The following is a 72,089-nucleotide window of genomic DNA, read 5'->3' on the forward strand; positions in this document are numbered from 1 at the left end:
GATCAAAACCATTCATTTAACCAACCTAATATGTGTCACAATTGTGCTTTATCATTGGTGGAAATGGGGTGGAGAGGACTGCCAAATCGTATGGGCCTGATGGATCTATTGGACCGGTCATGGGTTTTTGGGCCGATTTTGTTGTTGGGTTGGCTGGATTTTGATTTGAAATGTGGCCCTTTCTCAATTGAGGCTTTGGCAAGTTTCAAGCATTTTAGGTTTTAATCTCGTTTAACATAATTAATTTAATTAAACTATATTAATCCTAATAATTTGCAATAAAGTATATTATTAATAAAATACTACATTGTATTGGGTAAAATAAGTTCATATTAAATACTTGCATAATAAAGCGACACGTGGAACCGAAGACAGATAGAAAACGAGACAAATAGCAGTCAAGTCCGAGGACAACAATCTCGTTTGATCCCGAAGGAAATATTGCTTTATCGGAATATTGCTCATAAAGGCAAAATAAATGCCTGTCACTCGATAATATTTAATGGAAAATATTCTATGGCATTAAATACATAGTCCGTTGTCGAGAATGTGGCATTCATAGCATGCCGTTATACCCTCTTGAATGACCCCCATAATTGACATTTAAGAGGTGCTTGATCCTAAGACCTTGTTCCCTAGGTACAACTATAGATAGTGAGCTCAACAACCATTATAAAGGGAGGAATTTTCTGACAAACTCATGTTATACACTGTTAAAAGCTCAATAATATTATATCTTCTTGCTTATTATTATTATTGTTACTGCTCAAATGGTTCGAGCACGTGCGAAGGAGAAGCCTTGGTGCTCCGGTGAGGAGGTGTGAGCGGTTGGCCGTGGTGGGTACGAGAAGAGGTAGAGGGCGGCCTAAGAAGTATTGGGGAGAGGTGATCAGGCAGGACATGGTACGACTGCAGATTTCCGAGGACATGGCCCTTGATATGAAGGTCTGGAGATCAAGCATTAGGGTTGTAGGTTAGGGGGTAGTAGAGCTTTCCTTACTTCATACCCGGGGTGAGGCGGGGTTGGATTAGGGTTGATCTTAGATGGCTTGCAGTTTATGTTGAGTCCACACTATCCTTGCTGTTTATCTTAGCCCCGGGCCTTAGATACTGGTTACTGTTATTGCATGTCATTTATCTTTTGGTTGTTATGCTTCTGTTACTATTATGGTTTCTACTGGAGTTACTAATGAATTGTCTTTTCTTATTTTTTATTTCCGTCTTTCTGAGCCGAGGGTCTATCGGAAATAACCTCTCTGCCCTATCGGGGTAAGGGTAAGGTCTGTGTACACATTACCCTCTCCAAACCCCACTTTGTGGGATTTTACTGGGCAGCTGTTATTGTTGTTGTTGTTACTGCTGCCTCCGGAATCTCTGCTCCCGAAATTAGGATTTTTGTTGTCTTATATCGATTTCAATGTTGTCTCACATTCTTGTTTAATTTATTTATCATTCTTGGGATCAAATCGATTCACTTGTCTATAAACCGCGTATAAATTTAACTATACCATTTTACGGATAAACATACATATGTATGCATTTATATATCAATTTTGTATTTTTGAAAGAGTTAACAATTTAAAGATATTGGAAAATTATAAAATAGTCGATTAATTAATTAATTTAGAAATTACTGGTGATATAACCATAATTTCTAAAATCAATTTTACTACTATAACAATAAAAATATTAATAACTATTATAATTATTATTATTAGAAAAATATATGATAAGTATTTTGAATAGTTCTTCAAAATAAGTTAAATATATTTTACTAAATTATTATTGACCAGGAAGCAAGTAAATTAATTAAAACAGGAGAGAGCCAAAATTGGTTGTCAACAGGAAGTACATAACATTTTTCTCCAAATGTCTTTAATTTAATCTGAAAAGAGTAAAATACCTTAATTTAAATCTCTAACAGTAAATAATAAAACTATTTTTATTTTTGAATAATATTAAATAAAAAGTAAACATGTACATATTTCTTTTCATTGTTTGACGCATAAAAGTTTGAAAAAGTTGATCAAATACGAACTACTTTTAATATTAACAAATGCGTTGTTTAAATGATTTGATGAATAACTGTTACAATTAGAGGATGAGCCAATATTTCAACTTTATAGGTTCTGAATTTTAAAACAATAACTTCAAGTGTTAATACTGGGTTCTAAATTTATTATTTATACATGTTCAATGAATTTCTTAACACAAATATATTAATTGAGCAAAAGCTACTAATTTCGGTCAAACTTATAGCTAGGCTTCTAGCTCCATCCCTGATTACCATTTCAAAATACTTTTAATAAAAAAAATACATTTCAAAATAGCTAGATTTTGAAAGTTTAACTAAACTAGCAATCTTGCGTCCATACCTAAGAAAACAAGAAAAACTTTAAAATTCAAGAAACCATATCTTCTATTCGTTGTTTTCCGTTAGTATTTCAGTTCGTAACTTCGTATTCTCTAAACTGAAAAACAGCATATAAAAAGGTGGAAGATTTGTTGGTGACAACTTTTTACGTTACATTATTATATGAATCAATTATTTCTATAAGGAAAAAAACGACATAATTTTAGAGCTGAAATGTAGGCCACACTTGGCAAAGAAGCTTAAGAAAACATAATCTAGATATTAATTACATAAATTTAATTAATCTTCTATTTTTTTATATATAATAGGAGAGGCAAAGAAATGTTATAATGGAAGTGTCATAACATTAAATTGACACATGTACTTTTTTGGACAATCCTCCAATTTTATTGGGGTTTCAAATTTATTTAAAAAAATGTAAAGTTTTTTTTAGAATTTTTAAATTTTCAAACAATAGAAACCACCAATAAAAATCACCAACTACTCCCACTTCCTCCATTCCCCCTCTTCACGTAAAGTTTTTAAACTTTAAAGGCAAGCAACAGTTAACTTCAAAGACCACATTACTCAGCACTAATAAGAAAATAGAAACTGCAAAGGTTAAAAAAACCCTGAAACAATACCCACATTATGGACTATTCATCCCCACTCCCTCCCTCATAAATAATCTCCTCCTATTTTTTTTTTAATTATGAACTTCGTTCAATGCGTGGGCTTAAAATTTATGCAATTTCACATTTTCAGTTCAAGGTATCCGTAGTGATTCTACATTCGTGCACTGCGAAGTTCAATTTTGAAGTAAAATTTAAATTGCTAAAAGTTCGTCGACGACAACATTGTTAAACCATGGTTATGGATTCAAAATAATCGATTCATAATTTCATCCAGAAAAGGTGCTCTTTTTTTATTCGAAAAAGTGCAAGTTCTGCATTTCAATTTTAATTAATCTACATCTAAGTAGATTTTGTTTGTTTTGTATTTTTGCAGCATTTTTCACAAGGAGGATCTGTGAGAGAATTCTTCTAATGTGATCGACAAAGGGAGTATATATTAAGTAGTAAGGTAAGTTTTATTTTGCCTATTTTTCCTTTATTTATCCAATTTGGGTATTATTCTTCTCATTCTGTTGAGTTTAATAGTAGCAAGTTTTTTGGATCTTCTTCCTTTGGGCTAATTCTTTCAAGACCTTTGGCGAAAATCCTCTACACCACTATTTTTACCATTGCGCTAACTGCTAAGATCACTGCTTCTACTTGCGGAACAAATTAAAAGAAAATGCAATCTCAAAATTTCCATCCAATCGGACCTTTTTTTGGAAGAGTCTACTTCAATTTAACGGTGCAAACTTATGTCATTTCCTAATAACATTGATAAAACTGATAAATAGATGACATTCTTTCCCTCTAACTTTAGTGTAGATATATAAAAGGATAAGAAATTAAGAATACAAACGGGAAGAAGAATTTAATTTAATTGCTCATCAAAAATAATAATTATGATCATTATTAGTAGATTTATAACATATAATAAAAAAAACTTCTATGCTTATTCTTTGAATTAATTCAACACCATCCGTTTGAAAAAAATAATACAATAATATATGTATTATACATAAACACTAAATGGGAAAAAATTAAAATTTTGATGAACATAAACTAATGTATAAAGAGGAGAATAGATATAATATGAATCTATCCACAATTTAAATTTATTTGATAAAATTAAGTAAACAAATAATACTTAAAAATATAGTTGATATATCAATAAATAGAGGTGTTGACAACGATATTAAGCCATGTGGCACTTTTAGGACAAAATCTAATAAGATTTAGGATAAAGTCTAATAATATTTAGAATAAAATATAATAGAAATTAGCACAAAATCTACTAAGAATTACCAATAAATATTTTGAATTGATAGTTTGAGATTATGCTAAGTAGCAAGCTAATAAAAAACCACTTGATAATTTTAAAATAATATATGTTAGACTATGTAATAAAATAAAATTGAAAGACAAACTTTTGAATCTTTAGATAAGGATTTTAGATTGGATTGAAATATAAAAACAAATATTTTGAACTAAATGATGTCTTTTTAAAAAACAATGACAACAATGGTGAAATATATTATTTAAACAAAAGTTTTCGATGAGTACATGCAACATTTTCCATATGTTATAAGGTTTTCGAATTTGGACTAAAATATAAAAAAGTTATTTTAAATGGAAAGATAAATAATTTTATGAAAAACATGTATAATGATGGTAAAGGACATTATTTTAAACAAAGGATTTCAATTAATAAACGTAATGTTTTTCTAAAACTATGAATGTAGATTGCGATAACTTATAAAAATGTTTAATAATCTTATAAAGCAATTAACTAAAATTTATTTGATTTATCCAACAATAACATAATATCAATTTTGACCAAAAAATTATTGTAGTATCATTGCCAGCAGAAGTAATATATATATATATATATATATATATATAAAAGTAAGAATATAACATCGATATTTATAATCCACATATCTGATTGAAAGCTATAAGATTTCATAAAATAACTAAATACGTAAGACCTATAAATCGAGTTACTGAATTAAGAATTTATCAGAAAACGAGTTGAATAAAAATTCCAATAATAATTCTGATTCTATCTAAGTCAAAATACCTTCTAATCCAATTGAAGATAATTTTTACATTAATTTTTCAATTATTAAAAGACATGACTTTATGATCTTCATTACAAGGACGAAATTGAAGATTTTAATGATGATGATTACGATGACAATGATGATCAAATAATAAATGAAGTTAGAAAAATACAAAATCAAGCATTTTTAGATTCATTTAATTATAATATATTCTTATTTGTGTTGAATCGTGTTATATTTTTAGATTGTGTGGAGCACAAACTATATAATTATTCCACCCGTCTTTATTATGTGGCACTTTTTTCCTTTTTAGTCTCTAAAAAAGAATGTCACCTTTCCTTACTTAGAAATAATTTATCCATAGAATTTATACTTTACCCCTTAATGAATTGATTATACGCATACAAATATTTATGGTTTATTTTAGACCACAAGTTTTAAAAGTATTTCTTTATTTTTTACTAACTCTAATACTGTTAGATAAATTGAAAAGAAAGGAGTGTGATATTTTAGTATCATCCAAGAGTTAGATGATGATTATATGATTTTTTAATTTAGTTACATATATTTTTATTATAAGGGTACTTACATCGAGATAAGACGATAACTATAATTTTGTTAAAATGTATCCAAACAAATCAGATCATGAATGTTTGACATGATTAATATTCTTTAATAATGTTGGCGCATCACACGAGTAGTAATATTAGTACTTAAAAATTTAATAGATCAGTTCTGGATAAATAAATCTGGATACTCATTAAATAATCTTCCATCACATTCTTTTTTCTTTCCATTTTCCCCACCTATTCAAATCTCAAAACATTCTCCGAGATTCCACAATCCCCAAAAATACCAAAAACATAAATAAATAATAAATAAATACTATAAAAGAAAACACCTTTAGGGGTCGTTTGGTAGGGTGTATAAGGATAGTGTGGAATAATGTATATTAGTAATGCATGTATTAGTAATGCAAGCATTAGTTATGCAAATATTATTTTTTATCTATTGTTTGGTGTGGTGTATTAAAATTATAATGCATTACATAATTTTTTTAAAAAATAATTGCTTACTGTCACACCTCCTTTTTCCGTCCCCGCAAGGGGTGAAGGAGTTTTTCCAATTAAAGGACAATCGAAACGGGATTTATTTATTTATTCAGAGTCGCCACTTGGGAGATTTAGGGTGTCCCAAATCACCAATTTAATCCCGTATCGAGGAAAAGAATGACTCTGTATTACATTCTGCGAACCAGAAATTCGGATAAGGAATTATGTTAACCCGGGAGAAGGTGTTAGGCATTCCCGAGTTCCGTGGTTCTAGCACGGTCGCTCAACTGTCATATTCGGCTTGTTTATCTGATTTTATACAATTTATGAGCTCATGTGCAAATTTTAACTCTTTACTGCTTTTATTATTATATTTTAAAAGAATGTGAACATCGTTTAAAAACATGTCTTTGGATTGCGTCACATGAAATGCACCCGCGATCCGGAACGCATTTTTATTCAATGTTTTGGGATTTGGATTTGGGTCGCATGAAATGCACACCCGAGTTTAAGAAGGTAAGATTATTAAAATGCGCGCCTAAAGCAATTAGCGTATTATTATTTCTGGGTAAGGCCGTGGAATTTTGCTAAACGGCTCATCCCGAATCTAAGTAATTTTAATTAAACATTTATCGAGGGCCCCGCAATTTATGTGTTTTATTGGGCGAGGCTCTTCTCATTTATTTTAAAAGGATAATCCTAAAATGCCTACATTTTTTTTTATTAAAATTGTCTCTACAAAATGAAAGAGAAAAGGTCTTAATTTATTTACATGCTTGAGTTGTTATAGTTGGGTTTCGAATATGATTCATAAATTCTAAAAATGATGCAAGCATGGCAGTCTGTTGCCAATGCGGGCCCAGGCCCAACGTGTATGGCATAAAACTAGACTTGGGTCATCTTATTCACATGTTACTACCTAGTTACATTATACTAGGCATTTTCACAGTTTGTTAAATTAAAAAAAAAAAACTTAGCAATCTAATTTTAATCCTAGACCATTTACATGCTGAAATTAACCAATAGTATTTAACTAAACAATATTCCTACAAGTTCTGAAATGGTCTATTCGTTTGATGAACTAACGTGCTTTTGAAACATGGTAATCATCCAACAATAACGAATTAATTGGACGGAGTTATTACACCATTTATTTATTTTTTAGGAAATATATAGATAGTTCGTCCGTTAAGTTATCGTGAGATGTTCCACTATATATTTTAAACAACTACATGATTCTGATTAGAGTAAGCTAATAATTTATATATACAAATAAAATTCAGAATATAATTAAAATAAATTCAGAACTTCAACTCTTCATTTTTGTATTCATGCTTCATGTTTCAGTTTACAGTAACCAGCGTGTCAGTTGTGTACCTGATATTGGAAGCAAAAGAAAAGGGAGATCAGCAGAAATTCAATAGCATACAACAATAGCGACACCCAGTAACCAGCAACAACCAGCAATGAGAAACCAGTGACGGATTTTAAAACTCAAGATAAAAATCCAGAAACACCAACAACAATCAACGGATCGAAGCAAAGGGAATTTTTTCAGATTTGAAAGACTAGTTAATGCTTAACCCTTAATTTCTGAATCCGTATATCAGAATATTTAGATTGTATATCAGGTGTATACTACTCACTCTTTTAATTTCCAGAATGTTTTTATTTGTATTTGTTGGAAGTTTTAATATTTTTGAAATTTTCTCTCTTCAATATTCAGCTCTCTTTTTCTCTATCTTCTCTCTGTCCCTTTTTTCTAAATCTGTCCAAGTCTCTCTATTTATCCTCCATCCCAAACCCTTTAATCAATTAATCAAATAATAAAACAACCACTTTCTCTTACCAAACCCACTACTACATAAAAATACAATTATTATTTATTTAAACAACTTTTCTTGAGCCTCGCAATCCCACTATGTCTTGTTCCCCATTTTTGATTAAACAAGTACATTATTCCCCACCATTATGTCTTGTCCCCCCATTATTGATTATTTTAATATTATTTTAATCTTAATGGACAGAGCACTCAAAATAAATAATTGTTCAGAATTTTAATTCCAAAAATACCCCTCTGACCTTACTGAAATTACCATTTTGACCCTGAAAATACTGTAATTTACCAATCTACCCCGTCAACTATAACAAGTTCAACTAATCAATTCTAACCAAAATATAGCAGCTATAACCAATTCCTAATCAAATTTTATGAAAAAACTCAAACTATATGATGAACAACAAAAAAACAACTGGAATTATTTTGATTGAACAATCTTTTTAAACAACAAATCTATTTTCAGATTCACCAATAATAACAAACAAATATATTCAAAGCATGAGCTCAAATTCAAATCAAGCTTAAACAAAAATAAATAAACAGATTCAAATCACTAAACTCAAATAATCAATTGATCTTCAAATTAAATCCAACAAAATACAACAAAGATACATGATTCAAACTAAATCAAAAAATTAAAAACCAAACATAAACTCACATTAAATCACTGAATTAAAAACGAACTTCAAACAAAATGAACACGAATTAAATCTATATTAAACAACAAACATCTACCCCGAGGGGCAAAAACATAAACTCACATTAAATCACTGAATTAAAAACGAACTTCAAACAAAATGAACACGAATTAAATCTATATTAAACAACAAACATGACGGATTCAAATGATTTAAACTAACACTTTCTATATTAAAACTAAATCCTTTTAAATTAATAAAACAAACTAAAGAAATAATTAATTGAACTTCAACTTAAATTTAAAAACATTATAATTAAACTAACAATTTCTATCTAAAAATAAATAAGAAAAATGAAACAACTGAATAAAAATCAAGAACAAGAATCAAACATTTAATGATTTCAGATCCGAAAAATATAAAACAAATTACGGACGGGAACGAAACTTAAACCAACTAACCGGATCGGAACGATGATGAACTCGAACGAAAAAAAATCTGCCCGGAAACAAATATCGCACCAAAATAACTCGACGACGAAGACGATCCGAATAAGAAGCAACTGAAGAAGGAAGTAGCGAACATCAGCAATGACGGAGTTTGGTTTTTAAGTCCAGATGCTCGACGAGGCAGCAGTAATGGTGAAGAACAAAAACGCGGCAGCAACAGTCCAATGGCGAAGACGCAGCCATGGCGGCAGCGACGCGAAGGAGAAGATGCAGCAACGGTGAAGGCAGTAGCAGTTGCTACTGCTGAGCATGCTCGACGTGAGGGCTGCCATGGATGATGGTTTTGAGCTGGAAGAAGCAACGAGCAGCAGTAACAACATGGACACGGCCATGGCAGCAGCGACTTGCCGGAGAAGAAGCAGCAACGCGCGACGGGGACAGCCATGACAGCTTGAGTTCGAACTCGACAACAACTGAAATGAAGAAGAAGAAACAGCAGGGGTCGTTGATGGGGTTCATTTGGACGAAGAAAAACGACAAAGCAGCAACGATGGGAAGATGAGGCGAAGACGAAGCAATAGGTAGTTGCTCGTTTGACGAAGTGTGTGTGTGTGTATATGTTGATGTGTATGTGTGTGTATGTATGTATTGGTGTGTGTATGTATTGGTGTGAGGGGGGTGGTTGTGAGGGGGTGGTCGTGGGGATGAGGGGGAAGGGCAGTAGCCATGGGAAGCCATGGGAGGGGAGCTTGGGGTGTTTGGGATGTTTGGGATGGTGAAGGAGAAGAAAGGGTGGGGGCGGATTGGTTAGTTTAGGGTTTTTGGGTTTGGCTATTTGGGTGCAGGGTAACTGAAAAGGGGAGGGTACTTTTGGTTTAGTGCTGGACCGGGTCGGGGCGTTTTGGGCTGGGTAAGGGGTAATTTGGTTTGGGCTTGGGGGTTTAAAATTGGAGGAAGGGCCCAATCCGATTTTCTTCTTCTTGTTTGTTCTCTTTTCTTTTACTTATTAATAAAACTAAAAATGCTAAAATTATAAAAACCAAAATTATCTTAAAATACTAATTAACCCCACAATAATAATTATCACCCAAAATTAAACATTAATACAAATAAAATCACACAATTTGGACATTAAAATGCTAGAAATGCAAAAGATGCCTATTTTTGTAATTTTCATTCTGGTAAAACAAACTTAATTATTCCTAATTATAGAATTAAATCCTAAATGTAAATGCGATGTATTTTATATTTTTATTAATTTAAACAAATAAACATGTACAGACAAAAATACAAATAATTATACAAAAAATACCACAAAAATACAAAAATTGCACATAAAAGGAAAATTGTTTTATTTTGAATTTTTTGGGAGTAATTCTTTCATAGGGCAAAAATCACGTGCTTACAGCTGCCCCTCTTTGCCCGAAGACACGAAGGGTTTTCGTGCAAAGATAAAGTGAGCGATTTTTGCCCATCCGAGTACTCTGTGTGAAGCATTTTTTTTGAAAGCTTTGACCGAACCTTTCCTTCAGAGGTTTCCTACATATCTTGGGCTAAACAGGAATCAGGTCAATGTTGTTTGGGAGTTTTGGTAGCTGGGACTACCATGGGACTGCAATGTTACTGCTGTTGCATGCTACTTTTACTTGTTTGCTGACCTCCTTATTACACCATGCTTAAAAGAAAATCAAGAAGTTAGGCTAGACTACGGATTACAAGATCCCATCTATCTTCCATTTGTTCTTGATGTCTTGCTTTCTTGTCGGCTTGCGTCGATTCCGGTGCTTCTTTCTTCCGAGAACTGACGGGGATGACACCGACCTTTTGCTACTCTGAATACCAATTCTCACTGTTTGGTTCGGTCAGCTGGGGATATGGCTTTCTTCATTAAGCTTTGTTATGCTGGGCATAATTCAATGTTCATAGGCCGCTTCTTTCAAGATGTGTCTTTTCTCCCTTTTGACTCATGCGCTTGATTTTGCGCAAGGATCTCTTGTTGCAACCTCCTGCTTTCCGGTGCTGGGGATTTTTATTGTTTCCCGCTGGGGATTCCTGTTGGATTCTTCTGCTTTGCTGACTTGCAATGTATTCCTCTATTATATGGGTGAGCTCCCAACTTTAACCAACAACTATGAAAATAAATTCGCCATTCCTCTCTCCAGGCGGGCTCCTCACTTCATCAACAACTTTGAAAAATAAAACGCCTTTCCTTTCTTTAGGCTGGCGAGATTTCAAAAACTTTTAAAAATAAAATGTCATTCCTTTCTTTAGGCTGGCGAGATTTCAAAAAAAATAAAACGCCTTTCCTCTCTTCAGGCGGGCTCCTGACTTCAACAACAACTTTGAAAATAAAATGTCATTCCTTTCTTTAGGCTGGCGAGATTTCAACAACTTTTAAAAATAAAACGCCTTTCCTTTCTTCAGGCGGGCTCCTGACTTCAACAACAACTTCGAAAATAAAATGTCATTCCTCTCTTCAGGCGGGCTTCTGACTTCAACAACAACTTTGAAAATAAAATGTCATTCCTTTCTTCAGGCTGGCGAGATTTCAACAACTTTTAAAAATAAAATGCCTTTCCTCTCTTCAGGCGGGCTCCTGACTTCAACAACAACTTCAAAAATAAAATGTCATTCCTCTCTTCAGGCGGGCTCCTGACCTCAACAACAACTTTGAAAATAAAATGTCATTCCTTTCTTTAGGCTGGCGAGATTTCAACAACATTTAAAAATAAAACGCCTTTCCTCTCTTCAGGCGGGCTCCTGACTTCAACAACTTTGAAAATAAAATGCTATTCCTTTCTTTAGGCTGGCGAGATTTCAACAACTTTGAAAATAAAATGTCATTCCTTTCTTTAGGCTGGCGAGATTTCAACAACTTTGAAAATAAAATGTCATTCCTCTCTTCAGGCGGGCTCCTGGCTTCAACAACAACTTTGAAAATAAAATGCCTTTGGCAATGATTTATGAAACATATATTTTGGCAATGTGCATACAAGTAGGACCACTCGGGTCGAAATAAATCAAAACGTCCTTTGGAGAAAGGATTAAATTCAATATCCTATTCGAGGGCGGATGAACCCAAAATATCCTATTTGAGGGCGGATAAACCCAAAATATCCTATTCGAGGGCGGATGAATCCAACATATCCTATTTGAGGGCGGATGAACCCAATATATCCTATTTGAGGGCGGATGAAATATATTACTCTGTTATATGGGTGGGCTCCCTACTTCAAAACTTGAAATTTAAATTGTCATTCTACAGGTGGGCTCCTGACTTCTTCAACTTAAAATTTAACAACCTCCGTTCTACAAGCGGGCTCCTAACTTTAACAATTTCTTAAATTTTAACACCTCCATTCTCCAGGCGGGCTCCTGACTTTTCCAACTCTAATACTTTAAAAATAAATCAAGCTCCTTTCGAGCTTTGGAGAAAGATTCATCGGATTAAGATTTGATATCTCAAGAGAACATTTCATCGGACTAGGACTTTTATCCTAGGAGGAAAATGTAGAGATCAAAGGTTTGAGAAACTTACCTTGATAATTTCTTCTTTTCTTTTCTTTTTCCTTTGTGCTGCTTTGTTCTTGTTTCAACTCTCAAGCAAAGAAAATTTTTATCAGTGTTTAAAAAAAAATGGTGGCCGATTTGTGGCCTTGCTGGGGGATGGTTATCTCATTTAAAAGCTCGTGTTGTCTTTCCCCGAGACTGCTGGGGATAACACTGTTGGGGAATTATTTACTTACCTGTTGGGGAATAATATTATTGGGGAGTCTCTTTTCTTCCCCTTTTCTCCAAAGCTACTTCCTTCAAAACTTTTCTCTCTCAACATTGCTGGGGATAAAATGTTATCAGCCGGGGATAACGCTGTTGAGGATAACACTGCTGGGGGATTTTGATTCCTTCAAAACTAGTGCTTCACTCTTCTGAAGGTTGCTAGGAATGATACTGGCCTTTTGCTTTTCCGAGCACAAGTTTCATCCTTTTGTTCTGTCCGCTGGGGAACAACTTCCTTTATTAAAACTTGGCATGTTGGGGGTAAAACTGGTTCAAAGACCACTTCCCTTGAGACTGGTGTTATCTTTATTCTTCCCCAAATGGGTATCTGACTTCCAGAAAATTTCTAAAGGAAAGGAAAATTTTCTACCCCAGTTTGACAATCTCCCTTATGGCATGCCTTTCCGCCATCAATGCCATTTCCTTTTAAGATTCGACTGTGGTGGTTGGTTGTGATACTCCTACTGGGGATGGCTTTTCCCTTTCTCCTTCCCTGCTCTGCGTTCCAAAAAACTTGCTGGGGATGATATTATTTGCTGGGGATGATCCCTTTCTGCTGGGGATATCCCTCTTCTTTTGTGGCATAGTTCGGAAACTGTCATTTTCCCGACCTTTTAGTCTCGTATGAATTTCCTAAATCATGCTCATTGCTCTTCTTGATTTGTCCACAGGCCTTGGCCTTGAGGTTTATAACCTTTGATTTCGGCAAGGGTATCCCTCTTGACACTCGTCAATCCTTTTGTCAATTCCCTTTTGCTGGGGATATCTTTCTTGACACTGGCCTCGCGCTTGTTCCTTCCTGACTTAGACCATTTGGATCTTCTAATAAGATCTGGTCTTGCATAATTGGAAAGCTGATGACAGATTTTGAAGTCATTTCTCACTTGTTCAGACCAAACAGACTCTACTGAGAATTTCTCTATGAAAGGAGAAAGATAAACAAAAAGGGAACCGAATAAAAGACAAAGGAAAAGGATGACTCTTTAACAAAATAAACTATAAATAAAAACCTATCAAACGCAGACACCGACTCTAATAGTCATGACATGCACATGTGGCCTATCCTCTGCCGTCAATCGTCTTTCAAGATCTTCGTTTGACAATTCCCCATCTGATTCTCAATCTTATTCGACTTGTAGTGCCCGAAGGGTTTTCACTATCAAGCCTTTCTCATTTTGGTTTTTCTCTCAGCTTTCATCGCCTTATGGTGCCCGTGAAGATTTTCACCGATAAGACTCTCTCATTTGTATCATTTTCCAGATGGGGATTTGGAGTGTTGCCGATATGACTCTCTCTGCTGGGGATTAGAGTTCTTTCTGCTGTGGATCAGAGTGTTATGTTCACCGGTAAGACTCTCATTTGTCTGACTTGGCATCTTTTGAAGACTGATCAGAAGGTCTTTCTTTGGACCGTAATGTGGTTTTTTGGATAGGCTAGAAAGAAAGGGTATTAAAGGCTCAAAAACAAATCAATTTGAGGTTCAAAATTACAACCTTCGGAACCATATTTGTTTACAACAAGCGCAACCCTTGCCCCAGTTTCTTGCTTGGGGATTATTTATTTTTATTTTTTATTTTTTTAATTTTTATTACACCATGCACACTATGACCATTATGGCCATTATGACCGATCCGTGAGGCGCTTACGTATCCTCTTTGAGGAATCAGGTCAAACGTAGTTCCCAATTCCTCTTTCCTTTTTTTTACCTATTATTTTCTTTTCTTTTCTTTTTCTCATTTCTCCTTTCCTTTTTGTCGTTTTGTTGTTTTTTTTTCTTTCATTTATTTTACCCTGCCACGCTTGTGTTTTCTAGTCATTGCTATTGATTCCGAATGAGGGGTACGAAAGAAAAATAAACAAGGCTCAAAAGGGGTAACGAAGGATAAAGTGTTTTGGTAGCAGAACGAAATGCCTTCGTCATCCCAATCTTCAAAACATGCCAAGTGCAAACAACACAATTGAACATAGATTTGTAGTCTCTTCTGATGGTGCTGGACTTGACAATTATATTCAACATTTTCTTTTTCATTTGTCATTTCTAAAGCACCGTTGTGCGACACTCTCACTCTCATTATCATGAAAGGCGAATCTTGCTTTTAACGATTTTCTTTGTGTTTTACTTGCCCTAATTCCGGGATGACTCGAGCTCCGAATAATCTCAAACCGTCCTTATTTCCTTTAAATGTTCTGGTCACCTTTCCGGGGTTTTATGATTAACTTTTAAGATTAGGCCCAAATTGTGTGCGCATGTCATGTCACTAGAATCGGCGCTGAACAAAAATGATAAAAGGACCAAACAAAAAGATGACTGGAAATAATAAAAGACCGGATTTTGCATTAGACTACCGGTGAAATGGTTTGAATAACAAAACAAACAAAACAAACCAGAATAAAATCCTAAAACAGCCTGGACAAAACTTAAACAAACCGCTATGACGAAATGGAAAGATAAGAAAGTTTGACGCAAGACAATATCCGAATTACAACCCTAATAATCCGGAGAACAGAAATGACAACAAAATAAACCATCAAAAGCTTCTCTCTTGCTAACCAAGGAACGGAGCGTCCTCCCAATTATCAAACCTGGCATCTTAGCCACTGAGCTTTGCATCAATACTGCCAAGACCATTACCAGCTTCAACATCATCAACCTCCGTCAACAAGTTCTCGATAGGGTTCGAGTGCTTCATGTCACTGTTATTGATCACAATCCGCCCTTTTTGGATCATTTTTTCTACTTCCGTTTTCATATTACGACAGCTCTCAATGCTGTGCCCTCTGACATTGGAGTGGTATGCGCATCGTGTTGCCGGATCAAAGTTTCTTGCACGTGGATCTGGAGTATATGCGGGGAGCGGCTCAATCAGGCCAGCATGCCTTAGCCTTTCAAACAGACTTGCATAATATACTCCGATAGGGGTGAGAGCCTTTTCTCGTTTTAGCAACCTCTCGTTCCTAAATGCTTGATTGGGCCGGAAACCTGATCCTGGGGGCTTCCGGTAGGCTTGTGAGGGTGGATAGGCCTTCTGTGGAGCTGGGTATTTGGAAAGTGAAGCATGTCTTTGGGAGTCTCGTGGAGAGAAGTAGTGTTGGGGAGGGGAGTAGCGTTGACGAGTGATGGAGCTACTCGGGTAGCTGGGAAAGCTGCCATAAGTGGGTTGGGATGGAGAGTATGGGGGATCTTCCGTTATGGTATTGGGTGCTTGGGTAATGAAAGAGTTCAAGAAGCTTGGCGGTGGAGGGGGTGGTGCTTTCCCAGTCATCCATGCCTGATACATGGCTGCCACATGCTGTCTCAACATTTTCACTTCTTCTACCAACTCGTCGTTCCGTTCGACCAGTTGTTGTCGGTCATCAGTACCGACCCACTTGGTTTTGAGGTTCTGAGTCATTGTCCTTTGACTTTGCTTTGCAGGGAGGAGTTACCACAACCGACCACTTTTCTATATATGAACAACAGCAACGTGAAGCCATCACGTTAGTGTTAGGGCATTTGACATATAATCATATATAAGAGATACAGTGCCCCTAAGCAGTTAGACCGTTCTATCACGCATTCACTTCAGTTACGTGCGTCGTTCCGGCTTCTTGTAATTGTGCCCCTTTGAAAATCTCCCACACTTTCCTTTATTTTTTCTCTTTTTTTTTCAATGGTGGTCGAATCTTATGGAGATTGCCTACGTATCATGACCCTGCATGAATCAGACCTGGCGTAGTTCGGACCAATAATAATAAAACATTTTTTTTGAAATTTTCAATTCTCATATTAAAACCAACTTGATTACAAAAGTTTAAAAACTGACCATACTAACAGACTTTGACCAAAAGACAACAAACGGCCTCGAAAATCAAATAGCTCGCATACTCTAATCAAAGAATTACAAACTCAAAGACAAACATCCAGATTCCTTCCCTTATATGCCAATTTTAACCAAATGGTTGTTTTTCCGACGTGGACCCTTCTCAATTTCACATGAATTTTAAGGCCGAGAAGGACTATTTTACGACCTTTCACAAACTTGTTCGTTCTTTTACGAAAATAGCCCTTCGACAACTGAAAGATCCTCTAAGGCTATATCGGCAAGAACGGTTTAAGTCATCACCGAAACCGGGCCGGCTTATTTTAATTAAAAACCAAACGGTATTCACTTGACCACTGGCTATTTTTCTTGTTTTTCAAATAATAAAAGACCTGGTTTTGCAAACACGACCTTTCAGCACTTTGGAGAAGATTTTAAGGTTGTGCGGGATAACTGGTCGCAACCCAAAAGAATGACCAAAGATGGTCGTTTATGCAAAATCAGCCTTCCGGCGTCCCTTTCGAGGACATTCGGCTATTTCTGACAAAACGGCGTGACCCAACTTATTTACGACTCTTTTCTTGTTTTTTTTCAAATTAGAATAAAAGACCCGGTATTGCAAGCACGACCTTTCAGCGCCTCTAGGACGAAGATTTTTAATGCTGTGTGGGTCAACTGGACCAAATCTAAAAAAATGACCCAAAGGTGGTTGTTTATGCAAAGTCAGTCTTTCCAGCGTTCCTTTCGGGAACATTCGGCTATGTTTTGACAAAACAGCGTCACCTGACTTCTTTATGATGAAATTAAAATTTGACATATTTTTTTTGGCTATTTTAGCAAAAGGGGAGGTTGGACACGATTAGGGTTGCCTACGTATCTCATATCCGGTGAGAATCAAACCCGCGTAATTTGACATATTTTTTTTGGCTATTTTTACAAAGAAGGATTTATAAAGAAAAAAGATTTTAATTTTTCTTTTTTTTGAATTTTGAAAGAAAAACTTCTAAAGAAGAAAGAAAATATTTTTGAAATTTTACTTTCAATGAAAGAAATACTTCTAAAAAATATTTTTGAATTTTGAATTTTCTTTTCAATTTTGAAAGAAGAATGAAAATATTTTCGGATTTTTTGGAAGAAATTAAAAGAAAAATATTTTTATTTTTATTTTTATTTTTTTAAAAAAACAATTAAAAAGACTTTCTAAAGAAATCAATAACGGAAAATATTTTTGGATTTTTTTTTCTTGAAAATTGGGGGTCTAAAAAACTTTTCTAGAAAGGAAATAAAGTTTTCTAGAAAGGGAATAAAGAAAAATACTTTTTGGATTTATATATATACATATTTTTTGCAACAAATAATAAAACCACGTTCAACGCACGACTCTTTTTATTTTCATTTTTGGCATTTTCATAAACAAATAAATAAATAAAAAAACCATTTAAAAAACAAGACTCTTTTTCATTTTCATTTTTCATGGGAAGACAAACTATTTTCCCTTTCTATTTTTGAAGACAGAACAACGATTTATTTTTCTTTTTCGTTTCACCAAAATGACCAACCTATTCTACCAAACTTAAAATAAAAGACTCTTTTTTTTTGTGAAATAAAATAAAACATTTTTCTTTTCTTCATTTTTTCCACGATTTTCGGCAGAATTCGGACAGTATTTGGGTATTGTTTTTTTTTTCTCTTTCTAAAATAGGCAATTAATTCTCTACACTATTACTTCGCTTTTTTTTTCTTTCACAATTTTCCAATATTCCTGAGTTTTCGAAACCGATCAGCATGCAAGTCTGAAGCAAATAAATGGATAAAGCAAACAGGATGTAGCAGGATGGTCTTTTCATTTCAGATTGTTAGTCCTAGACGGACCCAACCCCTGTGTTGAGTCCCTTAAGTCAAATGCAACATGATGCAGATAAGCGTTCCTACTAGGGATCCGACATGAAGTTGAGTTATTCTAGGTTCAGAACCTGGGTGTTTGTTCTAGACCTGACTTACCCGAGCGGACAGCTCGAGCCGAGGGGGAGGCAGCAATCCGGGAATACAGAAGCTTCGCCGGCTTTGCAACTTATCCAAACCTCGTTCTAAATTGGGATTTGACACTATACAGAAAAGAAGTCGTACGAAGTACACCCTTCTTCATGTTTTAGAAGACTCAGAGAGGAGATGAGTTTCGGCACAGTTTATATACAATTCACAAAATATCAAAGCGGTAAAAGCAGTTAGTTAGCACATTATGCACAGATCATGTAACAAAATCAGATAAAACCAAATATAACAATTTATCTAAGCTCGAATTTCTAACCCTGAACCAGTGGTTCTGGGTTATTAGATCCCCAGCAGAGTCGCCAGAGCTGTCACCCTCCTTTTTCCGTCCCCGCAAGGGGTGAAGGAGTTTTTCCAATTAAAGGACAATCGAAATGAGATTTATTTATTTATTTATTCAGAGTCGCCACTTGGGAGATTTAGGGTGTCCCAAGTCACCAATTTAATCCCGTGTCGAGGAAAAGAATGACTCTGTATTACAGTTTGCGAACCAGAAATCCGGATAAGGAATTCTCTTAACCCGGGAGAAGGTGTTAGGCATTTTCGAGTTCCGTGGTTCTAGCACGGTCGCTCAACTGTCATATTCGGCTTGTTTATCTGATTTTATACAATTTATGAGCTCATGTGCAAATTTTAACTCTTTACCGCTTTTATTATTATATTTTGAATGTGAACATCGTTTAAAAACATGTCTTTGGATTGCGTCACATGAAATGCACCCGCGATCCGGAACGCATTTTTATTCAATGTTTTGGGATTTGGATTTGGGTCGCATGAAATGCACACCCGAGTTTAAGAAGGTAAGATTATTAAAATGCGCGCCTAAAGCAATTAGCGTATTATTATTTCTGGGTAAGGTCGTGGAATTTTACTAAACGGCTCATCCTGAAATCTAAGTAATTTTAATTAAACATTTATCGAGGGCCCCGCAATTTGTGTGTTTTATTGGGCTCTTCTCTTCTCATTTATTTTAAAAGGATAATCCTAAAATGCCTACATTTTTTTTTTAATTAAAATTGTCTCTACAAAATGAAAGAGAAAAGGTCTTAATTTATTTACATGCTTGAGTTGTTATAGTTGGGTTTCGAATATGATTCATAAATTCTGAAAATGATGCAAGCAGGGCAGTCCGTTGCCAATGCGGGCCCAGGCCCAACGTGTATGGCATAAAACTAGACCTGGGCCATCTTATTCACATGTTACTACCTAGTTACATTATACTAGGCATTTTCACAGTTTGTCAAATTAAAAAAAAAACTTAGCAATCTAATTTTAGTCCTAGACCATTTACATGCTGAAATTAACCAATAGTATTTAACTAAACAATATTCCTACAAGTTCTGAAATGGTCTATTCGTTTGATGAACTAACGTGCTTTTTGAAACATGGTAATCATCCAACAATAACAAATTAACTGGACGGAGTTATTACACCATTTACTTATTTTTTAGGAAATATATAGATAGTTCGTCCGTTAAGCTATCGTCAGATGTTCCACTATATATTTTAAACAGCTACATGATTCTGATTAGAGTAAGCTAAATAATTTATATATACAAATAAAATTCAGAATATAATTAAAATAAATTCAGAACTTCAACTCTTCATTTTCGTATTCATGCTTCATGTTTCAGTTTACAGTAACCAGCGTGTCAGTTGTGTACCTGATATTGGAAGCAAAAGAAAAGGGAGATCAGCAGAAATTCAATAGCATACAACAATAGCGACACCCAGTAACCAGCAACAACCAGCAATGAGAAACTAGTGACGGATTTTAAAACTCAAGATAAAAATCCAGAAACACCAACAACAATCAACGGATCGAAGCAAAGGGAATTTTTTCAGATTTGAAAGACTAGTTAATGCTTAACCCTTAATTTCTGAATCCGTATATCAGAATATTTAGATTGTATATCAGGTGTATACTACTCACTCTTTTAATTTCCAGAATGTTTTTATTTGTATTTGTTGGAAGTTTTAATATTTTTGAAAATTCTCTCTTCAATATTTAGCTCTCTTTTTCTCTATCTTCTCTCTGTCCCTTTTTTCTAAATCTGTCCAAGTCTCTCTATTTATCCTCCATCCCAAACCTTTTAATCAATTAATCAAATAATAAAACAACCACTTTATCTTACCAAACCCACTACTACATAAAAATACAATTATTATTTATTTAAACAACTTTTCTTGAGCCCCGCAATCCCACTATGTCTTGTTCCCCATTTTTGATTAAACAAGAACATTATTCCCCACCATTATGTATTGTCCCCCATTATTGATTATTTTAATATTATTTTAATCTTAATGGACAGAGCACTCAAAATAAACAATTGTTCAGAATTTTAATTCCAAAAATACCCCTCTGACCTTACTGAAATTACCATTTTGACCCTGAAAACACTGTAATTTACCAATCTACCCCGTCAGCTATAACAAGTTCAACTAATCAATTCTAACCAAAATATAGCAGCTATAACCAATTCCTAATCAAATTTTATGAACAAACTCAAACTATATGATGAACAACAAAGAAACAACTGAAATTATTTTGATTGAACAATCTTTTTAAACAACAAATCTATTTTCAGATTCACCAATAATAACAAACAAATATATTCAAAGCATGAGCTCAAATTCAAATCAAGCTTAAACAAAAATAAATAAACAGATTCAAATCACTAAACTCAAATAATCAATTGATCTTCAAATTAAATCCAACAAAATACAACAAAGATACATGATTCAAACTAAATCAAAAAATTAAAAACCAAACATAAACTCACATTAAATCACTGAATTAAAAACGAACTTCAAACAAAATGAACACGAATTAAATCTATATTAAACAACAAACATGACGGATTCAAAATGATTTAAACTAACACTTTCTATATTAAAACTAAATCCTTTTAAATTAATAAAACAAACTGAAGAAATAATTAATTGAACTTCAACTTAAATTTAAAAACATTATAATTAAACTAACAATTTCTATCTAAAAATAAATAAGAAAAATGAAACAACTGAATAAAAATCAATAACAAGAATCAAACATTTAATGATTTTAGATCCGAAAAATATCAAACAAATTACGAACGGGAACGAAACTTAAACCAACTAACCGGATCGGAACTATGATGAACTCGAACGAAAAAAAATCTGCTCGGAAACAAATATCGCACCAAAATAACTCGACGACGAAGACGATCCGAATAAGAAGCAACTGAAGAAGGAAGTTGCGGACAACAACAATGACGGAGTTTGGTTTTTAAGTCCAGATGCTCGGCGAGGCAACAGTAATGGTGAAGAAAAAAAACGCGGCAGCAACAGTCCAATGGCGAAGACGCAGCCATGGCAGCAACGACATGAAGGAGAAGATGCAGCAACGATGAAGGCAGTAGCAGTTGCTACTGCTGAGCATGCTCGACGTGAGGGCTGCCATGGATGGTGGTTTTGAGCTGGAAGAAGCAACGAGCAGCAGTAACAACATGGACACGGCCATGGCAGCAGCGACTTGCCGGAGAAGAAGCAGCAACGCGCGACGGGGACAGCCATGGCAGCTTGAGTTCGAACTCGACAACAACTGAAATGAAGAAGAAGAAACAGCAGGGGTCGTTGATGGGGTTCATTTGGACGAAGAAAAACGACAAAGCAGCAACGATGGGAAGATGAGGCGAAGACGAAGCAGTAGGTAGCTGCTCGTTCGACGAAGTGTGTGTGTGTGTATACGTTGTTGTGTATGTGTGTGTATGTGTTGGTGTGTGTATATGTGAGGGGGTGGTTGTGAGGGGGTGGTCGTGGGGATGAGGGGGAAGGGCAGTAGCCATGGGAAGCCATGGGAGGGGAGCTTGGGGTGTTTGGGATGTTTGGGATGGTGAAGGAGAAGAAAGGGTGGGGGCGGATTGGTTAGTTTAGGGTTTTTGGGTTTGGCTATTTGGGTGCAGGGTAACTGAAAAGGGGAGGGTCCTTTTGGTTTAGTGCTGGACCGGGTCGGGGCGTTTTGGGCTGGGTAAGGGGTAATTTGGTTTGGGCTTGGGGGTTTAAAATTGGAGGAAGAGCCCAATCCGATTTTCTTCTTCTTGTTTGTTCTCTTTTCTTTTACTTATTAATAAAACTAAAAATGCTAAAATTATAAAAACCAAAATTATCTTAAAATACTAATTAACCCCCTAATAATAATTATCACCCAAAATTAAACATTAATACAAATAAAATCACACAATTTGGACATTAAAATGCTAGAAATGCAAAAGATGCCTATTTTTGTAATTTTCATTCTGGTAAAACAAACTTAATTATTCCTAATTGTAGAATTAAATCCTAAATGCAAATGCGACGTATTTTATATTTTTATGAATTTAAACAAATAAACATGTACAGACAAAAATACAAATAATTATACAAAAAATACCACAAAAATACAAAAATTGCACATAAACGAAAAATTATTTTATTTTGAATTTTTTGGGATTAATTCTTTTATAGGGCAAAAATCACGTGCTTACACTTACAAAAATGCCCTCCATATTCTCTAGCTTTAAGGGACTTTAAGGACAATTTTGTCTTTAACCATGCTAATGCATGCATTAAAACCTTGGTATTACTAATGCCATGGTTTTCTATGCATTACTTATGCATAGGATAATGCCAAATATAATGTACCAAACAAAGTATTAGTAATACATAGAGCTAATGCTTGCATTATTTTTTCTAATACTCCTGCCAAACGACCCCTTACATCATTACATGTTCCGGTCAGGTCATGAATCTGGTACTACTCAATTCCCCATCCCTATCAGGTAACTAACAGCAAGCAGCATTCTCACCGTTTCTTCCGGTCACCCGTCTTCCTTTTCTTTTTTCCTAGATCTCTCTCTCGCGCTATATATTCAAACCATTCTCAACTTCACATAATTTCTTCTTCTATTTTGCTTTTACAGTTAATTAATACAATCCTCTAAACATCGGCGACGGCAAAATGACATCGACGGCGGGTGAATTCTCGAAGCTTAACATTAATGGCGATTGGGCTTCCTCTGCTCCAAATCTCCAGAAAAACCTCTCTCTTCTCTCCCCTGAACAGGTTCTTATATATTTTTGTTAAAAAAGATTACTGCCTGATTATCACTGCGAATTAACACATTGTAGACAGGCTAATTTACGGTTTTTTTCTTGTCAGTGTGTAAAAAGTTAAACTTGTTTGTGTAGTTGAATGATATTGATTTTCGTGTGCGGAGTTGAATTGAGATTGATGTGTGTGTGGTGATATTAGGTAGAGTTAGCGAAGATGTTGTTAGAGAAGGAGCAAAGCCACTTGTTTCAGCACTGGTCGGAGCCCGGAGTTAATGATGATGAGAAGCGTGCCTTTTTTGATCAGGTATGTTCAGCTTTTTTTATTTTTTAATAATTGTTTTTCCGGATATATTTGTTTGTTTTAAATAAACTCGATTTTGATGTCACCATGTATAACTTATGCATATTTAAGCTGGCTTAGACTATGATCAAGTTTTAGTTTTGAAGTGTTTTTTTCCTTTAAAGCTCCATTCTTGACTTTCACTTTCATATTGTTGAATATGAAATGTCATCCACAAAGAAAGAAATCGTAATAAGGGATTTCATCCTCAGTAATTTGAGTGGGAATATAAATACTGAAGAACCAATAAACGCCAAAGTGGAGTCTATGGTTAGTGGTCAGTATCACTGGTGGATTTCAGATTACAGGCAACATGTAAACCAAGCTTCTTTTTCGCCAAAAGTGCTTTTTTGGAGCCGAAAGTGCCTTTTATTTTCCTTCCTAAAGTTAAGGTGTTTGACCAACTTTTAGAAGGGGAAAAATGCTTTTGAGTAGAAGCACACACAATTTTTGATAAGCAGAAAAAAGTAGCATTCTTTCCAAAAACACTTTGAGAAAAATACACTTAAAAACACTTTAAAGAAAAGCACTTCTCAAAATAAGCTGATTTTATAAGCTTGGCCAAACATGCTATTAAACAGACTAGTCGATTTTGGCGTACATGCAACATGTAAATCAAAGGTGAAAAAAGAACAAGCTAATCCTCTCCCGACCATCCTATTAGCACCTTCAATATAGCTTTGTTCAAAAGAATGCTTACTGAGAATAGTGAATGCTCAAACCAATTCCCTGATCAATGATCTCCACTCCCTCCGGTTAAGACCAGGGGATAAATAGATTAAGACGACAGCGAGGAAAAATGAAACATATTGAACCACACTGAATCTATAAATGGGGTTAACGGAATGTACGCTCTTTATACTAGAATTTTCTGACCAATGAATACTGCACAGAGCTTTGGCTTCAAGATTCCGGAGTCATCAACTTATATGTAATTTACTTTTATACAGTAAAAAAATATATCTGAGAAGTCGACTCATATGTAATTGGATAGCTTCTGCATGTCAACCTTGGCACCTAACACAGAGAAAATTCTTTTGTCCAGTTGTGCGGTGTCTCTACTATTAATAAGGGAAATGCACCTTGGCTGTCTTTGCAGCGCCCTGTATTTTTCCCCACAACAAAGCTTCATCAGGACGGGCGCCAGAATCAATCCCATCAAACTCTTGTTTTTTGATGTACACAACAAAATCTGCACCATTGCATATCATATTGGCATCACAAACATGGTGCTTAGGCAACCCTCCGCTTAGGATAATAATAATAATAATAATTCCGGTCTTCTTGGAACCAACGACGATTTCACCATTTATTGCCCTGATTTCTCCTATGATGTCAATGACTATACCAGGATTGGGATCTGGCAGTCTGGATTTTCCTTTGATGTCAATGACTAGACCAGGATTGGGATGTGGCGGTCTGGATTTTCCTTTTAGAAAGAATGGAAGTATAGCATGTCACACGGTGAACCACTGGTCAAGCCTGGAAAGAAGACAGGCTATGAATTGTGTTTCTTTCTTTTGAACAATTCAAGCTGACCAACTAGCTTTCAATTGCAACTGAATTTTAACAATGCAAGCAATTTGAACTCCTATTACCAGTTTTGGTTACTTACATGCTGAAATTCGGGATGTGATAAGGTTGTAGTTTGCAGTTTGCAAAATTTAAAACTTGATCTTGTTTCTGTTTTGCAGTTTAAAGCTTATATGACAATTTATATGAAGCATTTGCTCGTGCTTAATTACTCAAATGATACAGTAGCCAAAATTTGAAGTTTGTTGTCATTCTTGAATATTTTACAGCTGGTGGCTGTGGCAATCTTGTAATGCCAGAAATGTTATCATTTTCCTGTTGGGCTTGTTTCCAATGTCTTCTACGCTTGTATTCACTTCTTACTTTGATTGTAATAATTATGAACTTAAGTGTTATTATTATGGTTTCTTTCAGATTGCCAAACTTAATTCAAGTTATCCTGGGGGTTTGGTAGCATATGTTAACACTGCTAGGGAGCTTTTAGCTGATTCAAAGGCTGGAAAAAACCCGTATGATGGTTTTACACCTTCCGTAAGTCACTGAATCCTGTGTTACTGCTTTAGCAAAACTTATTTTGCTAGTTTTCTCTCTATAGAAGGTAACTACTTTTTTCATCAAGCAGCACACAGTAACTCAACTTGTGGTTTTTTCTGATTTATTGGATTCAGTGCATGTCTTAAAGTTTCGATTTGGTTCATATATTTCTTTTTATGTCTGTCAGAAATTAGTGAAGGTGCTGCTTATAAAAGAAAAAGTCTATATTTCACAAATCTGGTGAATATTGTTTATGCAGCTACTTTTCTCCTGGTACTATGCAGCTACAATAATTTATTGTTTAAACGGAGTGTTGAGAAAAGGGTGCCACTTAAAATACTTCTAAGCTACAACTGCGGTAGATAGTAGTGGTGTATGTTGCATTAGTAGAAGATCTTAAAAATACCTTATTAGCTTTGGTTAGGTTTTCATGCCTACTGGTCGACATATTGAAATGCGAAGTTTAGCAGGTTTTGGCTATTTTTAGGTGCTTCAAGCCTTTGCTAAAGGTCAAAGTAATGAGTTTATGCTTTTTAATCCCAAACTGATCATATATTTTTCCTTCACAAGATATTATGATAGTCTCCAAATTCATAATGGAAACTTTTTATTGAGAAATTATTCTTTGCTGTCAATAGTCTTTCATGGGATTTGTCACACTTCTTTTTCTTGTGAAAAATGATATCTGATGCTTTATGTTGTCAGATTTGATTATATTTCCTTGCTCACTCCTCTTACCTTGAAAAATTCGGAAAATAATTGATCACCTTACTAATACTTATGTAACAAGCACTTAAAACTTAGATAATATACTGATATCTGCTCTAGATTAATGATGCATTCAAAAATGTAAGTGAACTTGTGCAGGTTCCATCTGGGGAGGTTCTGACATATGGTGATGATAACTTTGTTCAATTTGAGGAAGCTGGCGTCAAAGAAGCACGGAAGGCTGCATTTGTTCTTGTTGCTGGAGGCCTCGGAGAACGTCTTGGGTACAACGGAATAAAGGTAGAACACGTAAAAATTTCATGGAGCATCATTTAACCCTCACAAGATACACTTCTGCTGTTCAAACAATTCTTTTGGTTGGTTGGTCTAAAACTTGTTCTGATTTTTGTCTTCATGGGTTAAAATATGCAGAATCTTTTGCAACTTGATTAATAGTTGTATTCTGTCATTTCACCATGCAACTAATAATCTAATGTCTGGCTGCATAAGATCTAGTTCGGTGACAATTCCTTCTAATTACTTGCAGGTGGCCCTTCCTAGAGAAACAACTACAGGGACATGCTTCTTACAGCATTACATTGAAACTATTCTTGCTTTACAAGAAGCTAGTTGCAGCCTTGCCGAAGGTTGGTAATAGTGCATGTTATGATTTTGTAAATATTCTGTCAGGGACGAAATTACAGTTAAACTGCTTCTTGTTCAGTCCCAATTTTTCATCGCACCGTTAGCATAGTAAACCAACAAATTATAGAAGTTGGCAATTTGGTGTAACCCAAGCTCTGGAAGGTACCTCTTCCTGGACTGTTATGTTAGGACTCAATTTTAAGGAGGTTGGGAGGGGTTGTTGTGCTAGGGGATCCAGTCGCAAGCTTAAGATTCATGAAGCTGCTTCCAAGATTTGTTGACCAGTGATTCTATTTGTGGAGTTGCCAAAATTTTCATTCTTTATAAACCTTTTAGAAAGTTCAGAAAACAATTTAAACCTTATATTCTGTGCACAAAGTTGTTGGATAGCGACGGTACATTAGACGACCCTAACTGGCTTGGGATTGAGGCGTAATAGTAGTAGTAGTAGTAGTAGAAGCAAAAGAAATGTTCCGTATGGATAAAAACGGTGTTAAGAATTCTCTTCCTTGGTGTAGCAAACAATACATACAAGCTAAAAAGGATTGGCTAAAAAGAATATCTTTATGCATAGAGATACCTGCTAACATATTACGTTTCGGCCACCTAAAAGTATGATGCATATCCTTAATACAATAGACATGTAGAAACATGTAGGAGCTTCCTGGCAACTAACAGCTTCCTTGTAATTAGGCAACTGCCAACCGGAGATTCCTTTAGCTATTATGACGTCAGATGACACACATTTACGTACCATGGAGCTCTTAGGAAAAAACTCCTTTTTTGGGATGAAACCCACACAAGTGAAACTGCTTAAGCAGGTGAGCCACTGATCTGAAGAAGCCTATGAAGAATTAAGTCATAGTATCAAAACTCATATATCTCTTGATCTTTTTGCAGGAAAAAGTTGCTTGTTTAGATGATAATGAAGCACACCTTGCTCTGGACCCCCATAATAAATATAGAATTCAGGTGGATAATTGTATGCTGAATACTCTTCCTATATTTAAAGATATGAATATTCTTTTATTCAATTGATGTCATTAACTTTTTTTGCTGAAAGTGCCTGAGTTTTGCCTATGCCTCTGCTTTATCAGACAAAACCTCATGGCCATGGAGACGTCCACTCACTTCTTTACTCAAGTGGTCTTCTTAAAGTTTGGTATGTTCTCCCCCATTTTCGTTTAAACCTTTGCTTTCTTTCTGCTATTCTCATACACTTTAATGTGATTTTGGATGAACCAATGAACTAACCCCTTTTAGACTATATAAAAGTAATCAGTTAGAGAAAGATAGATGAAGGGGAGCCTTGGAGTAACAATAAAGTTGTCTCCGTGTGGCCTATAGGTCACTGGTTCGAGCCGTGTAAGCAGCCACTACTTGTATTAGGTTAAGCTGTCTACATCACACCCTTTGTGGTGCGACCCTTCCCAGGACCCTGCGTGAATGCGAGATGCTTTGTCCACCGGGCTGCCCAATTAGAGAAAGATGGATACTTTTTTCTTTTGTAATTTCTTGTCTCAGTCCATTGCTTTTTAACTTCAACTATAATCTTTAACAATGATCTTTATTTTTCTGGACCCTACCTTATACAGTGTATCCATCTTTGAAGTGAAGAAATGGAATTCATATTTTCAAGCCTTTTTTCCTTCGTGTTCTGGAAATAAAAGCTGATGTAAAACCTTTTAATTATAGCCTGTATCTCGTCACTATTGCACCCAGTTTGTATTGATTTTTTAAGAGGTGCATGTTTCACTTAAAAAGAGAAAGAGAGTTAACATATTTCTGTGATTGATGGTCCAAATTCTGTGCAATCTAGGCATGATGCAGGCTTAAGATGGGTTCTTTTTTTCCAAGACACCAATGGTCTACTTTTCAAGGTTAGTTGGATGCCTTCTCTTTTTTGTTTCTTTTTGTTTTTGAATTGTTTCATATTCTACTCATGCATGTTAGGCCAATTTTATCAATCTGTACGTTTCATTATCTTCCAGGCAATTCCAGCAGCGCTAGGTGTCAGCGCGATAAAACAATACCATGTCAATTCTCTTGCTGTTCCTCGGAAAGCGAAAGAAGCCATTGGTGGCATTACCAAGCTTACTCATAAAGATGGTACGTAGATGAGTAACTTACATCTAGCTTTGTATCTTGTAGTGGCCAGGGAAAAAGTAGTAATAAATGTTGAAAGAAAGAAAGCATGGGTTGTGATATGAGTTTCTTTGTTGTTCAGTAGTTGTTTATAACTGCTAAATTTTAGTGGCAGAAAATATTTCATCTAAAGAGTGTTATAAGCTGTGGGCAGTTCCTGCTTTCATAAACTGAATTCGCAATGTTGGTGGCTTAATCTTTAGCCAAAATTTTAACAGGTCTCGAAAGTACTAGGATACTATCTGTCCGATCAGTTGATGATGATCCTATTAGTTGGTTGTCTATGAACTTCCAACAGCACTTAAGCTGGTCTTTTTAAAAGGCAACTTGAGACGAGGAATAGCAGGATCTGTTTCATGCCTGATTTCCTCTGTACCTGATGCTCCATACAGGGCATGAGTGGGAGAACATATACATACTTTAGATGTGCTATAATTGAGCAAACATTGATTATAGAGATTCTTCAAAAACATTGGACCTCTCAAAGGTATGTAACAAGGAGAAGATGAGAGAACTCTTAGTTATTTAAGATAAAATAGCCCTGAGAAATTTGTGGACTACGTGTCAGAAGAAAGATTCCTGGTTGCTGATATCACTTTTTACATACAGTTATGGGTTGCAAGTGGGCTACTTGGACAGGTTTATAGAAATAGTTTGATAGTAGCTCAAGCCACTTAGGATCATGTTCCCCCCTATAGCTGAACTTACCAAGCTTCTCTGAGTGGAAATGTCTGTTGAGTCAGTTAATAAATATGTTAAGCCTTACAGTTTTTTCTTTCGAAAATTATTATCGCACTGACTCTTCAATTTTTTTTTTTTTTTTTTGATAAGGTAATGAAAATTTCATTAAAAATGTACCAAGAAGGTACAAAAAGCATACAAAACTTCAGTACTGCTTAAAACTATTACTACAATCTCAAAACTTCTATAAAATCCATGTACTGATCTAAGTCTTCTGCCAAACTTCCTCTACCCCAATAATATAGGTTATGAAGACAACTATTTTTAACACTAGCTACATGATTCTGCTTATTTTCAAAACATCTCTTATTTCTTTCCAACCAGATGGTCCAAAAGATGCAAAAAGAGGTATGTTCCTCCAGATTTGCTTTAGATTTTCCTGACTCTTTGATTCTGCCAACAAACCAATAGATCTTTCACCTTCTTTGGCATCACCCATTGCACACCAGTCAGAGCGAGAAATAGATCTCATCCCATATTTGGCTTGTATAACTGCAATGCAAAAAAAGATGTTCTGCAGATTCCTGGGATTTTTCACACAAAAAGCATCTACTGCACAAAGGAGTTCCCCTTCTCTGCAACATATCTTGAGTTAAACTTAAACATGCATTTCTAGCTACGGTCCAGCCAAAACGAGCTACTTTAGGAGGTGCTTGTGATTTCCAAAACATCTTCCATGGCCAAGTCAAATCCCAGTGGTCTATTTGTTTTTGCAAAAGAGTATAACAGCTCTTTACTGAGAATTTGCCTTCTTTCCCAGCTGCCCAAATTTGAGAATCCAACGTACTAGCATCAAGGATTAAAGATTCCAGCCAATGTAAAAGTTGACCAAATTTCATCAAACTCCCAATCTTAAAGTTTCTCCTAAAATTTAATCTCCATTCTTCCTGTGAGAATGCACGGGAGAAAATATTATTAATTGATATTTTATGTTACAATGAGCCCTACTTATATGTATACATAACACATAACCTACTCCTATTACATAAGGGACTAGGACTAATTACATATATTCACATAACTATTCTAACACTCCCCTCAAGCTGGTGCATATGTATATCATATGTACTGAGCTTGTTACATATGTAGTTAATACGAGGACCAATGAGGGACTTGGTGAAAATATATGCAAGCTGATCATTCGACTTCGCAAGGTCACCATGAAGAAAAGCATTCTTAATGTCCAACTGATTTAGAGGCCAATGGTGAACAACAGCCATGGATAGAAAAAGGCGGATGGATGCTATTTTAGCCACGAGAGAGAAAGTATCACTGTAATTGTGTCCAAATATCTGAGTATACCCTTTGGCAACAAGACGAGCCTTAAGTCGATCAACCTGGCCATCTGGACCAACTTTGACTGTATACATTCAACGACAACCAACAGTCGATTTACCCGAAGGAAGAGGAACAAGCTCCCAAATACCACTCGTATGTAAAACAAACATCTCGTCAATCATAGCCTGTCGCCACCCGAGATAAGACAATGCTTCACCTGTAGATTTAGGGATGGAAACAGAGGACAAAGATGATACAAATGCACAATGGGATAATGACAGACGATGGTAACTTAAACTGACATAATGGGGATTAGGATTAAGTGTGGACCGTATACCTTTTCCTAGTGCAATCGGTTGACTAAGAGGAGACAAGTCTGCAGTATTAGCAGGGTCAGGTGCAGGAGTGAATAAGCTGGGCCTGACGCTGGGTGCGGACGACGATGATAAGTCAGGAGTAGTGAAGTTGTAGAAGGTTGAACTGGCCTAGGTGGTGGCACTGGAGCTATAGTTGGTGGAATTGGACTAGGTGGTGGCACTGGAGCTATAGGTGGTAGAGCTGCAACTAGAGCTGTAGGTGGTGGAGCTGCAACTGGAGCTATGGAGGAAGATGAATGGGAGATAGTGACTGAATCTCCAAAAGACAGAACTGGTAGCACCTCAGACATATCTAAGTGATTACATGGACTTGTGAAGTATGATTGGGTTTCAAAGAAGGTAACATCAGCAGACATAAGATACCGCGGGAGGTCAGGAGAATAGTATCGATATCCCTTTTGCGTTCTTGAGTAATCCAGAAATACGCACTTAAGAGCACGAAGAGCCAACTTATCTTTTCCTGGAGTAAGGTTATGAACAAAACACGTACTCCCAAAGACACGGGGTGGAAGAGAGAACAAAGGTAAGTGGGGAAACATGACAGAGAATGGAACTTGATTCTAGATAACTGAAGATGACATACTATTAATAAGATAGCAAGATGTAAGAATTGCATCCCCCAAAACACGCAGCGGAACATGAGATTGTATGAGTAGTGTACGAGCAGTTTCAATAAGATGTCTATTCTTTCTTTCAGCTACCCCATTTTGTTGGGATGTGTACGGACAAGATGTTTGATGAATAATCCCGTGGGAGTTCATAAACTGCTGAAATGGGGAAGACAAATACTCTAGGGCATTAGTGTGGATAGAAAACCCAAATTAATTTTGAATTTCAGCGTGGAAGGTCTGGAAAATAGAAAATGACTCAGATCGATTTTTCATCAAAAATATCCAAGTGCACCTGGAATAATCATCAATGAAACTGACAAAGTAGCGGAATCTCAAGGTAGAACTGACCAGACTAGGACCCCAAACATCTGAATGGACTAAAGTAAAAGGTGATTCTGCTCGATTATCAAGACGCCGCGGGAAATGGGAGTGGGTATGCTTACCGAGCTGACATAACTCACACTCTAGAGCGGACAAGTGAGATAAGCCAGGTACCAGTTTCTGAAGTTTTGACAAACTGGAATGTCCCAACCGTTTATGTAATAAATCTGGTGAATCAGTAACGGGACAAGTTGTTGAAGGAAGACAAGATGTGAGTCCATGTGATTTTGCAAGGATAAGGTAATAAAGTCCATCTGATTCACGTCGGGTACCAATGATCCGCCCCGTACTGCGTTCCTGTATAAAAACAAGGTCATCAAGAAATAAAACAGCAGATTTAAGTGATTTGACTAAGCGACTAACGGCTATGAGATTAAAAGGACTACCGGGAACATAAAGAACTGAGTCTAAAGGTAAGGATGGAAGTGGACTTGCTTGACCTATTCCAGTTGCCATGGTTTTGAGACCCATTGGCTATTGTGACTGTTGGAAGGGATTGAAAATATGAAATACTAGTGAAAAGAGATTTTCTACCAGAAATATGATCAAATACATCTGAATCAATGACCCAAGACTCAGAGGTTGAAGATTGGGAAACACAAGTCACGCTACTATCTGTTTGAACAACAGAGGCTATTCCTGAAGATGTCTGCTTACATGCTTTGTACTGAAGGAACTCAATATAATCCGGTAAAGAAACCATCTGGATTAGATTCAATGCATTGGATCCAAGTGATTATGAGTCTAAGGCTTCTGATACGAATACCATTATAATGATGTGCCGGAAAAATATGATGGTCGGATTTTGATTTAAACTTGAATAAAAAAAGACTCGGAATAACCTCCTAAGTAATCTGTCCAAAAGAAGTTTCGTCGGAAAAATCACTGTAGCCTCCGGAAAGTCAGTGTAGTTGCCGGAAAATCTCAAAGTGATCGGAACAAAAAGAAAAAGGCATGGGTAGACTCGGAATTACTAGGCGATCTGACCGTTCAACTGGAACTTTTTCAAAATCTGGCCGGAACAGGGCTCACGTGCCGGCGCGTGGGTCAGATCTTGCTGGAAAATTTCTTCCTTTCCGGTGCGTGAGGGCGTGTGGACGTGTGTTTTCCGGTGGGGTTGACTGGGGTTTGGTCGCCGGAGCCTGAGGAGTCTTGTGGTGGTGTTGGTTTTTGGACAACACCAACAGAAAGTGATTTGCTTACGGACAATCTTCTAAGTCGTCGGAAAATTGCACGGCAACGAGGTCTTTCTTCCCGGAAGTCGCTGGAATGATGCACGATAGGTTTCTCACTAAAGCTCTGATACCATGTGAGAATGCACGGGAGAAAATATTATTAATTGATATTCTATGTTACAAATGAGCCCTATTTATATGTATACATAACACATAACCTACTCCTATTACATAACGGACTAGGACTAATTATATATATTCGCATAATTATTCTAACACTTCCCCTGTATGACACTCTGCTACCGTGCCCTGTGTAATCTTGGTTAAACTATATATTGTAGGAAATTTGTTTATCAGTTTATCATCTCCTAGCCAGACATCTGTCCAGAACCCGATTCTGCTTCCATTTCCCAGCTTTAATGAGATGAATTTCTGAAATTATAAATAAGATGATTCCATGTGGACTTGTGATCACCATCCTTTGTTGAATTATTAATTTTGAGATAGCTCCTCATATCATTGAACTATTATGAAAATAAACATTTTGTTGATCTGGTTGCAAGGTACAGAGTGTGCAGGGGCTGCATGCAAATGAGCTCTACTTCACTACAATTTTGAGTATTGAAACTCAGAGATGTGGATAATGTGATGACTAAATGCTAGAAATGAAGTGTTATGTGAGGGGAGGAAGTCCCAAACCAACTAAGGAAAGATAATAGTTAAAAAAAATTTATTAAAAAGTTGTACTTCACAAAAATAGTAAGGGATAAATTACAATAACTGACCCATGAGCTTTATCTTTCGGCGTAACTTTTTCTTATGAGCCTTCTCTGTATACATGAAGAATCAATTAACAGTTGAGTTATCGAAGGAATTAAGCAATTTGGACAGGTTGAAATTGAGTTCTAAAGTTGCAAAAAAGGGTAGTGAAATCAAAAATCAAATAGGTAAAACAGACATAATAAAAGGATTGACCCTTTTTGTATTCGTTCTACATCCATCATCAGCTGTATCAAGAACAAATTCTGAGCTGTTGGGAGCTTGAAGCCGCGTTTACCCATCTAACTAACTGTTATTTGCCAATTCTGACCTATTTTACTCTGCACTCAGATTTGGACCTCCGTGTATTCTTTCTGCTATGCTTAATTGAATAAACTGGCATGGTCCTGAAATCAATTTAAATCAAAGTGGGAGGGTCCCAAAATAGTTTCATCCGCTGAATCATCAAAAAGTAAAAACAAAACAATTAGTTGCTTATAAGCAATGCCACTATATGCCATAGCTTGGCCAAGTCACGACAAGTTCGGCTCCTGCCTATCAAATATAACTCATGAGCACATAAATTATGTTGTCTTCTATAAAGGGTAACGTTTGAGCTCTTTTAATGTATACGTTAACATTAACTTCGGAGTCTTTTCTGTTTCATTTGTGATATCCTCCATCTGCAATAATAGTCTGGGATTCAGATTCTAATGTACTTTGCTCTTAGGATAGTACTGCGAAAAGATTGATGTTGAACATGGTAGGGGTACTATGTGAAAACTCATGTGGGTCTATCTGACAACAAAAAAATCCTTTCTAGGGCGAACAATGGTGATTAATGTGGAATACAACCAGCTCGATCCGTTGCTTAGAGCTTCTGGATATCCTGATGGTGATGTCAATTCTGAAACAGGCTATTCACCTTTTCCTGGAAATATAAATCAGGTATGTCTTGTAGTCTATATGCTGAAGTGTCTTTTTCTTTTCTTTCTTGCCAATTTTTCCCCGTAGTGACTCAAGTTATTTGCCATATTATTTTACATATAAATTATTTTACCACTTTGTATAATAACCCGGATATTCCTGAAGTTCTTGGTAATTTTGGCCCATAATGCATGGATCCCCAATGGTTACAACTATCATGGAAACTTCCGTTCTTTGATGTTTTTGGGTAATAAAACTCCATAATCACCTATACGCGGGGACCAATTCGCTTTGCAACGTTGGCGGACTTGATTTTAACGTGCGAACTGATTTCTGTAAAGTAACTAAGGATAACATGCTAATATGTTACTAGATTATATGAATGCAAATTTTAAAAAGAAAATTTCATTTTCCTTAAAGGATATGTAAGGAAACACCGGTTAAATTATAGATGTCAATGCAATTAAGGAAGATCACTGTCTTCGTTAACTGTGAGGATCTCATAAGAAACAGAGAGGTGAAGTGCCCCTTCTTTATGACAGTAGTTTATAATTTTTCGAGCATGTAATCAGTGGGAATAGTCATGCAAATTATGCTGTAGCGGCCAAGTTCCTCTGTAGGATAGCTTTCCTTTTTTTGGTTACTTTCGAATAGAAAGTAATTGCTTACCTATGGCTGTCTTCATTTGCAATGCAGCTGATCTTTGAAATTGGCCCTTACATTGAAGAGCTCACTAAAACAGGAGGTGCAATAAAGGAGTTTGTTAACCCTAAGTAAACATCTACTCTTATATCTCTATATAAGACTTGTATGTTCAATGTCGTGGTGTCATGTTGCTTGATATTCCTTGGAAAACATATGTTGGTTATCTTTTTATTGTTGTTTTGCTGTAAGTCCAGGAAATTTTTCCACGACAAAAATTTGTAGAGAAATGAACCACTGAATTTAATATGTTGCTAGGAATGAGAAAAGCAAAATGCAAATGACCTGAACTTGATTCTCATAAAGTAGAAATACGGATCAGCTCAGATGCTTTATGTCCAATATGTTTGCTCGCTTTTAAGAAATTACAATATACAGAAGATAGGAGTTTATGCTGATCTAATCACCTGAGTTATATTCCAGGGCTTTCATTTTGCTTAGATGAACACTGGTATTGCAGTTTGTTCACGAGGGATGGGATATCCTGCACACACCCTTCCCGTATCCCATTTGCTGGGAAGGTTGATATTTGTAGTTTTGGCAAGACTGGAACATTAACATCCAACGACATGTAGTTCTCACTTCTCAGAGGTTGGTGGGTTGACTGACAGTGAGGACTTAGAAAGAGAAATGATTCCAACTCGTACTCTGGAAATTTTTGCATTTTGCCATTCTCTGGTTATTCGGGACAATCTGGCGATGATCCTAAGGGTGCGGTTAAAGGGATTAATTAGGCATGTAAATCAATTTTAAAAAATGCCAAAAGTGGAGATGATGCACCCAAGGGTGTAGCTTAATGGTCAATGAAGTAGGTGCGAACCTTGTAGACCAGGTCTCAAATCCCAGAGTGAAGAGTGAATTAACAGTAGGTGATTTCTTTCAATCTGTCTAAGCCTTGATGGTAGAGTTATCCGGCTTTGTTGGTGGGAGGTAGCAGGTATCCGATGGAATGGTAGAGGTGCACACAAGCTAGCTTGGACACTACCTCTGTCAAAAAAGAAAAAAAGGTGGAGGTGATGCTGTTCGGACTGTGCGCTTAAAGGATTGATTAGAAGCTCGTACATTATAATTCATTTGCTTATTTGTTGTCATTTTATATTTGTTTCTTCTAAGCTCAACATTTTAGGGCACATGTGTTGTTAAAATCCTCTCTCGTGATTTTAGTTGCTGCTTTACCTCTTTTTGACTAATTTATGGCATCTCTTGCTGTAGGTACAAAGATGCTACCAAAACTGCTTTCAAGTCCTCAACTCGACTTGAATGCATGATGCAAGATTATCCTAAAACGCTGCCTCCATCAGCTAGGGTTGGATTCACTGTAAGTTCATACTGCTTTTGGCTTCTGATTCTGTTACTTATGTTGTGAGTCATCTACGGTCAAGTTATCCAAGTGTGGAGATCACAATGCTTCTTACAATGACTCAGGTAATGGATGCTTGGCTTGCTTATGCACCTGTGAAAAACAACCCAGAAGATGCTGCCAAGGTATTATGAGCGGTTATTGAAATAATTTTACCTATCATATGAGCAGAAATAATTTCAGTAAATTGGCAAAATTTCTTTAAATTGGGACTGGCATAACATTTAGATCCTCATGACAAAAGCCATCTTCCCTACTTCTAGTTCTTGCTTCTCATCGAAAGCTCTGATGATCTAGTGCCGGCTATGGATAACAAATGTATTTGAGCTCGTTTGGCTTAGCTGATTTAGAGTAGCTGATAAGCATTAGGCGCTGAAAAGCACTTTTAAGTGCTGAAACTGATTTAAAAATAAGCAGTTACGTGTTTGGATAAAAGTGCTGAAATTAATAATAAGCAACTGAAGAACTGGGTATACGAAGAGTTTTGTTTTAAAAATAAATATTTTGGTCAAACCTAAAGTGCTTATAAGCTGAAATTTGCTAAGTTGGGGGAGACCAATTTATGACTTTTGGCTTATAAGCACTTAACTTATAAGCACTTTTAATTTTGCCAAACGCGTAGATAAGCCAAAAAGTGCTTATAAGCTTTGACCAGCTTATAAGCTTAGCCAAACACCCTCTTTGTCTCTGCTGGTTGGGTGTGGACCCTCCCTGAGCTCCATTCTGAAAATTTTCAGTACAGAGGCCATAGGACTGAAGAATTGATGCTTCTGGCTTTTTCTTTCTTTGAATTCGATGTTCAATTTTGTATCAAATAGTTACCAGAAAATTTTCCAATTTGGAATGTTATCAAGTGTTTTCTCAAATGATTTCTGCTTCAAGCTCTTTTACTGAGTTATTTAGATCTTATGCGTACTCGTCAGATACTGTAATTTGGTTGTGTAGGTATTTCGTAGCACAACCCAAGCATGTTTCTGGAGGCAGCATTTCCCTGTGGGATCCGAGATAACATTGTTGAATCTCTTTCTTGCATATGCAATCATAAGCTTATAATTAATTGGCATGCTTTGCTAAAATTTACCCTCAAACTGAAAAATGCAGTGGCATATTCCTTCTACTTTACTTTTTCCTTTGTCGTTCATAGCAACTATCCTAAGCCCTCTTTCACCATCTAAGAAAGTTGAAACAGCTTACTGACATTCTTAAGTTTTATGTTTTGACTTGTATTTCTTTGGCTTGGCATTTTTTGAAGTCTTTCTCAACAGTTGTTACTAACAAAAATATATCATAGGTAGTTATTGCTCTTGACATGATTTGTTGTGGTTCAATTTCTAACTATTTTTTAATTGTCTCCTTTACAATGATAGGTGCCGAAAGGAAATCCATATCACAGTGCCACTTCAGGAGAAATGGCCATATATCGCTCTCATAGCCTCATTCTAAGAAAGGTATTTCTTTCCTTCTGGGAATTCAAGTGAAAAGTTGAACTTTTCAGAGTATTTCTTTCTTGACCTATGGGTATTGATACATTATGCACCAATTGTAGTACAAACATCTACAGGATATAATATAAAGGAAAAGATTGCTGGAATCTGAAAGAGGCCTTTTAGGCTTTTACCATGTCCTTATAGTTTTTATGTAACATTTAAACCAGCGGAATGACAATAGAAAAAAGAAAGAAAAAAAAAAAGACAAAGCAGAAGTTAAAAAGAAGAGTTGCTGCTCATCACTGGTTAGAGAACAGTATATCAGAACATTTTGATTTATAGTCATGTGCTGAACGAGTGGTTAGCAAGTCCAAACATAAGGTTACAGTTACGTAAATTAACTTGGGTTATTACTGAAGATCCTTTTACTGGCCTCATAATAAAGCAATTTTTGGTCCTGCAACCTACTGTTTTCAGACGTTCACCTTTGGGCATGTTCCTTGACAAAAAGATAGGAGAAATTGTGATACTGAAACTTCTAATTGTGATAATATGAAGATAACTATCAACTCTTAAAACACTTTCCTAACTTTTCCTTTCGTAATAGCCACTGCCACAGATGAGTTCAGTTGGTAAACCTGTGTTGATCTAGTTGTGTGCATCAGTTACACTACATCTCTTTTTATTACAGGCTGGTGTCAAGATAGATGATCCGGTTATTCAAGTCTTTAACGGACAGGAGGTGGAAGTATGGTCTCGAGTTGTGTGGAAGCCGAAATGGGCGCTTACTTTCTCGGAAGTAAAAAGCAAAGTGAGTGGAAACTGCTCCATTTCACAAAGATCTACAATGGCAATCAAGGGGCGAGATATTGCCCTTGAGGATCTTTCCCTGGATGGAGCTCTCATTACTGAGGCTGTCGATGGTGCTGAGGTATGTCTCAAGTCCTCGATCAAGTTCTGATCTGGATGGCATTATAGGGGTGTATCAGAACCCCTGATAGGTCTTTTAGTTGATATATGAGTGCCTATATGCTCGTAATTCGTCCTCCCCCTGGGTTCAACTTTTGGAATGAACATATCAGTTTGATGTTTGATACACTTACTGAGAATCATTTGTACAGGTGAAAGTGGGAGGTTCTGTGCAGAACAAGGGTTGGACAATTGAAAATGTCGACTATAAGGAGACTTCAATACCAGAAGAAATAAGAATCAGGGGTTTCAGATTCAACAAGGTTGAGCAGTTGGAGAAAACATATACCGATCCCGGAAAATATTTTTTGAAGCCATAAGGTTGACACATCTGTACTCAGTGGGAAGATTTTGTGATTCAAAATTCTTTAGGAGCTCTGAGGTTAAGCTTGGTTAAACTGTGGATATTTAATGCAGATTCTGTCGCTTACGTTATGTTTCAAAGTTTTTTTATAACATTGTGACATAGGTGCTGGCTGTTATTTTGCCTCCAATCATTTGTAACTTAGTAAACTGGTGAAACATTTAGAAAACAATTCTTGATTTTTTTAGCTTGGAAACAGAATAAGGTTGATTAGTTAGTAATAAGTCCTTTTGAAAATTGTGTTGATTGCTTTTGAAGAAGTTTTCTTGCATTCAAGGTAAGATGAAAGTCCCTGGCGAATAAATGGATGCAAGGAGGGCCTTTTTTTTTCCCCTGCTTGTAGTGTTTAATTATAGTTCCTTGAGGTGAGAGTCTATCGGAAACAACCTTTCTATCTCTATGAGTAGAGGTAAGGTTTGCGTACACACTACCCTCTCCAGACCCCATCTATGGGATCAAACTGGGTTTGTTGTTGTGTTGTTATAGTGCTTAATTATAAACTCCTGGACTATTTTATGACATGCAGATCTTGGGTTTGGAGAAGAAAAGTCTCTGGCGAATAAATGGCTGCAAGGAGGCTATACTCCTCATTCTTTCTCAAGATTTGTGATCCGGTGAGGATGGAAAGTTTAGGTCGCTGCAGTTAGGTGGTATCAGATCTTAGGATCTTGAGATTTATGAACATTTCTGGGGCATCTTGAACGTTGTCTCCGAGACATGTTGTCCTGCTATATTCCAGATTAATAAGGGAAGGGTAGACTTGTCATTACATGTATATAAGGATGGCATATTAGTAATTGATTGGAGAAAGATTAGTTACGCAGTAAGTTTGGAGAGTTCCAGTATTGCTCATTACATTGAAGATAAAAATAATATCTCTCCCTATCCCTCTCTAATTCTCTGCTATTTTCCTATTGATATAAATGTTCAGAAGCTCTTCTTCCACTTGAAGCTTCTTAGATTTATAGCCCGTTTGGCCAAGCTTCTAAAATCAACTTATTTTGAGAAGTGTTTTTCTCAAAAGTACTTTTTAAAAAAGTGCTTTTGGTGAGAAGCAGTTTGTGTTTGACTAATTAATTTGAAAAGTACTTTTGAGCAGTAATTAGTGTTTGACCAAGCTTTTGAAAATAGATTCTAAGTGTACTTTTCTCAAAAATGCTTCTCAAAAAAGTTCTTCTGGAGATAAGCTATTTTTTTCTGCTTCTCCAAACTGCTTCTCCTCAAAAGTACTTTTTTTCCTTTCAAAAGCTTGTCAAACCGGCTATTAATGTTTTGGTACTTAATCAGTAAACTGCATGACATTATCCCAACTTGTGTGGCATATTTTGGTAGGGTAAGGAGATTAAGAATGAAATCTCTGCATGAGTTATTTGAGGTTTTTAGTGAGAAATAATTAAGAAATTTGAAAAGGGTATAAGTAAACCAAATTTGGGATTAATACATGAATTTGAGTTCTCTGAGATGATTAATTTGCTATTTATGGGAAGCTATGACTTCCTTTTGTAAGCTATAAAGTGCTTTACTTTGTAGCACAATTTTCTATTAATTTCTTTGTAGTAACATAACGTTATAATTCAATAACACAAGAAATGAGAAGTGAAAAAATTGGTTATTAAGATGTCTAATCAAGTTTAAAATTATACAAAGTGGTATTAGTACTATTTTATAAGGTTTGAGTTGTGAGTGTATTTATTTTTCTTTTTAAGGAAGGAGATTTAAGTCCTTTAGAACAAACCAAATAGTATAAAAGAATATAGTTCATATTGGGCACATGAAAATTGTTTGATGAGAAGTCTATGTTAATGACATTTTCTTGACTAGTAATTCTTTGCAAATTTTCACTCCATCACTTTCTATAGGGTCGAAACCCATAAAAAAAAAAGTATACGTGCATTTACAAATTCAAGTAGAAACTTTTTATCTTAGTTACGATATATTTCCAAATGGGAAAATTTTATTTTGTGTCTCATACAACTGACGCTAGTTGTATGAGACATTTTTTTTGTCTCACAATTCTGTGGACTCAGATTTTTGAGGATCCACAAATTCATAAGACAAAAAGAAGTCTCACACAACTAATATAAAACTTGTCTCCCAAATGGAATACATTTATGAAAAAGAGAAACTTTGAAATTGATTTGCAGTATTCAGAAGTCGTATCTCACATATATAAATATAAAAGAAAAGAAAGAGAAGAAAAGCAAGAAAGAAGACAAGAAAACCCGTGCGTAAAAGCGAAAGGCTGGCACTTTGATAAGAACACTGCCCGAGAAACATAAGATTTGACAAACAACAAATACTCAGCAAAGTGTAGAACAGATAGGATGAAAGGGACGAAAGTAGCTTATGAATTGGATCCCAAAACCCAACACTGAATTCATTCACCTTTCAATTGTTTCCATCCATGTCACATCTTTTTCACAACAGGAACAAATTGAATTGAAAAAAAGATTTAGCTTGCAAGTGTTATTCTCTTTATTTTATTTGACAATATTTTTTTATTAATTCGTTCCCAAAAAAATAATATTATTTTTAATAAAAAATTTTTATAACCACATAAATATTATAGGCATAAATTTGTTTTGGCTTTTTTCTTAAACTATCGTCAAATACCCTTTTCTAACTATTATGGGTAAAATTGTCATATCCTAACTTTTTACATTAATAATAAATAAATAAAAAGAATTATTACAGAGATATCAAAATAAGGGATATATGCGATAATATCGTAAACCACAAAAGTCAGTGTGATTAATACAAATATTAATCACCCACAACATATAATATATGTAAGATCACAAGTAATAAAAAATTTCTTTTCTTTCGTGAATTTCGAGCCAAATGAACTATAGCCGAACAAATTGATTCAAAGAAATACTCCCTTTGTTCCAAAAAATTGGCATTATTTTTTTATTAGTTTTTTAAAAAAGATTGGCCCATTTCAATATTTTCGTAATAAGAAGTATTTATAGTCACACAAATGATATGACATATTTCAGATCATAAATTTCAAAAGTTTTACATTGACCTAAATGATATAGCTTATTTAAGATCACATATCTCAAAATTCTTCTATTTTATATTTGTACCAAGTCAAACTAAGACAATTTTTTTTTAAAGGGGAAGTATATTTTATCAATCTCTTGTAAAGCAGGAGGAACAAGAGGAATAAGATAACCAATTTTCGGAGAACTCACTTTCCCCAGTTCTTACTAAGCATATGTAATATTAAAGTCATCAACAATTTTACAAAATCTGCATTGAATTTTTCTGTCTTTTTAAAAAAGAGAAGATTTCTTCTCAATGGCTAAGATGCTTAACTTAATACAAGAAGAAAGGAAGGAATATACTTAAGAAATTAAACCACTCTAAGAATTAATGTCCCAGAGCTGTACATATATATCTTAATTCATTAGAGTATCTCTTCTTGATTATGCTCTACTTTGATGCAAAAGTTGGTGCACATCTCAGCTTCCCGAGTACAAGAGAAGAAGAATAATAGCAATTTTCCACCACATAATGCTTAAGCTGTTTTTGGGAAATGGTGGTGCTGTAGACTTCATATCACCAATCCTATATATAAAAATTACAAGAAAGAGGAAGCAAGTTAATAAAGATGCTTAAGTAATTTCATGAATGCAGAAACTTCATATAATAGTACTAGTAAATACTACCTGGGTCCAGATGTAGCATAAATACATTTCTCATGACCTACAACATAAAAAAAACAATGTAAATTTTAGAAAGGAATAACATTATGTTTTCCATGCCTTAAAAGATTCCCAAAAAACTTTCTTTTCAAACAAGTCATAAAAAGTGAAAATCTGAAAATGACATAAATTTTCTTCCTTAGTCATTGGAGTATTAACTAACCTTGGATATTCAAGGACTTGTGATAAATGGAAAATTTAGAAACTTGCCCTAAGCAACACTCACACCATGCGTTAACAGAAATAAAGTTTCACTTGTATATACTAACAATATAAAATTTTACACACTATCAGATAACTACAAACTAAGTAATCGTTCATAAAAAGTGAAACTAATAACCTAAAGAACAAAATACACGGAATCTTTCACTCTATCAATGCATATTATGTCCATCTCAAACTTGACATATTGTGCCAGTGGCACAAGAATGCAACAACGTAACTACAATTAACCACATTCTCTTGTCGAGCAACAAATCAAACATTTTTTAACAACTATATAATGATTAGATCAAAAGATAATGATCCAGGCCAAATAGATGCTTACTTGGGTTGCTTTTAGTCAACATAGCAGTTCCTCCAAAATTGCAAGCAATATCAGAATTACCATTCTGTTGATAGTAGTCATTGAAAGCAAATGAAGCATGAGATAAAAGCGTATCGGGCTCAAAGCACGGGCCACCGGCTTGGATCGGCCTGCAATCCGCCATTCCCAATCCACAAGCCCAGTCCAATGCATTCTGCAAATCAAATTGCGGAGCCCCGGCCCGTGCCACGCACCAAGTTGTCCCACCAAGGAATGTAGTGTTGCCTTCAGGAGGTGAAAGAGTTGTAACTGGAATAGTTGATTCCTCCTTCTCTTGCACCATGCCCTCTACTTCAACAACTATATATATGTTTCATATTAATGTAATAAATTATAACAACTATAGTGAATAAGAAATAACATCTTGCAGAAATGCAGGATAAGACTACATACTATAGACCCTTGTGGTCCGGCAGTTCTCCGGATCCCGGGCATAGCGGGAGCTTAATTAGTGCACCGGACTATCATTTTTTTTTTATAGTGAATAAGAAACACATAACTTTTGCCACCCCCAAGTAAAGAAGTTCATATTTTGCTTTGGGTGTTCTAACCCAAATAAAATCTTTATCTCATATCCTTAACCACTCAAATGACTTTGTTTCCAAAAAGAAAATTTTTCAATTAACTTTTTGACAAACTTGTATATATCTTATTTGACTATTTGGGATGATCTAAAAAACTGAATCACAAGTAAATAAACAAAAAGTGTTGGTGTTTCTAGTCATAAATATATCTTTCAAATAGGAGAAGTTTTCCTCTTTTTTTGATCTACATAAAGTTAATACACAATTTTCTTGTGGCAACAAGAAAATCCTTTTTCACTCTATTTTGACCTTTACTCTTATTCTTTTCTTCCTTTGTAGAGCTAGCATTGATCAAAAAATATTCCATTCATATGTACATTTACCTACCCCACTTAATAGTTCTATTCCAAGACCATTAACAATGTTCATTGACCAAGCCAAGAAATCCCGTATAAAATCAGTATGAAACTTAAGAAAAACATTGAAAAGTTTAGTATAATCAGTCACTCACCACAAATAAAGTTGGCACATTCTCCTAGACATTATGGTAAAACAACAATGAAACAGAAGAAAAAAGTCTTAACTATAACCAATAATCAAGAAAGTAGTAGAAACTAGAACTAAATCACATAGACATATAAGATAGCAAGACTTGAGGGGAAAAAAAAACATTACCCGCATAACATTTCATGAGCAAAAAACATAGAAAGATCCAAGCTTTAATTTCCATTGGTGTAAAAATGGCAAAAACAACTTCTTCTCCTACTGAAGACTGAAACTGTAGACTAACTCTTTCCTTTTGCTCTCTCTCTCTTTGTGTTTAGTTAAGTAAGAAAAGTGAAGTGTTATAATGCCATTTTTAAATGCAGAGTACCTGAAGAATCAAACCATTTCTTCGAGAGAAATTTTCTTCTTTCTATTTTATGTGTGTTTTCTTTTTCTTTTTTCCTCTTTAGTGTGCAGTAATGAACACTGATGAGGAAGCTAAGTACTTGTGCTGACAAGAGCTACTTTAAGCTAACTACTTGCCTGGTGGACTTCACATTAAATAAATTTCAACATTTTTATGTTGTGTGGGTCCCATACAAAGGTCATCAGAAGATCTTATTGGTTGTGACTTGCCATTATTTATATTTGTGGTTTAACTCGCTCAAATACTTACTGGAATATATAGCTAAGTAGGAACAAATTGTTCACCATTGATTTCTTGGAGTCCGAAACCTAAATGGTAAGTTTTTTGACTCAAAATACGTTTTTACATTTAAAAAAAAAAGTTACTTTTATGCTTAAAATGCGGTATTATACTTTAATGGAATTTTAATCATTAAAATAAAGTGCAGTATAATACTGCGTTTTACATATAGGGCAGCATTATACTGTGTTTTACATATTAATTTAAAACTCCCCCCTTTCTTCCTCACGACAGAACACTGGTTCCTCCCCCTCCATTAAAATGTTGCAACAGCGCCCCCCCCCCCACCCCGATTCTAAAAAAAAAAATTCGAGTGGACCCCATCCGTCACACAAAAAGTGAAGATTGTAGGTCCCGCATACAACCCAAGCCTTCGATTGTTGTGGTTTCCTCGTTTCGGGCTCAAAATTTCAATTTTCTGACTTTTCTAAAAACATAAATCGAGTTATTCCGATTTAGTTTATGTCGAAACTCGTATAATAATGCATATTAGATGTCTTGAATGTGTTTCCACGTTGTTTTGTGTTTTGTTTGCGATTAAATTTGTATGTTATTTATATCCGGGTTAAATTATTAGTGTTTAAAAAAAATCGTTAAAAGTTGAGAAATAATTTTTTTGTTAATAAAAATGTTCATAAATTCTTTTACTGTTTTATATATAATTTCGTGAATGTTATGTTATTAAAATTTTGTTGTTTTTATTTAGTTTAGATTATTTATTTGCTTAAAGAATAGTGCCCTTATAGCGTAGTAAAATATAGAGTCTTATAGCGTAGTAAAATATATAGCATTTTAGCGTAGTAAAATATAGAGCATTTTAGCGTAGTAAAATATAGAGCATTTTAGCGTAGATTCTTTGTAGTTTAAGTATCTACTAACTACAAATTCTATCCAATTACACTTTACAAAAATTAATTATTTAATTTATAAAACAAACACACAGAACTAACAAATTAATATATGCTGTCAAATTAAATATCGAGCCTGAAATCCATAGATATATACTCTGTCCAATTAAAAATTAATTATCTAATTTATAAAACTAACAAAATTTTAAAAATATTGAAATTGACACATAAGAATTCAGGATAGCTTGGTGCTACTGGGCCTCAAATATCGAGCCTGGATCCCATAGATATATACTCCGTCCAATTAAATAACTAAATATTAATTATTATAACACTAACAAATTCTAAAAATATTGAAATTGACACATATAAGAATTCAGGATAGCTTGGTGCTACTGGACCTCAAATATCGAGCCTGGAACCCATAGATATATACTCTGTCCAATTAAATAATTAAATATTTAATTTATAAAACTAACAAAATTCTAAAAATATTGAAATTAACACACATAAGAATTCAGAATAGCTTGGTGCTACTGGATCCCAAATATCGAGCCTAGAACCCATAGATATATATTATATCCAATTAAATAATTAAATATTAATTATTATAACACAAATAAAATTCTAAAAATATTAAAATTGACACACATAAGAATTCAGGATAGTTTGGTGCTACTGGGCCTCAAATATCGAGCATGAAACCCATAGATATATACTCTATCCAATTAAATAATTAAATATTTAATTTATAAAACTAACACATAATTAATGTTATTTAATGTACAATAGATGACATGGACGTGCCACCTATGCATCCTGGACCTTTCTCAGATGAGATATTAGTGTTACAGGGCGATCATAGGTCCGCCTACATAAAGGAGAGCTAGTGGAGCAGACTCTCCGCGCCAGGAGAGTGGACGACGTGTGGGACTTTATGAGGGAGAGAGGTTTCCATTACCGCGTAGTCCAGCGCCTGCGTGATACGGGATTCTATAGGATTTTTGAGATTGGGCGGTTGCAGCTCGACTGGTCTCTCATCACGGCGTTGATAGAGCGGTGGCGACCGGAGACGCACACTTTCCATCTGCCCATTGGCGAGACCACCATCACGCTTCAGGATGTTGAGGTTTTATATGGGTTGCCTGCTAATGGAATGGTCGTTGCACTGCCTCAGTATATGAGATCTATGACGCGTGCCCAGTATTTGAACTTGCTGCAGCAGTTCACTAGTTTCAGGCCATAGGGTGAGGCTGCAGCTTCAGGGAGCAGTCGCATTTCTGTGACAGCTATTAGACAACATTTGGAGGTATTGCACCCCGACATCACCGGCGAGACAGATGATCTACATATTCACCGGCACGAGGTTGGCGCTACTCCTTCTTTTTGGGGGTATCTTGTTCCCGAACACTTCAGAAAATCTAGTGAGTATGCGATTTCTACATCATCTTCAGTAGCTAGATGAGTTACCCCAGTACAGCTGGGGTGCTGCTGTTCTCGCTTACTTTTACAGGAGTATTTGTCGGGCTAGCATGGGCATCCAGAGCGACGTATGTGGTTTTTTGCCGCTTCTACAGGTGATAACATATTCGAATACTCTGTTCATTACTTCCAATTCTATACAGTCAAAATGACTCTTAAATTTTATGTCGACCTTGTATGTTAGGTTTGGGCCTGAGAGCGGTTCATGCCGTTGCAGTCACCTCTACCACCATTACCTCCGGATGTAGCACCTCCATTTCTCTCTCTAGCTAGGAGGTGGGTTCTCCGGCGTGGAAATTACCAAGCCATTGATGCTCATCATATCTCCCACTTGTCAGGGATATGTTGGATATGCTGGAGGCCGCACAGGTAAATATGTACCTAAATTTACTTGTTATAATTCACTTGTGTTACGCATACTCACTTTTATGTTATTATTTGATAGTTCATCTGGACGCCATACATCGACGACTTGATAGCTGGCCTGCCCGATTATTGCTCGGTTGAATGACTGATTTGGAGCACTTTCGTCCCGCTGATGTGCCTCGATATTGTGGAGCATCATGCCATAGAGCGGGTACTTCGCCAGTTTGACCTTCCACAGACTATACCGAGGGAGCCTACACATTATCAACGGGATGATCGTTAGAGGGCGGACGACGCATTTGTAGCATGGCTAGAGGCGTAGGTCCATACTTGGGACCAACGAGAGGACCTGATTCCGCCCCCACCTTCACAGATCCAGGAGCCGACTATTGAGATTTATACATACCGGTACCATCGCGTTACTCGACTGATGATCGGGAACCCCGTTCATCAAGCTGGCGGTCGGTACAAACCATACGCCGGGAGGCACGAGGTACTGGTATGTTTTTTTGGAACCCATACTTATAATTGTGATATAGCGTTCTGTAATTAATATTTTAAATGTTGTGCAGGCTATTGGTCATCATTTATTCTACCGATTAGGACTGCAGATGCAGCAACATGCCGATAATCCTGTAGTCACTGAGTATGGCCGACATGTGGTAGAGCTGGCTCTCCGGACACTGCAGCGAGCCAGAGAGGACGAGAGGTTAGATTACGCTGCTGAGTATGTGGCGCCAAAGCACCAAGGCAATGTGATGATGATGATCCTGATAGTGTACCCGGGCGACAGGGGATGCGCCTCAGGCCAGCGGCTGCATTGAAGCACATAGGCTGTGGGACACATTGATTTTTCTTTTGTATTTTATGTAAATAATACATTATGTAAATAATAACAAGAATGTTACTTTAACAACAATTTTATTTTAACACAATTTGAACAACAATTTTATTTTAACACTACAACACAAACACAAATATAGCAAACCTAACATAGCATAAATGCAGTACAACTAATAAAAACACATGACGCGGGAAACATAAAGATACACTACTACGCTGAACACGTACATATCATTGTTTAGTCACGACCGTCTAGTATTCTCTGCTCCAACCACTTAAATTTGTCTTCCAGCTTATTTTTTTCTTCTTCCACCTCCTTGAGTTTCTCCTTCAACTCCGCAACTTCTCGTTTGGATTGTCGCTCTCTTTCCCACTGCTTCAAACACAAACAATGAAGAGACTACAACTTGTCTTTGTAGTATTCCTGCTGACAAAGTTCATCAATTCATACCTCAAAATTGCAAACAGGTTCGTCGGGAACCCTATAAAACTTGTTCATACACGCCTAGTAGCGACATCCAGCTTCTTCCCAACAATCATGCATCATGCATTTTTTGCCGCATTCGCACCTTGGGACATAAAGGGGTTGAGACATTTGTTAAAGCGTAAAGAAAAACCTTGCTTTTATGGAAATATTTGCTATTGGTTATTGTTAAGCGCAGAAAATAACTATAATGCGCCCGTTATTTATAAGCAAGAGAACACACAAAACGTAGTATTGTACCGCACTATACATATTCAATTTTTCTAAAACGAAACAACTTTTGTGTAGTCGGTCAGCTTTTTAGACCGACAAGACAACACACAAAACGTAGTATTTGTGAGCACGTGATTTTTGCCTCGCATGAATTACTCCTACAGAATCTAAAAAATTAGGATTTTTCCTTTTATTATTTGGTTTTTAGGAATTAATTGCTCAATTTTTGTGTTTGTTTACATTTTGTGTGCATAATTAATTTTATTTAAATCATGAAAAATAGCAACAATATCACGCACTACATTTAGGAGTTAATGTTACATTTTTTAGATTAATTAGTAAATTAGTTTGTTTTATAAAATATTAAAATCACAAAAAATAGTTTATTTTTGCATTTTAACTCTTTAAGTTTGAATTTTATAGTTTTTCTTTAAATTTAGGATTTAATTAATTATTGTAAATACTATGATGAGTGATTAATCTAATTGGGTAGGTTAATTTAGTTTAAAAAATTAATTTAGGTTTTATTTTAATTTGAAATGAAAAGGATTTGAAATTGAAAAAGAAAAAGAAAAGAAATAAAAGAAAATTCGATTTTTGGGTTGTTACAATTGAATTTTCTCCAGGTCCAAGTGTTAAACACCCTTTACCCGTTAAAAGTGGCCCAAACCCGTCCCAAAGCCCGGGTCCAACCTGGTCCGCCCCACCAATAGACCAAACGACCCCGTTTAAACCACCAGTGATCTCGACCGTTGATCTCATTTGATCAAACGGTCCGGAACTGAGCCCCAAATTATATATAATTGTCTGACCGGCCCCCTACCCCCGTCTTATCTCTCATCTCACCCTCTCCAACCAGACCTGAACCCTAGTAGCCGCCCTTGAACGCCCACCGTCTGAGGGTGGCGGCGCCACCACCAACCACCCTGAGATTAACACCCCACAATCTCCTCCACCTCCACATCCCAAATCCCCAAACAACTCCTCTCAAATCCTTCCAGAACTGCTCGAATTTTAGATCAAAGATCGAAACCCTAGCGCCGCCCTTGTTCTCTCCGGTGGCGGTGCCACCTCTGTTCAACCCCAAACTAACACCGGAGAACCTCCAGGGCTCCCTCACTCCAAATCCCCATGTGTTTTCCCTCGAATCACCCTATCTTTCATCGAATCTTGAATCAAATTTGAAGTTTTAAAAGCCCAAAATCAGAATTTCTTGAATCTTTGGCATGCATGACCTTAGGCTCCCGAATTTTCGAGTTTTCAAGGGTTAATTTGACATAAAGTAGTGTTGGTCGTTTGTTCTTGGCAAAGAACAAGTGATTAACACTGGTGGTGTTAAATCAAGATATTCAGTGTTGGTTTCAAGTTTAGTCGGTAAGTTTTCTTTATTTTTCTGTCCGCTTTTGTTATTTCACCTCCTATTCCTCTTCTTTTCTTCTACTTTTCTTTAAATAGACTAGAAATTGGTCAAGGTTTGAACCTAGGTTTTCCCTTCTAGATTGGTTCATGCTCGTATTTGTTCTATTTACTTTCTCAGTTTTTCCTTTCAAATTTTGAATGTTGTTTTCTAATTTTTGTTTAGATTATTCACTCGCCATGCTTATTTGTTATTTATGACATTTAAGTTTTCTGATTTTTCTAGTCGTATAATTAGCTTAATCAGATGTTGTTATTTCTAACTCATTATTTAGCTTAAAAGGAAATTAGTCATTTAGTTTAGATTTTGGTTTTGAAATCATTTAATTAGTTTCTTCTGCTTCTCATGAATTACCAAATGGATTTTTGATTGGTTTTGGGCCTTGGGGTCATTTCTGACCCATTTTTAAAGAAAGCTCGTTCGTCGTGGTTTGAGTCTTGGGTCAGACTTGACCCATGTGGTATGCTGAAGTAATTGGAAGGAGTTTAAAAGGTAGTTTCGGATTTTAGTTAAGGGGAATCTTGTTGAAGCTGCCTGAGAAGCTTCCTAGAAGCTGCATGATATACTTACTTGACCAACAAGTCAGTAAATGAAGGACTAAGCAGCAAAAAGGAAAATTGAAAAAGGACTAAAGTGAAAAAACTGAACCCTTAAGGCTGCCATAGTAACTTGCCTATAAAGGCATAGTTACTTGGGGTTCCATTCAGATTTAGATTTTGGAGAGATAAGAAATTCTGAAAATCCTAAACAGCTGAAAATTCTAGAAAAAACATTGTTTCATTGAGCTCTGTTGGTGATTTTCTGAAGTTTTTCCTAGTGCTGAAACAATTTCTGGATAGCTGATAGTTGAAATGAACTAAAATCAAGTCTGGTTCAAGTTTTCTGGTTCATTACTTGGTTTGAAACTATTTTTCTGGGTTGTTTTATTCACTTTCTGGGCTTGAAACTGGTTAAAAAATTGCTGTTGATTGTTGCTCTGTAGCTGCTGATCCTTTATCCTTTTCCTTTGTTTCTTCTACATCCAGGTACATGTCTCCTAAAACTGTGTAATCTGATGCTTGAGTTGAAAATGAAATGAAGGAATGAAAGTTTTGGAGTTTTTGATGTTCAGTCTTGTATACTGTTATGTTTTAAGCTGTTATTTGAGTCATTTCCTTATGTAAATCTTAGCTGTTAGATTGAATATTAAGGTTGCTCAAATCCTTATGCATCTAATATACACAATATGTGGATCTTGTTGAGTAGAGTTGGTAATAGTTTGTTTGGTTTGAATGGTTTCCTGATTACGGAAGTTATACAGGCTCTACTACTTTTGTATATGCAGGTTTGATATTGCCTTTAGTAGTTTTAGATATGCTATAATAATTTGACTCTTGTCACCCGTGAAGCGTGGAAATCATGAAAGGTTAATCATATAATAGTATTGATCTTTTAAAGTGTTTTAAAGGTTCTGTTACCATGTTTTGAATGTTAGCTTAAGTTTAAAATTTGAAGTATCATGTGAGTGTGTTTAAGCTTGGCAGGTGGTTTCGAATTGGCTGTTGTTTTACTGGTAATTGTTGTTTCAACAGTTATTTATGAGTAAATGGGATTCTTTAGTAGTTTGAGAACATTTTTTCCAGATTCTTTGAGTTTTATTCCATCACAATGCTTAAAACTAATTTGAGGCTTAAAGATTCAAGATTGCATATAGTTTAATGGTCAAAAAATGAAGTTGTGCTTTTGGTGTTTAAACCAATTATGATCTCTCTTTTTCTATGCGAAAAGTTGATGCCTTCAGGGACTAGATCTTGGGTCCCTCCTTTCAGTTGCAATGTCTTCAAATCGGGGCCTGCTGCGGTTTCAATAATAGGGCCTGCATCTGGGCTCAAGTTTGAGTCCAATAAGTATTGATGTCCTCATTCATTTGACATTTACGTGGTCTATTGGCAGCTTCAGGCATCATGGGGATTCGATATTAGGAGTGTACATGGGTTGGCTGCAAAGCCGTTGGAATTTGGGCTCATCTTTGGGCCTAAACTGGACAGTCCCTTCGAAATGTGATTTAGATTACTTCTTTTCTATTGGGCCCTTCACCTGTTTGGTGATGGGGTCAATCCCTTTGCCCAATTATTTCTCTTTTCACATAAGCCTTCAGTAGTTTGAGAGAACTATTTCATTGCTTTTAATTATTTAATTAAGCCCATTAACTAATGGAGGTGAGCCATATTGGATAAAACAAGTAGTTTATGGCCCTCCGGGATTTAGTTTGAATATTCCTTTAAAATTGAAATTGAGGTGCGCCGCGCAAAAAAAATAAAATCTCAAATATGTGGCCCTCGCTTAATTATATCCTTTAAAATTCTTAGAAATCGAGGCGTGCCATTTGTTGAATTTCCATAGCCCTCGCAAAGCTGAAACGCTTAGTTGCTTTAAGCGCGTTATTTCAATAATACTACCTTCCTAAACTCGGGTGTGCATTTAATGTGATCCAAATCCAAATTTTAACAACGTTGAATAAAATGTGTTTCGCATTGCGGGTGCATTTCATGTGGCACGATCCAAAGACATGTTTTAAACGATGTTAAATCTTCTTTAAAATAATTAAAAGCGATTTAAATAAGTTTAAATGTACCATAGGCTAAAACATGTATTAAAATCAGTTAATATGCCAATTATGATAATTTAAGCGACCATGCTAGAAACACAGAATCCGGGGGTGCCCAACACTTTCCCTCGGGTTAACAGAATTCCTTACTCAGAATTTCTGGTTCGCAGACTTCAAAAGGAAAGTCGAATTTTCCTCGATTTGGGATTTTAAAATAAACCGGTGAATTGGGACACCAGAAAACAAACCATCCTAAGTGGCGACTCTAAACAAAATAAATAATCTCATTTCGAATAATGTCACTTAAATTGGAAAAACTCCATTGTACTACCCTCGGTGTGTGTAAAAATGGAGGTGTGACAGCTCTGACGACTCTGCTGGGGATCGAACCCAGAATCTCTGGTTCAGGGTTCAAGAATTCGAGCTTAGAATAACTGATATGATTGGCTTTATTTGTTATCTGATTTTCCTACACGTTGAGCCTAATGTGCTAAATGCTTTTACCGCTTTGATATTTTGTGAACTGTATATAAACTGCTACGAAACCTTTCCTCTCTTTGAGTCTTCTAAATCGTGGAGAAGGGTGCACTTTGTTTGGCTTCTCTTCTATCTAGATTCTTTTCCCATTTTAGAATGAGGTTCGGATAAGTTGCTAAGCCAGTGAAGCTTTTGTATTCCCGGTACGCTGCCCCCCCTCCGGCTCGAGTTGTCTGCTCGGGTAAGCCGGGTCTCGAACAATAAACCCATGTTTTAAACCTAGTATAACAAAGCCTCATGCCGGATCCCTAGTAGGAATGTTTGTTTGCATCACGTGCATTTGACCTTGGAGACTCAACACAGGGGTTGGGTCTGTCTAGGACAGGTGTACCCGAAATGAAAAGACCATCCTGATGCATCTTACTTGCTACTTGTGCATTTATTTGCTTCGAATTTGCATGTTGACCAGCTTATGAATAATAGAAGAAAAATGGGGAAAAAGTAACTCAATGTGAGGGCTCGGAGAGATAATTACTTGTTTTGAAAAATTAGTGTCCAAAATATGCTGAAACTCTGCTGAAAATTTTCTGTTTTAAAAATAGTTGGTTTATTTTCGTCCAATCTGCCCGAACTATGCCAGTTTGATTCTCACCGGATGTGAGAAACGTAGGCAACCCTCATCGGGTCCAACTTTCCTTTTTGCAAAAATAGCCCAAAAAACCACAAAATTTTAATTTTTGTCACAAATAAGTCGGGTGATGCCATTCTTGTTTAAAATAAGCCGAATGTCCCCCAAAGGGTACCGGAAGGCTATTTTTGCAAGAATAGCCACCTTGGTTCATTTTTAACGGTTAGCAGGCACAACCTTAAAATCTTCTTCCCCAAAGTGCTAAAAGGCCGTATCCGCAAAACCGGGTTTTATTTTTTAAGCAAAACTTTGAAAAAATGGTGTTACTCTTTTTGGGTCAAAATGAGTTATTAAATCACCTTAATAAATGTGCAGGATGAGCACAAACGAAATTGAACCCTTCACAGTCCTTAATGAGATCCCCTTAAAGCTCCACATATGGTGGAATGATCTTGGAAAAGGCAGTAGAGAAACAGTGGTAAGAGTTCTGGGAGGCCTTGTCGAACTATTGAACGTCAAGCCGAGGTTGGACATAATTAAAGCTTTAATACCTTTTTGGGACCCGACTCGCAATGTGTTCCGTTTCTCTGACTTTGAGCTCACACCTACATTGGAAGAAGTTGCAGGTTATGCGGGCCTTAATGGAAACCTTAGAAGTCGATATCCATTGTCCCTAAGACCGGTATCTCCTCACAGATTTCTAGATTTGCTGAGTATTAGTCGGGATGTTCAGGACGGAAACTTATCTGAAGGGTATTGCACGCTCCAGTTTTTGTATCATCGGTATGGTAACCCCCGAGGTTTTGAAGAGTCGAACATTGGTCTAACCCATGCCGGAAATAAATACAAATGGGAAGCAAGGCGGGGTTTAGCTTTTATGGTAGCCTTCTTGGGTGTTGTAGTTTGTCCGCGAAAAGATGGTAATATAGAGATAGGTCTTGTGGGAATGATCGATGTTGCAATCAAGAAAACCAACAACACTGTGGTTCCTCTGATATTATCTGAAATCTACCGAGCCTTGACTATCTGTCGGGAAGGGGGAAAGTTCTTCCAAGGCTACAATCTATTACTACAGTTGTGGATGCAAGAACATCTCTGCCACCGGGTTGGGTAAAGGAATTACGGTTTGACCGGTTTGAGCTGCATTGAAGAATTTGAAAGACGAGTGGCAGGTATTGAATTCCCCGAGGGTACTGAAGCTTGGTTTGCACATTTTAGATCCTTGACTAACGATAAAATTAAGTGGGCATTCGGATGGCTTCCTGCCACCGAAGCAGTGTACATGTCAGCTGAAGTGTGTTATCTCCTCTTGATGGGCATCCGGAGCATCCATCCTCATGCTCCACACATGGTTTTGCGCCAATTAGGAAGATTTCAAACCGTCCCCAATGATGAAGATTTAAGCAAACATGTCATTGAATTGGGCCCGAAAGCCACATTTCCAGAAGGGAAAATTCGCCAAGTGTGGAATGAATGTAGATTTCTTGAACCTAAGACCATGGTGCGAGATCTAGCCAGAGGTGAAGTGGACCCTAAGTATATTGTCTGGTTCGGCAAAAGATTCCAGATTCCTAAAAGGCCCGCAAAGAGACCCCATGTCCAACAGTTCACCAATGGGGCCCAGGTGCAGTGGGACTGGTTGACCAAAGAAAACGAGTACAGGGCCAAAATAAGCCAGTTGGAAAGGCGAGTCATGGAGCTTCAGTTTAAAAATGGTGTTCAAGCCGCTGCAGACGAGGGAGAAAAGAAAAAACTAAGTCAGGAAAATGAGGCCCTCAAAGCTCAGATCCGGAAGATGAAAATAGCTGCCAGAAACCCGGAAAGAAGTCGGGCTGATGAAAGACTTATAAGCGGTCTGAAAAAGAAAGCCCTCGAGTGTCAAGAATCCATGGAAAAGTCTGAATCTAGTCTAGCAAAAATCTGGGCACAATGGATGAAGAAGGCAGAAGAGCGGGCACGGTTTGTGCAACAAATGAAGAGGAACTATGATGGGACTATCACTAGCCTAAGAAGAAAGGTAACCACTCTCGAGAACAAGACAACCAAGTAGGCAAAAGATTTCAAAGCTAATAGGGAGCACTGTTATGATCTGATGGCTCAAATGGAGGAAGGAATACAGCAGTTGCAAAATCAACACCTCCATGACTCTCAAGTATTAGAAGCCCGGAATCAGCAAATGGGGCAGTTGCTTCAGGAAAAGGGTAGAACAAGAGAGAGAATCAGAACCATTGCTGATTACATTACCATGAAGTGCCAAGCGTGCGAGGACATGACTCGTACCACCTTTTTCGCTGCAGTAATGACTTTCGTCCGCCAAGTTATGAGTGATTTGGAGCGACTACAAGGGTATCTCGCATTTAGGCCCGCGGCGAGACCAAATGACTTCATGCGGGCACCAGGAGCATTAATGTATTCTTAATTTTACTGGAGTCTGTATCTTTCTTTTCTGTTGAAGTCTGTTAGTTCATTTTCGATTCTGTCTTTTCCTTTTTGTCAGAGTCTGTTAAGTCAGTTCGTGAGTCTGTATTGTCATCGTGTTATTAGAGTCTATTGTTTTCCTCTTTGAGTCTTTTAGCTTTGAATCATTGTAATCCAAAGTATTTCCTTTTTATGAAAATTGAAAATCCCAAAATATTTTGGTTATTTGTTTTTACATTTTTATCGCCCTTTGAACTACGTAATGACCTAATTCACACGAAGTCGTGATACGTAGGAAATCCTCATCGGATTCGGTCATGATGTTATTAATAACTCCAATAAGAGAGGGTGCGAAAAGAAAAATCCGAAAGAAAAACCCAAAAGAAAGAAAAGAAGAAAAAATCAAAGGAAAAGAGAAAAGAAAGCGAGGAAAGAGATAAAAAGAGAGAGAGTGGAATTGGAAAGAAAAAAAAATAGAAATAATAATAATAATAAGTAAAGCTTGGATGAAGCATGCAACCGTTGCAAAACATGTAGAAACACATTTAACTGTATAGGTGCTTCACACCCCAACATGCAATTACCTATCTGTTATTTGTTTCAAACTAACCGTTTGTTGCTGTTATAATCCAGTCCAGGTTTTTATAGAACGGTGGTTGGTTTTTGTGGTAACCTGGCTTCGCACCCATACTTTACGAGATCAAAAGGGAGCATCGAAATGTCTTTAGAAATGACTCTGCCAACAATTCCCATCATGGATGATAGTCCTATCTCGGGCATCCCGACCTCAGAATCGGTAGCTGTCGAAGAAAATAGAATCATGCATCTTCGGGTTATGAAAATGTGGGACGCCTGGGCAAATGGAAGAGAGCCACCAGCGCCATCCCGGGATTCCCCGAACTTTTTCCTAGAGCAAGTGGTACCTTCACTGTTCCGACCAGTCACCCAAATACCCCACTAGGACACCCAACTATTTTAGCTCATTTTGTGGGAACACCTTCTGAGGTTCTCCCCCAGGTGTCAATTTCCGGTGCAGCTTCGAATATCTTCACCGCTATGCTCGGCCACATCACAACCTACACTGCCTAGGCCCAGTTTTGACTCCTCAGCTTTCACCTTCCAAACACCCACCTTCCAAATGGAGTCTTCTCAGTTTTCCGCTTATACTTACCCTCAGCCGCCCTAGTTTGAGTTCACCGCGGGGCAAGAAAAAACCACTAAAACTCCTGAGCAAGAAGAGATTTTGAGGAAGATGAGAAGTATGGAACAAAGTCTCAAAAGCATACAAGGCCTGAGTGGACAGAAAAGTGTATCCTATGCCAACTTGTGCATGTTCCCCCATGTTCACCTACCGTTGGGATTCAAAACCCCAAAATTTGAGAAGTACGATGGGCACGGTGATCCTATTGCTCATCTCAAGAAATATTGCAATCAATTGCATGGGGCCGGTGGAAAGGAAGAACTACTCATGGCCTATTTCAGAGAAAGTCTGGTTGGCATCGCTTCTGAGTGGTATATGGACTAGGATATATCCCGCTGGCACATCTGGGATGATCTTGCTAGAGACTTCATCAGGCAGTTCCAGTACAACATTGATATTGCTCCAGATAGGAACTCGTTGACGAACTTAAAAAAGAAATCCTCGGAAAGTTTCCGGGAGTACGCAGTTAAATGGCGAGAGCAGGCATCTAGGGTAAAACCTCCGATGGATGAGGTCGAAATGGTCACAATTTTCCTCCAAGCTCAGGAAGCTGACTACTTCCAAAATATGATGTCTGCTATGGGTAAACCGTTCGTTGAAGCCATCAAGATTGGCGAAATGGTTGAAAACGGGTCGAATTCTAAGCCAATATGCTATCAGATCTACTTCCCAAGCCATTCAGGGTGGGTCCGGAGGAATAGCGAAAGACAAGAAAAAGGAAGAAACATCCATGGCAGCGTCGGGTGCAAGAAAACACCGCACTCCCAGATCCCTTCTCCCAGAAAGGACCCCGCAACACTATTACCCCTACCAAGACATGGCCTATGCTCCTCATCCATACACGATCATGAATGTCCAACCTTATGTCCATCTACAGCAACAAGCCAACCGTAACCAAGCTCCATTTTCTAGAAACCAGCCTCCTTACCAAAACCACTACAACCCCAGGCCTCCACAAAACAATTTTCCCCTTCGTGAACCACCTAGAAAGCCAAATTTTACACCAATCGGCGAATACTACTCCAGCCTGTTCCCAAAGCTTGTCCAAATGGGTCTGCTACAGCCGGTTCCTCAAACTAGGCAAAACCCAACATCTCCCTCTTACAGAGCTAGTTCCCGATGTGCCTATCACTCAGGGGCAGAAGGACACGACATTGATGATTGCTGGACTCTGAAGAGAGTAGTGGAGAATTTGATAGAATAAAGAAAGATAATGTTAAGGGATGAGGATGTCCCCAATGTGACTAATAACCCACTGCCAGCCCACAACAACGGACCGGTAATCGAAATGATTTGTGAGGATAAGGAATTTGACTCGGCATTGAAGGCCATCATTGCCATTGCTAACGTAGAAAAGAAACCAAAAGCTGCCCCAAAGCAAGACAAAGGGGAGAAAAAGGACAAAACCACCCCTCCAAAGTCAGAGAAGAAAGTTGATGCGGGGATTGGGGCAACGCCTCCCAAAGATGTTGTTCTCTATGTCCCTTGGGGCCGCAAAGAAAAACAGGTGACTTTGAGTCCTCCCATGAAATTTGAGCTGAACAAGGCAGCCCAAATGTATGTGCCCAATGGAGCTTATGTGATGCGGGGACCAATTAATCCACCAAGGTTGAGTGAGCTCGTGGTTATTGGACGCGCGCCACAAAAGCCCATGAAAGATCCTGCCACTGTGCCCTGGACTACAACAAAATGGTGGTGACCTATAAGGGCAAAGAAATCTCAGGAGAAGTTCAAGAAAATAACCCCGTTGAAAAGTACTCTAATTTGGAAGAGGTGAACAATGCCACTAGAAAGTGCTTCCCATCTAAGAAGCCCGTGAGTGTCGAAGAAGCAGGGGCCTTCTTTTAAAAGATGAAAATGGCGGATTATGAGGTGATCGACCAGCTCCGAAAATTTCCCGAACAAGTCTCCTTGTTAGCTTTGCTGATGAACTCCACCGAACATCAGAAGGTATTGATCAAGACCCTTAACGAAGCATATGTTCCTATTGAGACTTCTGTAGAACAGTTGGAGAGGATGGCAGAAAGGTTTTTTGCAATTAACCAGATTTCCTTCAGCAAAAATGACTTGCCCCCAGAAGGGGCCGCGCATAACAAAGCCTTGCACCTGATAGTCAAATGCGAAGGGTACTATGTGAAAAGGGTTATGCTGGACGGAGGCTTTGGGGTAGACATCTGCCCACTCTCAACTCTACAGCGCATGGAAATCGGGACAGAAATAATTCAACCCAACAATGTTTGTGTGCGGGATTTCGATAGTATATAAAGGGTCACAATTGGAGAGATCGATCTGATTCTAACCATCGGCCCAGTAGACTTTGAAGTAACCTTCCAGGTTCTGGACATGAACACATCCTTCAATTTTCCTTTGGGAAGGCCATGGATTCATACAGCGGGGGCTGTACCCTCTACCCTCCATCAGATGGTAAAATTTGAGCATGAAGATCAAGATATTGTGGTCCACGGAGGAGATGAGCAATCAATTTATCGGTCCCATGTCTTGAAGCGAGAGAGGGGAGTGAGCACATAGTTTATCAGGCCTTTGAAATTGTGGTCGCAGACCAGTACAAAGAGGGAAACCCTTGCCCTCAACCCTTTCTTTCTAATGCATCAATCATGGTGGCCAAAGAAATGATCAGGCATGGCTTTAAACCAGGGAAGGGACTCGGGAAATCATTGCAAGGAATAACTGAACCTGTTACCCTGACGGCCAGTGAAAAGTTCTTCGGGATAGGCTTCCAACCCACTCCAGCTAATGTAAAATGGGCAAATGATAGAAAGAATGATGGTTGGGTCTTGCCTCAGCAGGTGCCTCATCTGTACAGAACCTTTGTCAAGCTAAAATACCATGAGGAAGAAGAATATGAGGCCTTCACGGCCGAAAAGATTGAAGAGATCTGTGGGGCAATGAGGAAGATACTGTATGAAGCCCACATGGTTCAGCCAGGGGAAGGCTCAAGCACCGCTGAGGTGCTGTATATGGGACCTAATGCCAAGCTGCAGAATTGGAAGGCTACACCATTCCCGATCAGGCGGGAGTCCTGGTAGATCTATCATGCCACCTTTTATGCATCACGAGTTATTTCAGGGTGTAACTCGAATGTTTCCTTTAGCTTCTTGTCTTTTGATTTTCCAATGTAAACCCTGTTATCTTCAAATTCCAAGAAATGAAATCAATATTTCATCGTTCATCTTTCTTTATTCTTTTTGATTTTATCATTTTTCTCTTTTCTTTCAGTTATAATAATGCGGCTTTAAATAACATGACATGCTTGCGGACTTCATGCCCAGATCCAAACATGTTGTCTAATTGAGAAATAATGAACCAAGAACCGGAATACGATGAAGATGAGGCTTTTAGGGAAATAAATCGAGAATTGGAACAATTTGAGAATAAACCTAAGCCGAACTTAAATGATATTGAACCGGTTAATTTGGGTAGTTCTGAAGAAATCAGGGAAACCAAGATAAGCATTTTCACAGACGAAAAAACTCGAGACGCATTAATCCAACTCCTGTTTGAGTTCAAAGATGTGTTTGCTTGGTCATATGACGACATGCCAAGGCTGAGTGTTGATTTGGTGGTTCACAAGTTGCCAACATACCCCAATTTTCCCCCAGTCTAGCAAAAGCAAAGAAAGTTCAAAACTGATATCAGTGACAAGATCAAAGAAGAGGTCACAAAATAGTTGAAAGCGGGGGTGATCCGAGTGGTCCGGTACACCACCTAGTTAGCTAATGTAGTCCTAGTGCCAAAGAAAGATGGGAAGACCCAGGTATGTGTAGATTACAGAGATTTAAACAAGGCAAGTCCCAAAGATAACTTCCCTTTGCCGAACATCCACATCCTTATTGATAACTGCGCCAAGCTCGAGATACAGTCCTTTGTGGATTGTTATGCAGGATATCACCAGGTGTAGATGGATGAAGAAGATGCATAGAAGACAGCTTTTACCACACCTTCGGGTACATACTATTACAGAGTCATGCCATTTGGTCTCAAGAATGCCGGGGCAACCTATATGAGGGCCATGACTGCCATTTTTCACGATATGATGCACCAAGAGATAGAGGTGTATGTGTACGATGTAATCATCAAATCCAAAACCCAGGACGACCACGTTCGGGACTTGAAAAAGTTTTTTGAGCGGCTGCGCAAATATGATTTGAAGTTGAACCCAGCCAAATGTGCATTTGGGTACCATCCGGCAAACTCTTTGGATTCATCGTCAGTCGGAGGGGCATCGAGTTAGACCCAACAAAGATAAAGTCTATTCGAGATTTGCCTCCTCCGAAAACCAAGAAGGATGTTATGAGTCTGTTGGGTAGATTGAACTACATCAGTCGATTCATTGCCCAGTTGACGTCCACATGTGAACCCATATTCAAATTGCTGAAGAAAGACGCAGCAGTCAAGTGGAAAGATGAATGTCAAGGAGCTTTTGATAAAATCAAGGAATATCTATCGAATCCGCCAGTCTTGGTCCCACCTGAGTTAGGGAGGCCCTTGTTCTTATACCTGACAGTCTTGGAAAATTCTTTCGGCTGCGTTCTCGGGCAACACGATGTGACCGGAAAGAGAGAGCGGGCTATTTACTATCTGAGCAAGAAATTCACCAGTTGTGAATCCAAATACACTTTGTTGGAAAGGACTTGTTGCGCTTTGACTTGGGTCGCTCAGAAGCTGAGGCATTATTTGCAAGCCTACACCACTTACCTCATAACCAGGTTGGATCCTTTAAAATACATATTCCAGAAGCCGATGCCCACCGGGAGGCTAACAAAGTGGCAGATCCTGCTTACGGAATTTGACATAGTATATGTCACTCGCACGACAATGAAAGCCCAGGCATTAGCAGATCATTTGGCTGAAAATCCGGTCGATGATGAATACCAACCTTTGAATACTTACTTCCCAGATGAAGAGGTAAACTCAGTTGAGGCAATATCCAAAGACATAAGTGCTTGGAAAATGTTCTTCGACGGAGCGGTAAATGCAAAATGTGTTGTAATTGGGGCAATCTTGATCTCGCCCACCGGTCAGCATTACCCGGCCACAGCTAGGCTTCAGTTTTTTTGCACAAACAACACTGTCGAGTACGATGCTTGCATTATGGGTATGAACATGGCAATCGATCAAGATGTCGAAGAATTGGTAATCATGGGAGACTTAGATTTGATTATCCGACAAGCTCAAGGAGAATGGGAAACCCGAGACGTCAAGCTTATTCCTTATAGGCAACAGGTGGAAGAACTTGGCAAACGATTCAAGTCAATAGAGTTCAGGTACATTCCTCGCTGCCACAATGAACTAGCTGATGCACTTGCCACTTTAGCCTCAATGCTACCATACCCAGGCAATGCCCACATTGGTCCCTTGGAAATCCAAATCCGGGAAAGGCATGGTTATTGTAATACGGTCGAAACAACACCAAATACCCAACCATGGTATCATGACATCAAACGGTTTTTGAAAATGCAAGAATACCCCGAGCAAACCAGTGGAGACCAGAAGAGAACCATTAGGCGGCACGTGAGTGGTTTCTTTTTGAGTGGTGATGTCTTGTACAAGAGAACTCCGGACCTTAACTTGTTAAGATGTGTTGACGCAGAGAGCTGGAAGAATCATGCATGAGGTACATGCGGGAGTATGCGGACCCCACATGAATGGGTATGTTTTAGCAAAGAAAATCCTTCGAGCGGGCTATTACTGGATAACCATGGAAAAGGACTGTTTCAGCTTTGTCCGGACGTGTCATCAGTGTCATGTGCACGGTGATTTGATTCATGCACCTCCCACAGAATTGCATCCTGTGTCAGCACCTTGGCCATTTGTTGCTTGGGGTATGGACGTCATTAGGCCAATCGAGCCGAAAACCTCAAATGGGCATAGATTCATACTAGTCGCCATTGACTACTTCACGAAATGGGTTGAAGCCATCACTCTCAAATCCGTCACCAAGAAAGCTGTGGTAGATTTCGTGCACTCCAATCTTATCTGCCGTTCTGGCATTCCTGCAACCATCATCACCGACAATGCTACAAACTTGAATAGTCATTTGATGGGAGAGATATGCGAACAATTCAAGATAACGCACTGGAATTCTACTCCTTATCGGCCCAAATCCAATGGTGTCGTCGAAGCAGCAAACAAAAGCATCAAAATGATTTTGTGAAAGATGATTTAGAGTTCCAGGCAGTGGCATGAAAAGTTATCATTTGCATTATTAGGATATCGCACTACTATGCGCACGTCAATTGGAGCCACCCTGTATCTTTTGGTTTATGGCACTAAAGCCGTAATACCCGCAGAGGTCGAAATCCCCTCTCTCCGGATCATCGTCGAAGCCGAAATCGAAGACAGTGAGTGGGTTAAAACCCGGCTGGAACAGTTAACCTTGATCGATGAAAAGCGAATGGACGCGGTCTGCTACGGGCAGTTGTACCAACAAAGAATGGCCCGTGCCTACAACAAGAAAGTGCGGCCTAGATATTTTGAAGTGGGGCAACTCGTTTTAAGGCGTATCCTTCCCCATCACCAGGATGCGAAAGGAAAATTTGCTCATAATTGGAAGGGACCATACATCATCAGAAAGATATTGCCAAAAGGGGCATTGTATCTGGGCGATATCGAAGGGAATGATTCTGAAGCAGCTATAAATGCAGATGCAGTCAAAAGGTATTATGTTTAGCTTTTCTGCAGCGACAACCTTGTTCGATTGGGATGACGAAGGCTTTCATTCTCGCTACCCAAACAATCTCAACCCTTTACAAACCCATTTAAGCCGGTTACTCTTCTTTAATTACCCTCCTGGAAACCGTAAAGTGTTAAAAAAAAAAGCAAAAGCAAAAACAATAAAACAAATATTTCCCTGAACTACGTTCGACTTGATTCCGAAAGGATACATAGGCAGCCTTTCCCTAGGGTTCAGTCACACCAAAACCAAAATCTAATTTTCCCCAAAAGTGAAACTGGGGCAGATGTTATAATGGTTCGACAATGAACCTACCTGAACGGTTCCAAAGTTGTAATCTCATCCAGATTCTTTTACCCAAACCTTGTTCAAGTCCTTCTGATCAATCAGCAAAGGCGTCAGAATTAGAAAAACACAATTGTTTGGATCTGATACAATCAAAATAAGAGAAATAAAATGAAAGAGTCTTATCGGTGAAAACCTACGGGCACCATAAGGCGACGGTGAGTAGAGAAATTGAAAATGAGAGAGCTTGGTTAGTGAAAACTCATAAAGAGCACTATCAGGCGATGATGAGAAGAGAAATGAGAGAGGTCGATTGGCGAAAACCCGCAAAGGGCACCGTTGATCGAAAAGAAGACACCCTCGCCATCATTGGAGTCCTAGCTATGTCTCTCGATTTGGAAATATGGTTCACAATGAGTTTATAAGGAATTAGAGAAGTTTGTGCGGGTCGGACATCCAGTCCAAGAAGCATGTCATGTTTGTTGAAGCCACATGCACCCTAGATAAGTCCTTCCTTCCCTCCCGAAAGGAACGCTTCTCCTTTAAATTCGTTTCTCTTGTCCTTTGTTTACTTTTCTTTGAATACCTTTCGGTCTAACTTCATTATGAAACTGATACAAAGACAAGGTGACAAGATTGGTTTTACAGGTTTCCACTTGATAAAAGCCAAATCAAAGAAGAGTACCCAGCCTCAGCGGGTGCATCGAGTCGATCCCGACTGGCCATGATAGCTGATGCTCTGAAGCCAGAATTTTTGAAAATGAAAGAAATCCGAAGTCAAAAGCCCTAAAAGGGGGGATGAAGTGAAAAGGCCAAAGCCCCGCACGGTTGACTCATCGTCTAGGAAGTTTGAAAAGTTGAGTTCCTCGGTCTCAAGAGAGAGATCAGTTTTCAGCAAGCCCGCAAGCAGTAGAGGTTCTCACCAAAAGAGTTGGACCGAGATCAAGTGATCAAAGCAATCAAGGCTACAAAACCGACCACCGTTTCAAACTAACAATTGTTCTTTGTTTGAAAAAAATTGAAACAGGTGCAATCCAAAGCAACCATGCAAGAAGCAGGTGCAGCCGAAAAGGAAAAGATGCGCAAGAGCTAGAAACAGCTTTGCAGCAAATAATCAATCCAAAAGGGAAGTTTCCTCCAAGTTCTTTCCTGCATTTTATTAAAAAATGAAATGAAAATGAAAAAAAGAAAGAAAAGGAAGAAAATCCAAACAAAATGATAGCTTAGATTCCCAACCTCAATCTGTTACTCTTTTGCCAACATTAGGGCTCCAATCCCTAAGTTGAGCTTTTTTAGACATGGGGCCTCCATTCCCTAGTCGCCTTTTGCCAACATTAGGGTTCCAATCCCTGAGTTGAGCCTTTTTAGACATAGGGCCTCCATTCCCTATCTCCTTTTGCCAACATTAGGGCTCCAATCCCTAAGTTGAGCTTTTTAGACATAGGGCCTCCATTTCCTAGTTGCCTTTTGCCAACATTAGGGCTCCAATCCCTAAGTTGAGCCTTTTTAGACATAGGGCCTCCATTCCCTAGTCGCCTTTTGCCAACATTAGGGCTCCAATCCCTGAGTTGAGCTTTTTAGACATAGGACCTCCATTTCCTAATCGCCTTTTTTGCTAACATTAGGGCTCCAATCCTTGAATTAAGCCTTTTTATACATAGGGCCTCCATTCTCTAGTTGCCTTTTGCCAACATTAGGGCTCCAATCCCTGAGTTGAGCATTTTAGACATAGGGCCTCCATTCCCTAGTCGCCTTTTGCCAACATTAGGGCTCCAATCCCTGAGTTGAGCCTTTTTAGACATAGGGCCTCCATTACCTAGTCGCCTTTTGCCAACATTAGGGCTCCAATCCCTGAGTTGAGCCTTTTTAGACATAGGGCCTCCATTTTCTAGTCGCCTTTTGCCAACATTAAGGCTCCAATCCCTGAGTTGAGCTTTTTAGACATGGGGCCTCCATTCCCTAGTCGCCTTTTGCCAACATTAGGGCTCCAATACCTGAGTTGAGCTTTTTAGACATAGGGCCTCCATTCCCTAGTCGTCTTTTGCCAACATTAGGGCTCCAATCCCTGAGTTGAGCCTTTTTAGACATAGGGCCTCCATTCCCTAGTCGCCTTTTCGCCAACATTAGGGCCCCAATCCCTAAGTTGACATTTTAGATATAAGGCTCCATCCCCTGAATAGTTTAGATTTTGTTGCAAATAACTCACGAAATTTTCCTAGTGAAAACTGGGGAAGAAAAATTTCGTTCGTTTGCTTGTTTTGGTGTCTGAGCAGGTTGTACCTCGAGACACAGGGTTCGAGATGACCGAAAGAATGAGTCTCAATTTAGAATAAAGAAAAAAGAAAAAGAACAAAAGGAGTGAATTCAAAAGGTTGAAGCGGAGAAAGATGCGGACTGCTCAAGAAATAATTGAAGTCACAAGCTTCGCGTGTCCCACCTTGATCCAATGCTGAAGAAAGAATCAGCACCTACAACTTGCGAGCATCAAGATTCAGATCGGGGTCCACAGCAAAATCAGCCAAAACTCAAGATCAAGTTTTAAGAGATTTATAGATAAGAATTTTGTAACTCGTAGCTGATAGGCCTAGCTAGCTTAGCTTTGGATTTTCCTTTTCGGTGTAATAAGGAGGTCAACAAGTAGTAGTAGCAGCAACAACAGTGAAATCACAGCTTCCCGGTAGTCCCAGCTACCGAAATTTCCAGAACTACACTGACCTGATTCTTTTATAGCCAAGGATATGTAGGCAACCTTTGAAGCAGAGTTCGGTCAGACTCTTTTCAAAAATGCTTCTCATGGAGTGTCAAACGAGCAAAAATCCCTCGTAATTGCTCATTTTATCTTTTCCCGAAAACCCTTCGTGTCTCCGAGCAAAGAGGGGCAGTTGTGAGCACGTGATTTTTGCCTCGCATGAATTACTCCTACAGAATCTCAAAAATTAGGATTTTTCCTTTTATTATTTGGTTTTTAGGAATTAATTGCTCAATTTTCGTGTTTGTTTACATTTTGTGTGCATAATTAATTTTATTTAAATCATGAAAAATAGCAAAAATATCACGCACTGCATTTAGGATTTAATGTTACATTTTTTAGATTAATTAGTAAATTAGTTTGTTTTATAAAATATGAAATCACAAAAATAGCTCATTTTTGCATTTTAACTCTTTAATTTTGAATTTTATAGTTTTTCTTTAAATTTAGGATTTAATTAATTATTGTAAATACTATGATGAGTGATTAATCTAATTGGGTAGGTTAATTTAGTTTAAAAAATTAATTTAGGTTTTATTTTAATTTGAAAAGAAAATGATTTGAAATTGAAAAAGAAAAAGAAAAGAAATAAAAGAACATCCGATTTTTTGGGCTGCTACAATTGAATTTTCCCTAGGCCCAAGTGTTAAACACCCCTTACCCATTAAAAGTGGCCCAAATCCGTCCCAAAACCCGGGTCCAACCTGGTCCACCCCACCAATAGACCAAACGACCCCGTTTAAACCACCCGTGATCTGGACCGTTGATCTCATTTGATCAAACAGTCCGGAACTGAGCCCCAAATTATATATAACTCTCCGACCGACCCCCCCTACCCCTGTTTCATCTCTCATCTCACCCTCTCCAACCAGACTTGAACCCTAGTAGCCGCCCTTGAACGCCCACCGCCTGAGGGTGGCAGCGCCACCACCAACCACCCTGAGATTAACACCCCACAATCTCCTCCACCTCTACATCCCAAATCCCCAAACAACTCCTCTCAAATCCTTCCAGAACTGCTCGAATTTCATATCAAAGATCGAAATCCTAGCACTACCCTTGTTCTCTCCGGTGGCGGCGCCACCTCTGTTCAACCCCAAACTAACACCGGAGAACCTCCAGGGCTCCCTCACTCCAAATACCCATGTGTTTTCCCTTGAATCACCCTATCTTTCGTCGAATCTTGAATCGAAGTTGAAGTTTTAAAAGCACAAAATCAGAATTTCTTGAATCTGTGGCATGCATGACCTTAGGCTCTCGAATTTTCGAGTTTTCAAGGGTTAATTTGACATAAAGCAGTGTTGGTCATTTGTTCTTGGCAAAGAACAAGTGATTAACACTGGTTGTGTTAAATCAAGATATCCAGTGTTGGTTTCAAGTTTAGTCGGTAAGTTTACTTTATTTTTCTGTCCACTTTTGTTATTTCACCTCCTATTCCTCTTCTTTTCTTCTACTTTTCTTTAAATAGACTGGAAATTGGTCAAGGTTAGAACCTAGGTTTTCCCTTCTAGATTGGTTCATGCTCGTATTTATTCCGTTTGCTTTCTCAGTTTTTCCTTTCAAATTTTGAATGTTGTTTTATGATTTTTGTTTAGATTATTCGCTCACCATGCTTATTTGTTATTTATGACATTTAAGTTTTCTGATTTTTCTAGTCGTATAATTAGCTTAATCAGATGTTGTTATTTCTAACTCATTATTTAGTTTAAAAGGAAATCAGTCATTTAGTTTAGATTTTGGTTTTGAAATCATTTAATTGGTTTCTCTGCTTCTCATGAATTACCAAATGGATTTTTTATTGGTTTTGGGCTCTTAGGGTCATTTCTGACCCATTTTTAAAGAAAGCCCGTTCGTCGTGGTTTGAGTCTTGGGTCAGACTTGACCCATGTGGTATGTTAAAGTAATTGGAAAGAGTTTAAAAGGTAGTTTAGGATTTTAGTTAAGGGGAATCTTGTTGAAACTGCCTGAGAAGCTTCCCAGAAGCAGCATGATATACTTACTTGACCAACAAGTCAGTAAATGAAGGACTAAGCAGCAAAAAGGAAAATTGGAAAAGGACTAAAGTGAAAAAACTGAACCCTTAAGGCTGCTCTAGTAACTTGCCTATAAAGGCATAGTTACTTGGGGTTCCATTCAGATTTAGATTTTGGAGAGCTAAGAAATTCTGAAAATCCTAAACGGCTGAAAATTCTAGAAAAAAACACTGTTTCATTGAGCTCTGTTGGTGATTTTCTGAAGTTTCTCCTAGTACTGAAACAATTTCTGAGTAGCTGATAGTTGAAATGAACTAAAATCAAGTCTGGTTCATTACTTGGTTTGAAACTGTTTTTCTGGGCTGTTTTATTCACTTTCTGGGCTTGAAACTGGTTAAAAAATTGTTGTTGATTGCTACTCTGTAGCTGCTGATCCTTTATCCTTTTCCTTTGTTTCTTCTACATCCAGGTACATGTCTCCTAAAATTGTGTAATCTGATGCCCGAGTTGAAAATGAAATGAAGGAATGGAAGTTTTGGAGTTTTTGATGTTCAGTCTTGTATACTGTTATGTTTTAAGCTGTTATTTGAGTCATTTCCTTATGTAAATCTTAGCTGTTAGTTTGAATATTAAGGTTGCTCAAATCCTTATGCATCTAATATACACAATATGTGGATCTTGTTGAGTAGAGTTGGTAATAGTTTGTTTGGTTTGAATGGTTTCCTGAT

At 37.3% G+C, this 72,089-nt stretch overlaps 2 protein-coding genes and 1 long non-coding RNA gene across 4 annotated transcripts; 2 read left to right on the plus strand and 1 right to left on the minus strand.

The window, feature by feature from the left end:
• The first annotated feature begins 2,949 nt into the window (after positions 1 to 2,949).
• LOC107819645 (uncharacterized) lies at positions 2,950 to 7,801 on the plus strand. The gene is made up of 3 exons (XR_001655757.2): positions 2,950 to 3,267; positions 3,362 to 3,436; positions 7,430 to 7,801. It is a non-coding gene; the product is annotated as an uncharacterized LOC107819645 (long non-coding RNA).
• A 15,574-nt stretch (positions 7,802 to 23,375) lies between these two features.
• On the plus strand, positions 23,376 to 41,343 carry LOC107804078 (UDP-sugar pyrophosphorylase). Of its 2 annotated transcripts, XM_016627893.2 has the most exons (19): positions 23,379 to 23,434; positions 23,576 to 23,718; positions 23,908 to 24,012; positions 25,996 to 26,112; positions 26,983 to 27,123; positions 27,371 to 27,470; positions 28,162 to 28,289; positions 28,369 to 28,440; positions 28,566 to 28,630; positions 29,288 to 29,348; positions 29,460 to 29,577; positions 35,759 to 35,883; positions 36,559 to 36,635; positions 37,777 to 37,882; positions 37,990 to 38,049; positions 39,292 to 39,372; positions 40,043 to 40,282; positions 40,473 to 40,641; positions 41,211 to 41,343. In XM_016627893.2, the coding sequence occupies exons 2-18, from the start codon at positions 23,614 to 23,616 to the stop codon at positions 40,638 to 40,640; spliced, it is 1,869 nt and encodes a 622-aa protein (XP_016483379.1). In that variant the 5' UTR covers positions 23,379 to 23,434; positions 23,576 to 23,613; the 3' UTR covers position 40,641; positions 41,211 to 41,343. The 2 variants fall into 2 exon arrangements, with proteins under 2 accessions (XP_075089051.1, XP_016483379.1); XM_075232950.1 differs by lacking the exon at positions 41,211 to 41,343 and having other exon boundaries at positions 23,376 to 23,434; positions 40,473 to 40,921.
• Positions 41,344 to 43,889: 2,546 nt separating this feature from the next.
• Positions 43,890 to 46,490, minus strand: LOC107804077 (major pollen allergen Ole e 10-like). Its single transcript, XM_016627892.2, has 4 exons — positions 46,180 to 46,490; positions 44,942 to 45,280; positions 44,359 to 44,395; positions 43,890 to 44,257 (listed from the first exon to the last, which is right to left on the minus strand). The coding sequence occupies exons 1-4, from the start codon at positions 46,232 to 46,234 to the stop codon at positions 44,152 to 44,154; spliced, it is 537 nt and encodes a 178-aa protein (XP_016483378.1). The 5' UTR covers positions 46,235 to 46,490; the 3' UTR covers positions 43,890 to 44,151.
• Positions 46,491 to 72,089: the final 25,599 nt, after the last annotated feature.

Source organism: Nicotiana tabacum, chromosome 16 (assembly GCF_000715075.1).
Source record: "Nicotiana tabacum cultivar K326 chromosome 16, ASM71507v2, whole genome shotgun sequence".
In the NCBI taxonomy this organism is placed as follows: domain Eukaryota; kingdom Viridiplantae; phylum Streptophyta; class Magnoliopsida; order Solanales; family Solanaceae; genus Nicotiana; species Nicotiana tabacum.

Bases quoted from the DNA above. Each gene is read 5' to 3' on its own strand.
- LOC107804078 (XM_075232950.1), top strand. From the start codon at position 23,614: ATGACATCGACGGCGGGTGAATTCTCGAAGCTTAACATTAATGGCGAT. The intron at 27,471-28,161 runs GTTGGTAATAGT...CCTTGTAATTAG, and splicing joins TAGTTGCAGCCTTGCCGAAG to GCAACTGCCAACCGGAGATT. The intron at 35,884-36,558 runs GTATGTCTTGTA...TTTGCAATGCAG, and splicing joins TTCCTGGAAATATAAATCAG to CTGATCTTTGAAATTGGCCC.
- LOC107804077 (XM_016627892.2), bottom strand. From the start codon at position 46,234: ATGGAAATTAAAGCTTGGATCTTTCTATGTTTTTTGCTCATGAAATGT. The intron at 45,281-46,179 runs GTAATGTTTTTT...ACATATATATAG, and splicing joins GCTCATGAAATGTTATGCGG to TTGTTGAAGTAGAGGGCATG. The intron at 44,258-44,358 runs GTAGTATTTACT...TTTTATATATAG, and splicing joins TATGCTACATCTGGACCCAG to GATTGGTGATATGAAGTCTA.